The following is a 72,089-nucleotide window of genomic DNA, read 5'->3' on the forward strand; positions in this document are numbered from 1 at the left end:
GCAAGTAACATACCGAAGGACAAAGGGAATGACATACGGGATTATATGAATCCTTGGCATTGAGGTTCAAACGATAAGATCTTCATAGAATATGTAGGATCCAATATGGGCATCCAGGTCCCACTATTAGATATTGACCGAGGAGTCCCTCGGGTCATGTCTACATAGTTCTCGAACCCGCTGGGTCTGCACACTTAAGGTTCGGTGTTGTTTTATGCGTATTTGAGTTATATGGTTTGTTACCGAATGTTGTTCGGAGTCCCGGATGAGATCACGGACGTCACGAGGGTTTCCAGAATGGTCCGGAGACGAAGATTGATATATAGGATGACCTCATTTGATTACCGGAAAGTTTTCGGCATTACCGGGAATGTACCGGGAGTGACGAATGGGTTCTGGATGTTCACCGGGGGGGCAGCCCACCCCGGGGAAGCCCATAGGCCTTAGGGGTGCAGCACCAGCCCTTAGTGGGCTGGTGGGCAAGCCCAAGAAGGGCCCTATGCAGGATAAGAGAAAATCAAAGAGAAAAAAACGGGGGAAGTGGGAAGGAAGGGAAGGACTCCACCTTCCAATCCTAGTTGGACTAGGATTGGAGGAGGATTCCTCCCCCCTTTGGCCGACCCCCTTGGGGCTCCTTGAGCCTCAAGGAAAGGCCCCTCCCCTCCCACCTATATATACGAAGGTATTAGGGCTGATTTGAGACAGCTTTGCCACGGCAGCCTGACCACATACCTCCACGGTTTTTCCTCTAGATCGCGTTTCTACGGAGCTCGGGCGGAGCCGTGCTGAGATTAGATCACCACCAACCTCCGGAGCACCATCATGCTGCCGGAGAACTCATCTACCTCTCTGTCTCTCTTGCTGGATCAAGAAGGCTGAGATCATCGTCGAGCTGTACGTGTGCTGAACGCGGAGGTGTCGTCCGTTTTGCACTAGATCGGAGCGGATCGCGGGACGGTTCATGGGACGGTTCACGGGGAGGATCGAGGGACGTGAGGACGTTCCACTACATCAACCGCGTTTATTAATGCTTCTACTATGCGATCTACAAGGGTACGTAGATCTGAAATCCCCCTCGTAGATGGACATCACCATGATAGGTCTTCGTGCACGTAGGAATTTTTTTGTTTCCCTTGGGACGTTCCCCAACAGTTAGTGATTCCCGTAACATGCACGTATGGTGAACCACTATGTTAGGAAGTCGAAGCATAATTGATCTATTGATTGTCATCCTTTGTGTTGCGGTTGGGATCGCGCGATGGTTAACACCTACCAACCCTCCCCCTAGGAGTATGCGTTTAGCACTTTGTTTCGATTACTAATAAAAACTTTCGCAATAAGTATGTGAGTTCTTCATGACTAATGTGAGTCCATGGTATATATGCACTTTCACCTTCCACCATTGCTAGCCTCTCTAGTACCGTGCAATATTCGCCGGTGCACAAACCCACCATATGCCTTCCTCAAAACAGCCACCATACCTACCTACTATGGCATTTTCATAGCCATTCCGAGATATATTGCCATGCAACTCCCACCGTTCCGTCTCATGACTTGTGCAGTCACTCTCATATTGCCATTGCATGATCGCAAGATAGCTAGCAAGATGTTTCAACGTCATACGCCAAGCTAGATCGTTGCACATCCCGGTACACTTCTAGAAGCATTTCCTATGGAGTCATCATTGTTCTGAGCTTTGAGTTGTGAGTAAATAAAAGTGTGATGATCATCATTATTAGAGCATTATTCCATGTGAGGAAATAAAAAAAGAGGCCAAAGTTGCCCACAATAAAAAAGAGGAAAAAAAGAGGGCCAAGAGGCCAAACAAAAAAAAGAAAAAGAGAGAAGGGACAATGCTACTATCTCTTTCCACACTTGTGCTTCATAATTGCACCATGTTCTTCATGATTGAGAGCCTCTCGTTTTGTCACCACCATATACTAGTGGGAATCTTCATGATATAACTTGGCTTGTATATTCCTATGACGGGCTTCCTAAAAATTGCCCTAGGTCTTCGTGAGCAAGCAAGTTGGATGCACACCCACTAGTTCTCCTTTTGAGCTTTCACATACTTATAGTTCTAGTGCATCCTTTGTATGGCAATCCCTACTCATTCACATTGATATCTATTAATGGGCATCTCCATAGCCCTTTAATACGCCGAGTCAATGTGACCATCTCCTCCTTTTTGTCTCACAATCACAACGACACTCTATTCCACCTATAGTGCTATATCCATGGCTCACGCTCATGTATTGCGTGAGAGTTGAAAAAGGTTTGAGAAAGTAAGAGTGCGAAAACAATTACTTGGCCAATACCGGGGTTGTGCATCATTTAAATTAGTTGTGTGGGGATGATGGAGCATAGCCAGACTATATGATTTTGTAGGGATAACTTTCTTTGGCCTTGTTATTTTGAAAGTCCATGATTACCTTGCTAGTTTGCTTGAAGTATTATTGTTTTCATGTCAATAGAAAAGTATTGTTTTGAATATTACGGATCTGAACATTCATGTCACATGAAAGAAGTTACAAAGGACAACTATGCTAGGTAGCATTCCACATCAAAAATTCAGTCTTTATCACTTCCCTACTCAAGGACGAGCAGGAGTTAAGCTTGGGGATGCTTGATACGTCTCCAACGTATCTATAATTTTGTATGGTTCCATGCTATTATCTTGTCAAATTTTGGATGTTTTGTATGCCCTTTATATCTTTTTTTGGGACTAACTTATTAACTCAATGCCAAGTGCCAGTTCCTGTTTTTTCCTGTTTTTGACCCTTTTCACAGGAGGATTTTAAACGGTGTACAAACGGAATAAAACTTTTGAAAAGATTTTTCCGGAACAGAAGATACGCACGAGACTTGAGAACCAAGGCACGGGCCACCAGGGACACCACAAGCCCCCTTGGCGCGGCCAGGGGGCCCGCGCCTAGCAGGTTTGAGGGCCCCGTGTGGCTCGTCTGCCCTACCTCTTCCGCCTATAAATTCAGGAAAATTCCAAAACTGCGCGAGAGATCCATGAAAATACTTTTCCGCCGCCGCAAGCTTCTGTCTCCGCAAGATCCCATCTGGGGCATGCTCTGGTGCCCTGCCGGAGGGGGGATTCGTATACGGAGGGCTTATTCATCAACACCATGACCTCTCTGATGATGTGTGAGTAGTTCACCATAGACCTTCGGGTCCATAGCTAGTACCTAGATGGCTTCTTCTCTCTCTTGAATCTTCAATACAAAGTTCTCCATGATCTTCATGGAGATCTATGCGATGTAATCTTCTTTACGGTGTGTTTGTCGAGATCCGATGAATTGTGGATTTATGATCAAATTATCTATGAATCTTATTTGAGTTTCTTCTGATCTCTTATATGCAAGATTTCATATCCTTGTAATTCTCTTCGTGTTGTGGTTTTTGTTTGGCCAACTTGATCTATGATTCTTGCAATGGGAGAAGTGCTTGGTATTCGGTTCATACCGTGCGGTGACCTCACCCAGTAACAGAAGGGGTAGCGAGGCACGCATCGTGTTGTTTCCATCAAGGGTAAAAAGATGGGGTTTACATCATTGGTTTGAGTTTATCCCTCTACATCATGTCATCTTGCTTAAGGCGTTACTCTGTTTGTCATGAACTCAATACACTAGATGCATGTTGGATAGTGGTCGATGTGTGGAGTAAAAACAATTAGATACATTGGAGATGTATCACCATCCCCAAGCTTAATTCCTACTCGTCCTCGAGTAGGTAAATTATAAAAACAAGATTTTTTGTGTGGCATGCTACCAAACATGTAATCTCTTACACGTATAAGTGTTGAGAAATGATGAAGTAATTGATATCAACATAATAATATCCATGAATATAAGAAGCATAATCATTGCTTTTTCAAAATATACGATCCTTAAAAGAATGTTACTCCTGTTCATTTTATATATTAGCATGGCATGACTTCGTCTTCACCGTATAAGTATAAATCATGAGCACGCCGGTGTCAAACCAGGCAATTGGATCGTACCTCTAAAATGTTTCAACATTTTCAACTTCACACAATACATGAACGTAAGCCATGGATATAACATATAGGTGGAATAGAGTATGGTGGTAAAGATCAAAGAAGTCAAAAGGTAAAGAAAGTCTCACATCAACTATGCGGACTAATGGGCTATGGAGATGCCCATCAATCGATATCAACGTGAGTAAGGATTGCCATGAAACGGATGCACTAGAGCTATAAGTGTATGAGATCTCAAATGAAACTAAGTGGGTGTGCATCCAACTTGCTTCTTCATGGAGACCTCGAGCATTTGAGAAAGCCCATCATCAAAATATACAAGCCAAGTTCTATAATAAAAAATTCCCACTAGCATATGAAAATGACAACCGAGGAGACTCTCTATATGAACAACACGGTGCTACTTTGAACCACAAGTGTGAAAAATGTTAGTAACATTGCCCCTTCTGTCTTTTTACCTCATTTTTTCTTTCTTTTTTTCTTTTTTTGTTCTTTTTCCTTTTTATTGTTCTTTTTTTTTCTTTTTTGTTGAGCTCATTTGGCCTCCTCCATTTTTTATTTTTGTCCAGAGTCTCGTCCCGACTTGTGGAGGAATCATAGTCTCCATCATCCTTTTTTCAGTGGGACAATGCTCTAATAATTATGATCATTACACTTTTATTTACTTACAACTCGATATAATGATAAAGGTATACAAGATGACTCTATAAGAATGCTCCTCAATGTACCAAGATTTAATATATATAAAGATTGATATGTAAATCATTTAAGGAAGTTTGAAGGTATCATATACACGAGTATAATGTCCTGGGTACGTACAGTGGAACGACGTTCCATACTCACAAATATTTTTTGGGTATATCCAATTTAGATATCTAATTTTTGAGTATGTCACACTTTAACTATCATCTTGGTGTATATAATTTTTTGGGGAAATATCACATTGGTATATCATTTTTCTTTAACATACCTTGGACCATGTTTGTTATTTTTTTGTATATCATTCTATGACTGTATATCATTTCTTTTTAACATACCTTGGACGATGTTTGTAATTTTACGTGACATAAAATATTTTTTATGATGACTATTTTTTTACGGTATATTTTTATGTATGAAATAAAAAAATTAAAAAATAAAATTACGATGAATTGATGTGAAAGTAGAAGGGGGTGAAGAATGGTGACGAATAGCCAATCCCTAGGTATTGACTATTCGTCACCCTGGTTGAAGAATAATTGAAGAATAACTATTCTTTACCCCCCCTCTATTTTCACATCAATGCACCATAATTTTATGTTTTAGTATATAGTCAAAACCATGATTTAGATAAATATTTTTTCTGTTGAAGTTGCCTTCGAACCATTTTGAATAACATGGCTCTTTAGTGGATGATAATTTTTATGAAGTATAACATGGCTCTTTTCACAAATTAGACATAACGACTGTAAAATTATGTTTTGATGCCTCTTTATATATATGTTTTTTTGTTCATGGTGATTTTTTCTCGAAAAACCATTAAGTGGGCCTATGTGCCAACTAGTTGTTTTCGCAAATATTACCTTACTAATTTCAGCGACAGTTAATTCTCGGGAGTCGGGACCTCCTATTCGGCGCCTTCACTGCCGGTTAGGGAAACCGGCGCGTGCAGCGCTCCTCCAAATGGGTCGGTCCATGTAAAAAATGCATTGGTCAATAAAATTTTGAAAAATTGGTCACAGAATTTCAGAAAGTTCAGATTTGCAAAAAAAATCAATTATTATGGAAAAGTTCAGCGATTTTTGAAAAATATGTACATGGATTTTCGCCGCAAAGTGTGCAATACACGGATTTAGATGAGAACAAATCCTATTTTGGCATGTTATTTTGAAATAAGAACATCTATAGTGCACCCATCAAAAGGAATACCGTCTCCAGTCAGAATTAAGGGAAAACCTATTTAGCGCCACAGGCGCTGGTTAAAGGCAAAATTTGCTAACCGGCGCGTGCAGCGCTCCACAATGGGCCGGTCCATGTAGAGATCTTTCGTAAACTTTTCAAAATAAAAGTTCAAAATATCTACATCCTATTTTGGAATCATTACGTAGCGCGTTAACAAAAAGAAAGAAAGATTTTACGTCGTGTGTTAAGAAAAAAAACTCACTTCATGTCTAATTGAGTCTGCAGCCAACAAGCCAAAACATTTATAAAAAAACTCCGAGTTGAGTCTGCAGCTAACAATCTGAAACATTTATAAAAAACTACCAGATGAGTCTACAGCCAACAATCTGAAACATTTATAAAAAAGCATTATTTACGAAATTCTAAAATCATTATTTAAAAAACATGAACCAATTTTGAAAATCTGAATATTTTTCATAGCATGTGAAAAACTGTTGGAGTTCTGAATGTTGTATGACAAATGTGATTTTTCTGAAATTGTGAACAATTTTTATAAATACAAATAGAATTAAAGAATCCTAAACATTTTTATAAAACACAAAATACAAAGAGTTGTGCCAAAAATAGATAACATAAATATTTTTAACTTCTGAACAATTTTAAAAATATCCGAACATTATTTAAACTTCACAAATTCTTGATGTTAGTGGGCCGGCCCAAATTTTGTCCAGCCTAGCAGGTTATCCCGGTAGGGATTATGGTATTCCTACAATCCTAGTGTGCCAAACAGGTCTAGGGTTTAAAATAGACCGGGATTCCAAGTTTGGAGTGTCAATTTCAGGGATTCAAACTTCAGGGTTTGATTTAGCTTTCGTCTACAACTTCAAGGTTTGTTTTGAACTTTTTCCGTTAATAAAGCCAAAGCTTGCAGCGCTCTCTGAATGTCTAAAGGAAATGCGAAGTTTGAAAACGGAGATGGAGATATTAGCATCTTCAATAAAAAAATGCAAATTTGAAGATGTGAATTTTTTACATTTTCAAAAAATGTTTTTTGCATCTTCAAAAAAGAGGCAACTCGAATGGATGATGTGTATTGAAGATGTAAAAGAGCAACTTCAATAGATGATGTAAAATGAATATGTAAAAACTAGTGGGCAGCGTCCGAATTGGGGCGGCGACAATGGGGACGGTGGCAACGAGGTGCGATTCGGAGCGGCGGTGTCATTGCGGCGGCTATGCATGGGGGTGATGCAGGGGCAGTGGGGGTGCTGAATTGGGACGGCGGCGGCGCGAGTCCGGACGCGAATCGAGGCGGAGAGAGAAGGAGGAGGAGCGGCGTAAGGGCAGCGGGAGCTTAGCCTTGCGGGCGGCTGGCTTCATGCGGCGGGAAGAACGACGGAGTCGGGCAGGCGGGCGGGCAAGCGCGCCTTCCCTACCTCCGAGAGTGGGTCAAGTCTAGGAAGAAGCCCAAACTATCCACGACCACATCGTGGAAGCCATTTCGGCAGCTGCACCTCCGGTGAAGCTTCGATTTGAAACGATGGACGGAATTGAATGGGTGGCTGCGGGGGACAACCGTTGCTACTCCTGTGAGGCAAACGACAGTGGACAAGTGGAAGGAGCCGTGATGGGGTTTGAGGTGGGCGGGCGGGCGACGACGTCGTCGGTTTTGGGCGAAATCGACCGACGGCGGAGTTAGGCGGATGACGGGCAATCGCGCGGAAGCTAACTGAATGTAGTTGGGAGTGTGGCTGGCATTTTTACATCTTTAGTAGGTGGAGATGCAAATTTGAATCGGGAGGTGTTGTATTTTACATCTTCGGGAGGCGGAGTTTTTTAACATGTACATCATCTGTTGAAGAGGTGTTTTGGGGAAAATATGCAAAAGTTAGTTATTTTTGTATCCACGTCATCTATTGAAGATGCATTTATGTTCGGTTCCTGGAAGAGTTGGACCTTCTCACAGAGAGCTGAAAAATAAAAAGTGTTTGCTGAAATTATATCACAGAGAGGAACTGGTGTGGAAACAACACTCGTGTGTGAAATGGCTACGTGCAGGTGATAAAAACATGCGCTATTTTCAGTTGCGAGTACATGATGATGGTATCGCAACATAGAGTATCTTCAATAAATGATGTAGATACACAAAGAACTAAATTTTGCATCTCGGAGTTCCAAAAACCCAAGTGGCGGAGGTGCAATGTCTTTGCTGGTCTACGAGTTCATAGTAGCTGGCACACAAGATCAATGGCGAAGCTAGATTGAGAATATTGATGGGGGCAAGATGATGTATGTTAAAAATGTAAGTAATATTTGATATTAATGATATCTTCAAACATTTTTAGAATAGGGGGAGGGCATTTCCTCATTGCATACTGAGTGTTGTCGCATAAGTAACACAAGGAAGGGGCGATATGACATCACCAATGTGACACATTGCAGATGGGCATCGATATGAGGGAGAAGAACATCCGAGAAAATTTGATGAAAAAGGCTCAACTAGTGAACCAGTGACACTACAACCCTGGTTTGCGCATCCGCTGGTGTCCAAATAGGCGTTGTTCATGCTTTGATGGCAAAGGACGTGATGTTCTAGCGATCGCATGGCTATGATGTTAATATATGATGTCTTGAATCTTCCTTCCTCTGATTTAGAAAGTTATTGGGTCCCCAAGTGCAAATGTTAGTCAAGCAACAAGTTGCCTCAACTGAATGACCTTAATATTTATCGAACTAGTAGGAGTATTTGAACTATAATAAATATTCAACACCTAACACAATTACAATACTTATCTTGGTGCCTAACGGAACGAGTGAGATTGTTACTCTCACTGGCCTTGCTAGTTACAAGGATTCATGCAATTTGTATTTGAAGATGGTTATTGCAACACAAGAAATAAAAGCTAAGACTGTGAACAAAAATAAAAGTGCATTAATCGAGGTTGAAAGCAATAGAGATTAATGGACAGAGATCTATAGTTTCACTAGTGACATCTCTCCATATAAGATAACATGGCATGGCAAACAAATTACACTTGCATAGTGATTAAATTACAATTTTTACAATTATGACCATACATGGGATAAATTGCATATAGGCATCACGCCCGTAAATCTATAAACGTTAATCCAACAACATCTATAACTAATAATCCATTCTAATACCGCTATCCAACATGCATTTCAAACTACTAAGTAAAAAAAGTATTGCATTAAGCATGATATAGATAATATATTGTCCTCACCTTGCGTTTATGAGCCAACTACAACTATATTTTTATTCTTAATGACAACATCACAATACAAGCGTTCTGCACTTTCTATCACTATGATGGATTTACTTACAAATTTGGACCCAACTGGCATACACCACTCCCTCTTAAAAGTCATTCATGTACACATGCCCAATACAAGAGTAATAGATCGGAGCATCTATGTTCATAAATTATGCAACGAAGAACAATATGAGTCCATGAATAAAACATGCATCAATATAATCATAAAAGCAACAATTCATCACACCACAACAAACACTCCATAAGAATTACATCAGATGGATCACAATCATGTAGGGCACCTCATGTTATCATTGTACCGAAGAACAAGTGAGACAGTGCCAACTAGTTACTCCTATCCACCGGCGGAGCTTAAGCAAGGCCAAATGGGCCATGGCCCGTCCAATTCAACGCAAAGATAGCAGGGGATTGAGACTAGAGTGGCCTATGAGAGGAAAAAATACTATGTTATTCTTTGTATGGCCCGCCCAGGATTGACACTGAAGCTCCGTGTGACAGCCCGAGACCGACGTTCTAGAAGATTCCCCTTTATTTCCGTTTCCGTCGTGTGATTAGTTCTATTTGTTGCATCGTCATGTAGTCTGCATCATCGCGTCAGGCATGGCATTTTGCATCGTCTGTCGCGTGTGGTGTTTTGAGTGTGTGTGCTTCGAGTGCTCTCCGAGTCTTAGTACGATAGTAACTCCCCTCCTCTCTTCTCTTTTATTTGTTTTGGGGTTGCGTAAAAGTTTCTGTTTTTTTAACCCCTTTTAAAAATCGTCTTCTTTTAAAACTCCTTCGTTAAAAGGTGGGGGCAACCCCTTGGGTTTTTCTCTTATTCCTTCTTTAGTTTCATTTCAACTAGAGTTGCATTTTTATTTCTAAAAGGGGTTTGATTTTATTCTTTTGTAAAAAGGGTTTTTATTATTTCTTCAAAAGGTTTCATCTTATTCTTTTAAAAAGCCCAATCTATTTCTTATAGTTGGGGTTTAATTTTCAAAGGAGTCAAAGGTATTTCTTTTAATTTTGTTAAATCCTTTTTATTTTTATTTTTTTATTTTTGTGTGTGGTGTTTTCTGTTTCAAAAGGGAAAAAATAGGCAAAGAGGGAGAGAGGAGGACCCGAGGCCAAGGCCCAGCCGGCCAAGGCCCAAGGCCTCCCCTCCCCTCCAACCCTAGCGAGAGGAGCCCGCAGCTCCCTCGTCCTCCTCGCGTCGTCCTCCCCTCCAGCCGATTCCCCCGTTCCTTCCTCCAGCTGATTCCCCTGATCCCCTCTTCCCCGCCGCGCTCAGCCCCTCCTGCGCGTCGCCTGCTCCACCCCGCGCTGCAAGCCTCTCCTCCTCGCTGCTCGCCGCGCCTCCCCGTCGCCGCCATGCTGCAGCCCCGTCGGCCGAGCAGCCCCGCCGCCTGCTCCCGATGCCCCGCGCCTCCCCGGCGACCTCCTCCGCCTCCCCTCGCCCTTGGCCGGTGCTCGCCGGTGCGCGACCGTCGCCCCTGCTTCCCCCACACGCTAGCTCCCCGCCGCGCCGCCTCCCTCGTCCCGAGCGCGCAGCTCCCCGCCGGCCCGAGCCCCCTCCGCCGGGGCCTGTTGGAAATATGCCCTAGAGGCAATAATAAATTAGTTATTATTATATTTCTTAGTTCATGATAATCGTTTATTATCCATGCTATAATTGTATTGATTGGAAACACAATACTTGTGTGGATACATAGACAAAACACTGTCCCTAGTAAGCCTCTAGTTGACTAGCTCGTTGATCAAAGATGGTCAAGGTTTCCTGGCCATAGGCAAGTGTTGTCACTTGATAACGGGATCACATCATTAGGAGAATCATGTGATGGACTAGACCCAAACTAATAGACGTAGCATGTTGATCGTGTCATTTTGTTGCTACTGTTTTCTGCGTGTCACGTATTTGTTCCTATGACCATGAGATCATATAACTCACGGACACCGGAGGAATGCTTTGTGTGTATCAAACGTCGCAACGTAACCGGGTGACTATAAAGATGCTCTACAGGTATCTCCGAAGGTGTTCGTTGAGTTAGTATGGATCAAGAATGGGATTTGTCACTCCGTATGACGGAGAGGTATCTCGGGGCCCACTCGGTAATACAACATCACACACAAGCCTCGCAAGCAATGTGACTTAGTGTAAGTTGCGGGATCTTGTATTACGGAACGAGTAAAGAGACTTGCCAGTAAACGAGATTGAAATAGGTATGCGGATACTGACGATCGAATCTCGGGCAAGTAACATACCGAAGGACAAAGGGAATGACATACGGGATTATATGAATCCTTGGCACTGAGGTTCAAACGATAAGATCTTCGTAGAATATGTAGAATCCAATATGGGCATCCATGTCCCGCTATTGGATATTGACCAAGGAGTCTCTCGGGTCATGTCTACATAGTTCTCGAACCCGCAGGGTCTGCACACTTAAGGTTCGACGTTGTTTTATGCGTATTTGAGTTATATGATTGGTTACCGAATGTTGTTCGGAGTCCCGGATGAGATCACGGACGTCACGAGGGTTTCCGGAATGGTCCAGAAACGAAGATTGATATATAGGATGACCTCATTTGATTACCGGAAGGTTTTCGGAGTTACCGGGAATGTACCGGGAATGACGAATGGGTTCCGGGAGTTCACCGGGGGGGCCCACCCACCCCGGGGAAGCCCATGGGTGTTTGGGGTGCCACACCAACCCTTAGTGGGCTGGTGAGACAGCCCAAGAGAGGCCTATGCGCATAGGAAAGAAAATCAAAGAGGAAAGGAAAAAAAAGAAGGAGGTGGGAAAGGGAAGAAGGACTCCACCTTCCAAACCAAGTGGATTTCGGTTTGGGAGGGGGAGGACTTCCCCCTTGGCTCGGCCGACTCCCTTGGGAGTCCTTGGACCCCAAGGCAAGTCTCCCCCCTCCTCCTCCTATATATAGTGGGGTTTTAGGGCTGATTTGAGACAACTTTTGCCACAGCAGCCCGACCACATACCTCCACGGTTTTACCTCTAGATCGCGTTTCTGCGGAGCTCGGGCGGAGCCCTGCTGAGACAAGATCATCACCAACCTCCGGAGCGCCGTCATGCTGCCAGAGAACTCTTCTACCTCTCCGTCTCTCTTGCTGGATCAAGAAGGCCGAGATCATCGTCGAGCTGTACGTGTGCTGAACGCGGAGGTGCCGTCCGTTCGGCACTAGATCGTGGGACTGATCGCAGGATTGTTCACGGGGCGGATCGAGGGACGTGAGGACGTTCCACTACATCAACCACGTTCTCTAACGCTTCTGCTGTACGATCTACAAGGGTACGTAGATCACTCATCCCCTCTCGTAGATGGACATCACCATGATAGGTCTTCGTGCGCGTAGGAAATTTTTTGTTTCCCATGCGACGTTCCCCAACAGGGCCGCCATGCCATGGCCAACCTCCTCCTCCGGTGGCTCGCCCCGTCGCCAAGCCGCCTTGGTCTCGCGCTTCCCCGTGATCGCCCTGTCGCTGTGCGCTGCTGAGCATGCGCTGCTGCCTTTTGCTGTTGCTGTTCGTGCTGCTTGTGCCGTTACCCTTGCGTGCTCGCGTTGCATGTGCTTGCTGGTTGCTGTGATGCTGCTGCCGATGCTCTTACCTGCCGCTGCTGTCGATTGCTGCTGCTGGCAGTTGTTTGGAGATGCTCTTGTTGCCTGCTTGCATGGTTGTTGCTTGCCGATGCATGTCCTTGTTGCTGCCGAGCAGTGCCCGCTAGATGCTGTTGCCGCATGCTTCTGCTAGCTTGCTTTGCTGCTTTGCTTTGCTGCTTGCTTGCTGCTAGCTGTAGTTGTTAGGCTAGGTTGTTAGTTGCTAGTAGTAGCTTAGTGTTGTTGCTAGCTTGCTAGTGTAGCTGCTAGCTTAGTTGTTGTTGTCGCCCCGCGCTCATGCTGTTGCTATTCTGCTTTCGCTAGCCGTGTTGCTGCTGCTTGCCGTCGCCGCGTGCCCCATCCCCTCCTTCATGGAACCAAAAAGTTCGCCGGGCACAACTACATCCTCGACGACCCCCGGAACGTGTTCGACTCCCGTCGCCGAAGACCCGTCTTCCGTCGCCTAGAGTGCGACTACGATGAGAAGACCCGACTACCGACGCAAGCGAACGACTACCGTCGACGAGATCGTGTACCATGACTTCCACTACGACCACGACGACCGTTGTTCTCCTTCACCGAACCGCTCCGATATGCACGCTTCGAAGGTATACCGATGGAATGTGTCGTGAACGAATGCAGATGTTGTATGAGATGTATCGTATGTTTGCGTCGTATGCATGCCCGTTGCACGTTGTCCTCTTTCGTTGAGCCCCGGCACATGGGAACCCGGTAACCGGGATCACCCCATCTTTATTTGGCTTGTCCCGCATGCGTTTCCACTTCGTGGCACCGACATCTCGTTGAGTATCGGGATAGAAACGTTGTCGTGGCTTCGTTTCCGTTTTGCCGCCATGGTTCCCTCTCGCTCGCCGTGGCGACACCTGTTTGTTTCTCTTCTTGCCCGTGTTGTTGTGACTTGCATGCATGACACATTCATGGCATATAATCTTGTGTTGCATGTCTCTTGTGTCGTAGCGTCCGTTCTAAATCCCTCGTGTTAACCGGCTAGGATGACATGTAGGATCACCGCTTCACCCCTTGCCATGTTAACAACAATTTAAAATTGTCGCGTAAATAACCGGGAGTCAACTAAATAATTAATCGTGGAGTTTCTTCGATATGCAACTCGTTGCATATCGAGCTTCACTTAATGTGTAGAGTTTGCGTGAGGTGAATTGCCATGCCATCCCTTGCATTTTGATCTGATCATGCATCATATTAGGTTGTGCATCATGTTGTGCATCGTGTGGTGAATATCTGTGTTGATGTTGTTTCCGGTGTGCTTCGTCTCGATAGAGTTCCGCAAGCGTGTCGGAATGTGAGGACCCGTTCGTCTACGTTGGTTCGCCGACTTCACGGAGTCATTCTTCTTCCAAGCGGAATCTCAGGCAAGATGACCATTTCACCAGATACCATTACTATCATTGCCATGCTAGTTTTATCGCTTCTATCGATTATGTCTCGTTGCCTACCACATGTTAAATATAAGCCTCTCAACAATGCCATGACAACCTTTAACCTGTTCGACCTAGCAAACCACTGATTGGCTATGTTACTGCTTGCTTATCCATGCTGTTAGCGTTGCTAGTTGCAGGTGTAGTTGCTTCCATGTGATAACAATGGTTCCTTGTCATATCACCATATTAATGCTATTTAATTTAATGCACCTATATACTTGGTAAAAGGTGGAAGGCTCGGCCTTTCTAGCATGGTGTTTTGTTCCACCTTTGCCCCCTTAGTTTCGACTACCGGTGTTATGTTCCCTATTGAGCGCTCTAACACGATCGGGGTTGTTATGGGGACCCCCTTGATAATTCGTTTTAGATTAAAGCTGGTCTGGCAAGGCCCAACATTGGTACTACATTTGCCCAACATAATAATTTTGTTAATACTGAAAGCATAGGGCGTCATGAACCCGAGGAGTAATTTTACATAATACACGGAGGGCCAGTGCTGATGGTTGATACGTCTCAAACGTATCTATAATTTTTGATGGTTTCATGCTGTTATCTTGTCTTCTTTGGATGTTTTATGTACCTTTTATATCTTTTTTGGGACTAACTTATTAATTCAGTGCCAAGTGCTAGTTCCTGTTTTTTCCGTGTTTTCGACTCTTTTCAGATCTGATTTTAAAACGGAGTCCAAACGGAAGAAAAACCCGAAAATGATTTTTTCCCGAACGGAAGAAGACCAGGGGCTTTTGGGCCAAGCCAGGTGGGCTCCAAGGAGCCCACAAGCTCCCACCATGCCACCAGGGGGAGGCGACGGTGGGCAAGCTTGTGGCCTCCCTGGCCACCCCCTGACCTAGATCCTTGGCCTATATATTCCCAAATATTCAGCAAAAAATCAGGGGAGCCTCGAAAATACTTTTCCGCCGCCGCAAGCTTCTGTTTCCGCGAGATCTCATCTGGAGACCCTTCCCCGCACCCTGCCGGAGGGGACTTTGGAGTTGGAGGGCTTCTTCATCATCATCATCGCCCCTCCAATGACTTGTGAGTAGTTCATTTCAGACCTACGGGTCTGTAGTTAGTAACTAGATGGCTTCTTCTCTCTCTTGGATCTTCAATACAAAGTTCTCCATGATCTTCATGGAGATCTATCAGATGTAATCTTCTTTGGCGGTGTGTTTTGTCGAGATCCGATGAATTATGGATTTGTGATCAGATTATCTATGATATATATTTGAGTCTTTGCTCATTTCTTATATGCATGATTTGATATCCTTGTAACTCTCTCCGAGTCTTGGGTTTTGTTTGGCCAACTAGATCTATGATTCTTGCAATGGGAGAAGTGCTTGGTTTTGGGTTCTGCCATGTGGCGACCTTTCCCAGTGACAGTAGGGGCAACAAGGCACACATCAAGTAGTTGCCATCTAGGGTAAAAAGATGGGGGTTTTATCATTAGTTTGAGATTATCCCTCTACATCACGTCATCTTGCTTAAGGCGTTACTCCGTTCTTATGTACTTAATACACTAGATGCATGCTGGATAGCGGTCGACGTGTGGAGTAATAGTAGTAGATGCAGACAGTATCGGTCTACTTGTTTTGGACGTGATGCCTATGGAAATAATCATTGCATGGATATCGTCACGACTTTGCGCGGTTCTATCAATTGCTCGAAAGTAATTTGTTCACCCACCGTGTACTTGCTTTCATGAGAGAAGCCACTAGTAAACACTACGGCCCCCGGGTCTATTCACATCCATCGTTTACATCTCCGCTTTTACTTTGCTTTGTTACTTTGTTGCTTTCAGTTCTCACTTGGCAAACAATCTATAAGGGATTGACAACCCCTTCATAGCATTGGGAGCAAGCTTTTGTGTCTGTGCAAGATCTTGTGATACTCCTCCACTAGATTGATACCTTGGTTCTCAAACTGAGGGAAATACTTACCACCGCTGTGCTACATCACCCTTTCCACTTCGAGGGAACACCAACGCAAGGCTCCAAGGCCACGGGGGAAATCCTTTGCATATTTTCCTAGGAAGTCCCTTAAGGCGTAGCCGCAGCTGAAGGATTCCTGGTGCCGTAAACACGACTATTTCTGGCGCCGTTGCAAGGGAAGCACAACTGACATCAGAAGTATTTCTGGCGCCGTTGTCGGGGAGGAGGATCGCCTGCCGGGGAGGAGCATGTCAAGATAATTTCCCGACAACGTGCCTATTTCTGGCGCCGTTGCCGGGGAGGAGAAATCAAGATCTATCCAAGTAGGTCTCACAAACTCTTCTCTTGCATTTACTTTTGTTGCCAGTTGCCTCTCGTTTTCCTCTCCCCCACTTCACATTTGCCGTTTTCATTCGCCTTTCGCCTTCGCGGTCTTCTTTTGCCTTTGCCGGTTTTCTTGCTTGCTTGTGTGCTTGTTTGTTTGTTGAAGTCATCATGGCTGAAAACACCAAACTTTGCGACTTCTTGAGCACTAATAATAATGATTTTATTAGTACTCCGATTGCTCCCGCCACTAGTGCGGAATCTTATGAAATCAATGCATCTTTGCTGAATCTTGTTATGAAAGAGCAATTCTCTGGCCTTCCTAGTGAAGATGCCGCATCCCATCTCAATACCTTCATTGAGCTTTGCGATATGCAAAAGAAAAGAGATGTGGATAATGACGTGATTAAGTTGAAACTTTTTCCTTTCTCGTTGCGAGATCGTGCAAAAACTTGGTTTTTTTCTTTGCCTAAAAATAGTATCGATTCTTGGGATAAGTGCAAAGATGCTTACATATCCAAGTATTTTCCGCCGGCTAAGATCATCTCCTTACGTAACGATATCATGAATTTCAAGCAACTTGATCATGAACACGTTGCACAATCTTGGGAAAGGATGAAGCTTATGATTAGAAATTGTCCCGCTCATGGCTTGAGTTTGTGGATGATTATACAAATCTTTTACGCTGGCTTGAATTTCGCTTCTCGCAATATCTTAGACTCCGCCTCAGGTGGAACGTTCATGGAAATCACGTTAGGGGACGCTACAAAACTCCTAGACAATATCATGACCAACTACTCTCAGTGGCACACCGAAAGGTCGCCTGCTAGCAAAAAGGTGCATGCTATAGAAGAAATTAACTCGCTTAGTGCTAAGATGGACGAGTTGATGAATTTGGTTGCTAGTAGAAACACTACCTGACATGCCACTATCTTCTTTGATTGAAAGTAGCAACGCTAGTTTGGACGTGAATTTTGTTGGTAGGAACAATTTTGGCAACAACAATGCTTTTAGAGGAAACTATGTTCCTAGGCCTTTTCCTAGTAACTCCTCTAACAATTATGGCAATTCCTTCGGCAACACTTATGAAAATCACAACAAATTACCCTCTGATTTAGAGAGTAATACCAAAGAGTTCATCAACTCTCAAAAGATTTTCAATGCGTCCATAGAGGAAAAACTACTCAAAATAGACGATTTGGCTAAGAGCGTTGATAGGATGTCTTGTGATATTGATGCTTTGAAAGTTAGATGCGCTCCTCCCAAGGTCAACTTGGATGAAACTTTGAAAGCTATGCGTATCTCCATGAATGAGAGCAAAGAAAGAACTGCCCAAATTCGCACTAGACATGAATGGTTTAAAAGGGTGCGTTCTAGTGATGCAAATCACGAAGACCTTAAAGTGCTTGGTGTGTCTCCTCTTGAATCTTTGTTTTCGCGTGTCAATCCTACTTATGGAGGGGCTGGATATGAATCCACTTTGGTTGAAAAACGCCCCAATGATTCGGAGTCCACCTGTCTTGATGATAAAGGTGTGGAGAGTGGAGTAGAAGAAGTCAAATTTTTGGGTAGTAATGAAAGTCCCACTTTGGATTTCAAGGAATTCAATTATGATAATTGCTCCTGAATTGAATGCATTTCTTTGATGCAATCCATTGCAAACTCTCCACATGCTTATAGCCAAAGCAAAGCCTTTACCGCGCATATCGTAGATGCTATGATGAAATCTCTTGAAGAGAAGCTCGAACTAGAAGTATCTATACCTAGAAAACTTCATGATGAGTGGGAACCTACTATCAAAATCAAGATCAAAAACTATGAGTGCAATGCTTTGTGTGATTTGGGTGCTAGTGTTTCCGCGATTCCAAAGTCTTTATGTGATATTCTTGGTTTTCATGAGATTGAAGAGTGTTCTCTTAATTTGCATCTTGCGAATTCTACTGTCAAGAAACCCATGGGAAGGATCGATGATGTTCTTATTGTTGCAAATAAGAACTATGTACCCGTGGATTTCATTGTAATTGACATAGATTGCAATCCTTCATGTCCCATTATTCTTGGTAGACCTTTCCTAAGGAATATTGGTGCTATCATCGATATGAAGGAAGGGAATATTAGATTTCAATTTCCTTTAAGTAAGAGCATGGAGCACTTTCCTAGAAAGAAAATAAGATTGCCTTATGAATCTATGATGAGGGCTACTTATGGTTTGAGCACCAAAGATGACTATACGTGATTCCATCACTTTTTGCCTAGCTAAGGGCGTTAAACAAAAGCGCTTGTTGGGAGGCAACCCAACGAATTTATCATTTTTTCTTTCTGTTTTGTGTTTTCCACACTTTCATAATTCTGTTATGATTATGTTTTTTGTGTTTCTTTTTGCGTTTGTGCTAAGCAAAACCGTTATGATTAGTCTTGGGGATGATCGTTTGATCATGCTGGAAAAGACAGAAACTTTCTGCTCACGAAAAGAATTTTCATTTTTTTTCTGTAAGAGATTTTGAGTTGATTCTTTTTTCTGCTGATTTCTATGAAAATTCTTCAGAGTTCCGTAATGTTTAAGAATTTTTTAAGTAACATAGGTATACAAAAAATACAGATTTCTACAGACTGGTCTGTTGTTAACAGATTCTGTTTTTTTGTTGTGTTGGTTGCTTATTTTGATGAAACTATGGATAGTATCGGGGGGTATTAGCCATGGAAGATTGAAAGTACAGTAACCCAACATCAGCACAAGTAAAAATTAAGTTTGCTATAGTACCTAAGGAAGTGGTGGTTTGCTTTCTTGTACTAATGATATCACGAGTTTCTGTTTAAGTTTCGTGTTGTGAAATTTTCAAGTTTTGGGTGAAGTTCTTATGGACAAAGAGATAAAGAGTGGCAAGAGCTCAAGCTTGGGGATGCCCCAGGCACCCCAAGAGATTCAAGGATGTCGTAGAAGCCTAAGCTTGGGGATGCCCCGGGAAGGCATCCCCTCTCTCGTCTTCAATCCATCGGTAACGTTACTTGGGGCTATATTTTTATTCACCACATGTTATGTGTTTTTGCTTGGAGCGTCTTGTATCGTAGGAGTCTTTTATTTTTGTTGTGTAACAATCATCCTTGCTGCACACCTAGAGAGAGAGACATGCACACACCGTGATTTTGTCGAGCTTCACTTATACGTTTTGGTAGACAATTCAGCTCACATGTGCTTCACTTATATCTTTTGAGCTAGATACTTTTGCTCTATGTGCTTCACTTATATCTTTTAGAGCACAGTGGTGCGTGGCTTGGTAGTTGATCTATGCTTTGAAAGTAGTCTCAAAAGGGGTAGTTATCCAAAGGGATACGAAAACTTCCACCTTCATGTGCATTGAATAGTAAGAGAAGTTTGATTCATCTCAATTAGTTTTGAGTTGTGGTTATGGTAATATTAAAGTCATGCTAGTAAGGTGTTGTGGATCTAGAAATACTTGTGTTGAAGTTAGTGATTCCCGTAGCATGCACGTATGGTGAACCTCTACGTGATGAAATCTGAGCATGATTAGTCTATTGATTGTCATCCTTTGCGTGGCGGTCGGGATCGCGCGATGGTTCATACCTACCAACCCTTCCCCTAGGAGTATGTGTTGAATGCTTTGTTTCGATTACTTATAAAACTTTTGCAACAAGTATATGAGTTCTTCATGACTAATGTTGAGTCCACGGTTTAGATGCACTTTCACCTTCCACCATCACTATCTTCTTAGTGCCGTGCAACTTTCGCCGGTGCAAAAACCCACCATTAGCCTCCCTCAAAACAGCCACCATACCTACCTACTATGGCTTTTTCAAAGTCATTCCGAGATATATTGCCATGCAACTACTACCATGACATGTGCCACCACGTCTACATTGCCATTGCATGATCGTAAGATAGCTAGCATGATGTTTCCATTGATGTCTATGCCATGCTAGATCATTGCCACGGTACACTACCGAAGGCATTCCATATAGAGTCATCGTTACTCTAAGTTTTGAGTTGAAAGTGTGATGATCATCATTAATGGAGCATTGTCCCATGTGAGGAAATAAAAGAGGCAAAGAAGCCCATCCAAAAAAAGAGAGGCCAAAGAGCCCACCAAAATAAAAAAAATGAGAGAAAAAGAGAAGGGACAATGCTACCAGCTTTTTCCACACTTGTGCATATTAAGCACCATGATCTTCATGATTGAGAGTCTCTCATTTTGTCTCCACCATATAGCTAGTGGGAATTTTTCATTATATAACTTGGCTTGTATATTCCTATCATAGGCTTCCTCAAAATTGCCTTAGGTCTTCGTGAGCAAGCAAGTTGGATGTACACCCACTAGTTTTCTTTAAGAGCTTTCACATACTCGTAGCTCTAGTGCATCAATTGTATGGCAATCCCTACTCATTCACATTGATATCTATTGATGAGCATCTCCACAGCTCATTGATATGCCTAGTTAATGTGACTATCTTCTCCTTTTTTGTCTTGCAACCTCCACTACATTTCACACCATCTATAGTGCTATAAGCATGGCTCACGCTCATGTATTGCGTGAGAGTTGAAAAGGTTTGAGAAAGTAAAGGTGTGAAACAATTACTTGGCCAATACCGGGGTTGTGCATGATTTAAATTCGTTGTGCAATGATGATAGAGCATAGCCAGACTATATGCTTTTGTAGGGATAACTTTCTTTTGGCCTTGTCATTTTGAAAGTTCATGATTACCTTGCTAGTTTGCTTGAATTATTATTGTTTCCATGTCAATAGCAAACTATTGTTTTGAATCTAATGGATCTGAACATTCACGTCACATAATAGGAATTACAAAGGACACCAATGCTAGGTAGCATGAAAGCATCAAAAATTCATTCTTATCACTTCCCTACTCGAGGACGAGCAGGAGTTAAGCTTGGGGATGCTTGATACGTCTCAAACGTATCTATAATTTTTAATGGTTTCACGTTGTTATCTTGTCTTGTTTGGATGTTTTATGTACCTTTTATATCTTTTTTGGGACTAACTTATTAATTCAGTGCCAAGTGCCAGTTCCTGTTTTTTCCATGTTTTTGACTCTTTTCAGATCTGATTTTGGAACGGAGTCCAAACGGAAGAAAAATCCCGAAATGATTTTTTCCCGAACGGAAGAAGACCAGGGGGCTTTTGGGCCAAGCCAGGTGGTCTCCAGGGAGCCCACAAGCTCTCACCACGCCACCAGGGGGGAGGCGGCGGTGGGCAAGCTTGTGGCCTCCCTGGCCGCCCCCTGACCTAGATCCTTGGCCTATATATTCCCAAATATTCAGCAAAAAATCAGGGGAGCCTCGAAAATACTTTTCCGCCGTTGCAAGCTTCCGTTTCCGCGTGATCTCATCTGGAGACCCTTCTCGACACCCTGCGGGAGGGGACTTTGGAGTTGGAGGGCTTCTTCATCATCATCATCGCCCCTCTAATGACTCGTGAGTAGTTCACTTCAGACCTACGGGTCCGTAGTTAGTAACTAGATGGCTTCTTCTCTCTCTTGGATCTTCAATACAAAGTTCTCCATGATCTTCATGGAGATTTATCCGATGTAATCTTCTTTGGCGGTGTGTTTGTCGAGATCCGAGGAATTGTGGATTTGGGATCAGATTATCTATGATATATATTTGAGTCTTTGTTGATTTCTTATATGCATGATTTGATATCCTTGTAAGTCTCTCCGAGTCTTGGGTTTTGTTTGGCCAACTAGATCTATGATTCTTGCAATGGGAGAAGTGCTTGGTTTTGGGTTCTGCCATGTGGTGACCTTTCCCAGTGACAGTAGGGGCAGCAAGGCACACATCAAGTAGTTGCCATCAAGGGTAAAAAGATGGGGGTTTTATCATTGGTTTGAGATTATCCCTCTACATCATGTCATCTTGCTTAAGGCGTTACTCTATTCTTATGGACTTAATACACTAGATGCATGCTGGATAGCGGTCGACGTGTGGAGTAATAGTAGTAGATGCAGACAGTATCGGTCTACTTGTTTTGGACGTGATGCCTATAGAAATAATCATTGCATAGATATCATCACGACTTTGCGCGGTTCTATCAATTGCTCGACAGTAATTTGTTCACCCACCGTCTACTTGCTTTCATGAGAGAAGCCACTAGTAAACACTACGGCCCCCGGGTCTATTCACATCCATCGTTTACATCTCCGCTTTTACTTTGCTTTGTTACTTTGTTGCTTTCAATTCTCATTTGGCAAACAATCTATAAGGGATTGACAACCCCTTCATAGCGTTGGGAACAAGCTTTTGTGTTTGTGCAGGATCTTGTGATACTCCTCCACTAGATTGATACCTTGGTTCTCAAACTGAGGGAAATACTTACCACCGTTGTGCCACATCACCCTTTCCGCTTCGAGGGAACACTAACGCAAGGCTCCAAGGCCACGGGGGAAATCCTTTGCATATTTTCCTAGGAAGTCCCTTAAGGCGTAGCCGCAGCTGAAGGATTCCTGGTGCCGTCAACACGACTATTTCTGGCGCCGTTGCAAGGGAAGCACAACTGACATCAATGGTGTTGGTCCAAAACAGAGCACTGTGCGGGGCCAACCTAGGGAAACTTGGGTGATTTCTATCAAGTCTCCGTACACGTAGCTTATCCGTCGTGTCCTGAGAACGAGATACGCGGCTCCTATCGGGATCATCGACACGTCGGGCAACCTTGCTGGATTAGTTTTACCTTTGACGGGATATCTTGTGCATCGGGATTCCGGTGATGCTTTGAGTAATCTCAGAGTTGAGGTTTTCCACTAAGGAGTCCGACGAGATCGCGAGCTTTGTGATCGAGGATTTCTATGCGGCTTGTGGTAATTTGTGATGGACTAGTTGGAGCACCCCTGCAGGGTTAAATCTTTCGGAAAGCCGTGCCCGCGGTTATGTGGCAACGTGGAAGCTTTGTTTAACACTGGTTTTAGATAACTTGAAGTTAACTTAATTAAAATATGCCAACTGTGTGCGTAACCGTGACTGTCTCTTTCGTGAGTTCCTTCTCCGATCGAGGACACGGTGGGGTTATGTCTGACGTAGGTAGGTGTTCAGTATCATTCATTTGATCATGAGTAGCCACGTCCGCTATGCGTAGATCTTCCCCCTCTTATTTCTTGTACTCATAAGTTTAGCCACCAAATATATGCTTAGCCGCTGCTGCAACCTCACCACTTAACCTTACCTCACCCATTAAGCTTTGCTAGTCTTGATACCTTTGGAAATGAGATTGCTGAGTCCCCTGTGGATCACAGATTACTACAACACCAGTTGCAGGTACAGGTAAAGGCTATTTGACGCGAGCGCGTTGATTGTTCATTTGGAGTTGCTACTTCTTCTTCTTCATCATCATCTAGGGTGGGTTCCAGGCCAGCAGCCTAGGATAGCAAGGATGGACGTCGTTCTTCTTTTCTCGTTTGTTTTCGTCCGTAGTTGGACCCTGCTGTTATTCGTGATGATTATGTATTGTACTGATGTGACTCTGATGTAGCTTGTGGCGAGTGTAAGCCAATTCTATGTATATATCTCTTCTTTTCAGTACATGTACTTGTAACGATATCCATTCTTGCGACACGACGAGATGCGCTTCTATCCCTGACGAGGCCCTCGTGCCAAATTGAGGATAGGGTCGCATCTTGGGCGTGACACTCCGCCATTGCTTCTATGGATCCGTCGTTCAAAGAAGATTACTCACACATCCACATGGTGGCAACAAAGCTGATTTAGATCGTCATCATGCAGAATTCCCCTCGAGCAAAGTAACGAAAAAGGCCTCCATATTAAATTGGGCGAAACAGAAGGCGAAAAAACACCTCGCTAAATCTTAGGGAGTAGGGCCCACACAACCTTGGCTCATGCCTCTGACCACGAGTTAGGGTCGTGAGCATACTTAAAAAAAACGAACGAGTAATCGAAATGGCGAGGCCGTCGGTTCAGGTATTTATCGGTCGGACCGCCAGTTCATCGGTTCTATGTCTGGTTTTTTAACCATAAATAATATATTTTCTGTACTAGTGTCGTATTAAATAGATGTAAAATACAATCATTTAGTCAAATTTAATAAGAAAGTTGGCTTACCAAGATGGTTATTGGTACAAAGATGCAACTTACAAACCTATATGTAGCATCATGGATTTGAATTTCCTTTGACGTTGGTTATTTTTCTATTTTTGTGTGTGGCACTAGTTGAATCGTCGGTTTTGTACCTTCTGTTCATACAGAAACATGGTCGGTTTACATGATTTTTTGGGTTCAATTATAGGTCAGCCTTTTTAGCTTAAAAAACAAAAACGATGTCGGTTCCGGTTTTTTCGGTCCGACCGCCGGACAGGTCTAATTTTTTAAACTATGGTCGCGAGGGAGGCCACACACCGCCTTTCCAGTCCCCTATGCTTCGTGGAACCTTCTCGACTTTAAAATCACTGTCACGATAGTCCTGTGTCACACCGACATTTTTCTCTATTTTACATTTGCTTGAATGTTTTCTTTCAGTTTCCAACTTTATTTTATCTACTCCCGTGCAAAAAAAGGAGAGAGTCTATTTTATTTTATCTATAGAATGTTAGACTAACATGGATTCTACACAACGCACTGCAGCAACCCGTACACGTCTTGGCTCAAGCAGCTGCATACAGTTTGTCTCGCTGCCGCAACAGTTTTTTTTTTTTTAAAATCCTCAAATCAAACTTCTCCATAGTTACGGCCACCAATTTATTCTCTTCCGAGTTAATACGGATCGCACCACTTTTAGGCAAGAAGAAACGTACTACTACCGCGGAGCATATCCTCATCCGGATTAAAGGCGCAAATTGTGATTGCCATCAGCCCATCACGGCGAATGGATTGGAGGCGGCTACGAGGAAGCAAGATTCTATATAAACCCCACCCGTAATCGCCCGGCTCGAGGCCTCCCCCAGCACAGGACAGAGACCACGGACCACCGCGCCACCGCCCCCTCCTCCCGAGGGCCCGGACTCCGACAACCGCCCGCCCGCCCACCCCCACTCATCTTCCCCGAACCCTAGCCCCCCATGGCGGCCACCGCGGCGGCGTCGCCCTCCTCCTCCCTGCTCCTCTCCCGCCGCCACGGCGCGTCCTTGTCCTCCTCGTCGGCGTCCCGCGCCGGCGCCTCCCGCCTCCGCGCGCCGGTGAGCGCCCAACCCAGTTCTGTCCACGGTTTTGAGGGGCGGTGGTTTTGATTTGCTGGTTTGGTTTGTTTGGGTTGCGCGCAGAGGTGCGTGCTCGGGGCGGCGGAGCAGCTGCGGGTGGTCGAGGCGGGGAAGCGGATGGGCGGGGCCGACCCGTGGGCCGCGCCCTGGACGCCCAAGGCGCCCGCGCAGGAGGCCAGGCTCGCCGCGCTGCCGCAGGAGGCGCGCGACTCCAGGCTCAAGATCTTCTCCGGCACCGCCAACCGTCCGCTCGCGCAGGTGGGGTTCCCTCTCCCGCCGCTCCCTGTCACCGAAAAGATAATTCAAAAAGTTCCTTTTTATCCGATTTCTAGCAGTATGGGGGGTCTGATTCGTACTGGTTGGACAGGAATAATTTCAGAATTCAATAATAGTTTCGTCATTGCATTTGAGTTTGGCCCTTTTTAGATGATGACGAAAGGGAAAGGGGTTTGTGCCGCGCGCCGCAGTTGCAATGCAGCCACTCAAGAATATACGCCCAAAACCTATCAGATGTTTACACTTTATGTTATGATTGTCTGTTTGTGGCATCATTCAATACGCTGACGAATACGACCTATTTGACTTGTACTTCTAAAATGTATGATTTTTTTTTTGTATATTGCTTCAGGAAATTGCTTCTTATCTAGGCGTGGACCTTGGCAAGATCCTTATCAAGCGCTTTGCTGATGGAGAAATCTACGTGCAACTGCAAGAGAGCGTGAGGGGCTGTGATGTCTTCTTGGTGCAGCCCACTTGCTCTCCTGTCAATGAGAACCTCATGGAGCTCTTCATCATGATTGATGCTTGTCGGCGGGCATCGGCACGATCTATTACCGTTGTCATTCCGTACTTTGGATATGCCAGAGCAGACAGAAAGGTATGAACAAATGATTAAACTGTCTGATTGCTTTGTAAGAAGTTGGTGATTTATTGGTGTAACCAAGCTGTGAAGTATATCAGATTTATTTAACTGGTTTTGCTTCTTCCCAGCTCATGATATCTAATTACAGATCCGTTCAATGACAAAAGATATCTAATTGCCTTTTCAATTTGTTTTCCCGTGGCAATGCAACTGAATGTGATATCCACGTACTGCGGTTTTCCTTGTAAAGATTTTAAATAGTGCAGTGTATTTTAATTCTTGCGCTACTGTTTCTTCTATTCTAAAGACTTGTTTGGTGAACCAACCTCTTTTTTGGTCTTTTGGACACCTTATTCGGTCATTGTTTGGCCTACTTAATACCGACCAGTCAGATGTTTGAAGGGGAAGGAGTTTAAAGTTGCATATTGCCCTCAATTAGGGAATATGTTCCTGCCCCCTTTGTGCGATGTGTGAAAATTTGCTATGCTGAGTTTATTTCTTTTGTAATGCAGGCTCAAGGACGTGAAGCAATTACTGCCAAATTGGCTGCAAATTTACTCACAGAAGCTGGCAGCGATCGTGTCATAGTATGTGATATGCATTCTGCACAAGCATTGGGATACTTCGATATTCCTGTAGACCATATATATGGACAGGTACTGTTAACAGAACAGGAAGGACCACTTCCTTTACAATGTATAAATACCGTCTTCCCTTTCGAAGAAGTTCCTTAGCTGAACTTGAGTTGATAAACTGTTAGTGAACAGATATTCTTTTGTGTAGCCTGTGATTCTGGATTACCTTGCTAGCAAGACAATTTCTAAGGATCTTGTGGTTGTTTCTCCTGATGTGGGTGGTGTTGTTAGAGCACGTGCATTTGCCAAGAAATTGTCTGACGCCCCTTTAGCTATTGTTGACAAAAGAAGACAGGGTCACAATCTGTCAGAGGTAAGAATTGATTTCTTTGGAGTGTATATATTCTATTTTTCATCAGTTCTATTTGTATAGCAGAGTTGCATGCACACGGTTCAGTTTTTGTTCTACTCTTATTACAGCATAGTGTTAGACATGTGTCCTAATATAACCTTTTTATCATCTGCTGATTAATTAGCTGGATGCTTTATTGCATTTTGCAAAGCCATCCACTTTTTGACTCCTTGACTAAGCAGTGACCACATATAGTTCATGAAGTGATCATGTGAAAATGGTAGATTATAATCTCAAACTCCTATCTGTGATCACCTGCAGGTCATGCACTTAATTGGTGATGTGAAGGGGAAAGTTGCTATCATGGTTGATGACATGATTGACACAGCAGGTTAGCAATATTTTCTTTGTTGGTTTTTGATTGAAATTTAACATACTTTGTAGTGTGTTCTTTGTCATTTAGCCCCACTTTTTTCTTTAAAACAGGGACAATTACTAGCGGAGCAGCATTGTTAAAACAGGAGGGAGCAGAGGCTGTTTATGCTTGTTGCACACATGCTGTCCTTAGGTTTGAATTTTGATAGTTACTTCATTGCTTATAACTTGGTATTGATGTTATTAGCATATTGCAGGCAACTCACGTAATATAGTGCTTTGTTGTTGATTCTTTCCTATGACTATGCAAACTGAGACTGTGAGACACGACTGGTGAAATCCTTGCATTTTTTCTTGATTCCTGCTAAGCGTAACTATAAAGTTATATAAGTTCTAGGAACTATGAGATTCTACTTGTGGCACACATAGACAAGAAGCTACTCCCTCCAATCCAAAATAAGTGTCGCAGCTTTGAACTAAGGTTAATTCAATCTTAGTTCAAAGCTGGATCGGATGGAGTAGTATTTTTAGACAAGAAGAGTCTTAACAAGGTGGTCAGAAATATCAGTTTCCTAGCTAATTTTCTTAGACCATGTATTTTCTAGTTTGGTATAGGTTTGATTTAACTTTTCAGTGAGTTTGTATTTTTCTTGCTGTTTCTTGATTTCCTTATTATTATTAAAGTTGCCATGAAAACGAAGTTTGCAAATTCTATTACTCTTTTGTTAATAGAATTTGATTTGTGGAATGGATTTCCTTATTATTATTGAAGTTGCCATGAAAGTGAAGTTTGTATATTTAGATAAATCCCATCATATTTGTTATTAATTTGTGAAATCCATTTTTTTTTGCAACATGATTATGAAAAAACAAGAACACAGAAGGGGCACAATGAAACAGTTGTTATAAACCACTGGAATCCCAAACAGAGTATAATTGATCCCAAGTCATTCATATGCTTAACATCCTGTGTACTTTGATGCGGGAAGAGACCTCAGGGTCAATCTTGATTCTTACCTCCATTGAGATGCATGCTTGAATAAAGTTTGCATGAAACAAAAATGGGAGTGTAAAGTTGACCATAATAAATAATTGAATGCATGTATACTGTTCATTAATATGGGGGAGTAGCTTTATTTCTGAAGTTAGCATGACGCTGGGGTCGATTTCAGTTGCGACTATTGCTCTTTTGTATTCTCCATTGTTACACAAAAGTGAGCATACTCTCACCCTTTTCCACTAACGCTCACTTTGCAGCCCACCTGCCATTGAAAGGCTTTCTGGAGGCATCTTTGAGGAAGTTATAGTAACTAACTCCATCCTGTTGCCAGAGGACAAATGCTTTCCTCAGCTGACGGTGCTCTCCATGGCCAACCTTGTAGCAGAAACTATCTGGCACGTTCACCGTGACGGCTCAGTGAGCAGCATCTTTCAATAACGGCGAGCATCTTCTTACATTTGGGTGGTATAGAGGAGGCACCAGATGCTTGTGCCATTGGTGTAGGAATCAATTTTTGGTGAAATGACAAATAAAGTTGCATTGCCGTCTAGGCATCGTACTTGTACTGGATGATTAATTTTGGGTCAACACCTAGTAAAGGGTGTTTAGTTTCTGACCCACGTCTTGACATAAGCTCTCTCGTGGTCCGCTCATGTCACTCGTAGCGCTGCGAAGGATTATTATTGTTGGAATGTCTAGTCATTGTCGAAGGAATGACATATTGCTTATCATCAAGGATCTATGCTTCATGTTTTGTGCTTTTTATTTTGAGTGATTGTTGCATAGAGTTTGGGTTTCACGTATCAATTTTATATATTCATCTGGCTACTTGGATGACACATCTGATTCTTGAGTGAAAAAGGAATAATTTGTGGGATCATGAATAGATTTTGACTTGAAAAATGGATTTACAGTGCAATATGAAGCATGTTTTTTTAGCATCGCAATATGAAGCATGTTAGCTGCCAACACAGGGCCATTAGGAAAGTGGCTCCTTTTAATGCAACATAATGTAATGTCTAGCTTGTTTACAAGGTGTTACATTTCAGGGATTGTGATGAACTTCTGAATTGCACCTGTGCTCTTGAGAAAACGATCAATTTGAGCCTGGATTGCACAATGATCCGGAGAGCTTTGAAGGTTCCTTGCAGAGCTGACCAAGCAAGTGCGTGAATGGCTGAAAAACTGGCAGCCAGCAGTGGTGCCCGAGCAGGCGGGGATTGAGCTTGCAACACCATTATGTTAGGTGGGAGGCGCCTTCATGCTGAACAAGTGACCAATTTCTGATGGACGCATGAAATCAAACACTGTATAGGATATGTTGGCCCTGCAAAGGTTAGAGGCTGACCCAGCGCTGCCGATCCTTACTAGCTGTCCAGGATTGCGGGTGTGTTGGCTTTGCCCATGTTCCTATGGAACTGAGGTTGCTACGTAGATAATGAACGATGGGCATCGCGTGCTCTAATCTCTTGAACGTTAGTGTGCTTGACTATGACCATGGTTCACTTTCTTGAAGCACGACTCGGGGAGATGCAAGCGAACCGAGAGGCCGTTGATTCCAGATGCCTCCTTTTCCTATCCGACATACACGTAGCTTGCCCGTAAAACATGCCTTTTTAGTTCCTTCTGTTTCTCCGGCTACAATTCTCACATAGTTAGATGGATTTGGTCATGTTGGCCTGCTCTAGGTAAATACGAGTACTATTTATCATGGAGGCCATCGGCTAGACAACCACTCTCACATTAAGATCACAATGATGCTCCAATGTACTACTAGATGATAACTCATGATTCATATTAGTCACCAACCATTAGGCGGGTTGTCTATAATGTAGGTCTATGGCCCTCGGCAAGTTCACCTTGGTAGGCTGTTTATGCTTGTTGCACACATGGTGTCCTCATGCTTGAATTTTGGTCGATACCTTAATGCCTACAATATACTCCCTTCGTCCGGAATTACTTGTCGCATAAATTTATAAAAATGGATTCTAGATGCATCCATTTTCATGACAAGTATTTTTGAACGGAGGGAGTAGTGTTGATGTTATTAGTCTACAATCGACAGCCGACACAATATATTGCTTTTTGTTGTGTCTTTCCTACCACTATATGCAAACTCAGTCAATACTGATGAAATCATGACATATGTTCTTGATTTCTTAAGCGTAACTATGAAATCATGACATATGTTCTTGACATATGTTCTTGATGTCTGAGAAACTATGAGATTCTACTTGCGGCCCACGTAGAAAAGAAGCTAGCATTTTACCCTTTTCAGACAAGAGGAGTCTTAACAAGGTGGTCAGAAAAATCAGTTTCGTAGCTAATGTTCTTTTGATCACAAATTTCCTAGTGAAATATGGGTTTGATTTCTCTTTTACCAGTATAGTAGTGATTTTGTATTTTTGTTGCTGTTTCTCGATTTCCTTATTATTATTATTAGAGTTTATGCAAAAATGAAGTTCACAAAGTCGAGTACTCGTTTGTCTTAGAGTAAATTTAGATAAATCCTATCACATTTTTTTTTGAAAAGGAGGATGATCCCTGGCCTCTGCATCTGGTTGATGAAATCCTATCAAATTTATCATCATAATTTGTGGAATCCATCATTTTGCAACCCGATTAAGGAAAAATGCAAGCAGAAAAGGCAGAACGAAACAAAATTGTTGTGAACCTCTCGAATGTAAATGGAATATAAATGAATCTGAGTCTTTCAGATGTTATCCCGGGCATTGAAATCTTGTGTATTTTGAGGCAGGAAGAGGCCTCAGGGAGAATCTTGACTTTTATCTCCATTGTCATCTATGTATGACTAAGGTTTACATGAAACAAAAGTGTATGAATATAGTTGACCATACTAAACAACTGAATACAAGCCTGTTCTCAGTAACATTATTGTTCTCTTTCTACTCTCCATTGTTTTGTGCATTGACATACATCAATAGTGAACATACTCTCACCCTTTCCAGTAACGCAATTGACTTTGCAACCCACCTGCAGTTGAAAGGCCTTCTAGGGGCATCTTTGAGGAAGTTATAGTGATGAACTCCATCATGCTACCAGAGGACAAATGCTTCCCTCAGATGATGGTGCTCTCCATGGACAACCTTGTAGCAGAAACTATGTGTCGTGTTCACCGCGACGGCTCAGTGAGCAGCATCTTTCAATAAGGCGGGCATCTTCTTACATTTGGGTGGTATAGAGGAGGCACCAGATGGTTGTGCCATTGGTGTAGGAATCAATTTTTGGTGAAATGACAAATAAAGTTGCATTGCCGTCTAGGCATCGTACTCATACTAGATGATTAATTTTGGGTCAACACCTAGTAAAGGGTGTTTAGTTTCTGACCTGCGTCCTGACATAAGCTCTCTCGTGATCCCGAAATAGGACTCATGTCAGTCTTAGCTCTACGAAGGATTAATTAATACTAGTCGGCAACCCATGCATTCGCACGGGCTAATTTTTTTAAAAAAAATACAAAAGTAGTTAAACATTGAATTACATTCCATATTATCATACTTCCTCCGTTCCTAAATATAAGTCTTTTAAGATATTTCACTAACGGACTACATACAAAATAAAATGAGTGAATCTTTACTCTAAAGTATGTCTATATACATCTGTATGTAGTTCCCTAGTGAAACCATTAAAAAGGCTTATATTTAGGAACGGAGGGAGTAGATAGTAGCAGTTTTAAATGTATAGGAACTGGAAATGCAAATTTTAACATCTCACAACTAATTCCTATATGTCGTGAATTCAAATATTATGTTACCAAATATGAGATAATAAAACTGGAAATTGGAAAATAAAATATGAATTTTGAGGGAAATTTTAGAAGGAACTACTTGTTGAACCTAGTTTGTTGGTTGTACATATATTGCACGGGAGAAATCACGGTATCATGCATGGTTAATATACATAAAGTACATCGAAGAATGGCAAATTTATGTGTCTTCAACTTGAAGCTGAAGGTTGTGGATGAGTGCAATAGTTGGCTATGAATAAACATCATAAGAAAAATACTAATTCGATTATAATAGAAATATTTAGACATATATATACCTACTTACATAGTAAATCTAAAATTATTAAGGTGTAACTTACTCGAGATATTTATATTCATGCAGAAAGGTGTTAAAATAGTAGTGTTCTATACATCAATAGCAAGACCTAATATGCATTTCGACATAACTTCAGTGGCACTCGCTACAGAAGCTTTATACGGCTAGTATATATCATGTTACCAATTGCTTTCACGGGATCTATCCACATGCATAACAAAAGCATGTTGTTTGAAACAAAACCTGAACAACGTAAAATCCTGGACAATGCAAAATCTATGGTAAAGCTAGCTGAGCACAACCGAACTGATACTTCGGTAGTTCATCCAATTTCTGACAATTTGTTTTTCATTTACCTTCCAAAAGTTGTTGATTGCAAAGTTTTTAACAAAATTGCTCATGCATGCATGCGGGACGGAATATCTAACAAAGTTTAGTCACAATGGAAATATCTTAGTCTTGTATCATGATACCTTTTAATTTTATTTTCAAAGAAGAATTGCAACCATATGTTTTGACGTTTGCCAATATGACCCCTTTTCTAACATATTGGTTTTGTGTAAGCATAAGTAATAAGTTTATAATTATCTATGTTTGAATAACATGTTAATTAAGTTATGTACTATTGCTACTCAAAACATGCATTATTCTAGTGTAAGTGGTTACCTAAGAATGCGAAAAAGTCATATGCATCTACTATACCATGGTGTGTCGTTACATCATACTGAGATTTTTACTACCAATATTTCACCGGCAATGACTTGATTGGAAAATGTTTTAGTGATTTGATTTATTTATTTTACATGCACATACATATTGGCTGCTTGAGCATATTTAGTTCAAAGATAAGATTTTCAGAACTAATATTTGTTAGGAGAAAAATTATCGTGTCTCGGAATGTGGTCTACGACATCCATAGCCATAGCTAATCTATCTAGCATTAGCAAAAAATTGTACGACATATGGGCCCTAGGAAAATCCGTGTATGACAATAACAATCTTTGGAAAACACAACACAACACGCGAGTCACAAATTGTGAACTTGAAATCTATTATATGATTTCACTTGTATATAGATGAATACATCCAGATAAATGGCTTGCATATTCTGTCCTGTGTTTAGGGGTGTCTTGATATTTTTTTTCTATTTTCCATAGTGAATAAGAATGAGATCTTAAGAAGAACATCCTTTGTTAGTAATATATTATTATGTGGACATGGGAGGCAGCAAATCGTTCGCATATGTGTACGAAGACCATGCATGTAAAAAATGTGAGAGAAACTGATGAGTGGATGAGGAAACGACCTGTATATGACGGAGCTGATCAGTGTCAGCAGCGTTGCACATGAAGATTGCTTCTTCTCAATTGTTGTGTCTATTTCCATCATTTCACCATCATCAGTCCATGACAGGCAACTCTGTTGGTCCGTATTTAGCAAAATCAGCCGTACATTAGAGTTTGACGGCTCTCTTTTGTTCCTCTGGAGTATATTACTTTAACTCGAAGCAAATAAGTAACCAAGAGAAATTTCTCATGGCCATCGTCCCTTGCACAACAGAAATCACCCACGGCCGTCGTCCCATGCACATTAGAAATCACCGTCTCCATTGCCTCAAAACTCGTACATGAGCTTTCCGACGTTGTCGATGCCAGCTTGATCTATATCTACGTGTTGTGTTCTGGTGCCGAGCATCATCCCTATGAGATTGCCCATGTATAAATTGGTGTTTGATTTAACAGAAAAATTAAGGAACAACGAAGAGAGCCTTTAAATTACGTGGCCAGTGTGCCGCTGCACTCGATCTTGATGAGTTGCACTGCGCCATGGTGTAGACCCTGCTGTTAGCTGGTGTTGAAGAAGCCACTACTTGTACAGGCTCCCCCTGAGCTAAGTGAAGGCAATGCCTCAATACATCTCAAAGTCGTCAGTCCTAGAGTTGCAGTTCAGGAGTCGTTGAGCTGCGTGAAGGCAATGCCCCAGCACATCTCGCCGGTCCTGCAGTTGCAGGTCATGAGTTGTTGAGCTGGATCCGGTGCCACGGCGGCGTTGCCACACAGGTCATACATGATGGGAGATGCAGGAGGGCTGCAGCACCAGGATTTTGCGGGATAAAAAAAAGATAGATTTTTTTATTTTGTCTTTTGAAAGGAGGCAGTTAGAGTATATGAGTAGATAGAGTTTTTTTGTTGAAGAGATATAGATTGTTTTTATTATGGGAGGAAAGATCGATAGATTAATAGTTAATGTTAAACAAAAGTGTCGGTAAATTAATAGTTGCATCGTGTGGGCTCTTGCATCATGTGGACTATTTTACAACCGACACAGCCCAATCACGTGCCTTGAAGCCATTTTTTAACCGAAAATTATAAGCTCATCTACGCCGTAATAATTTGGCCCCACCAGATTAACGGCTCATAATTACTGATTAATGTGGTAATTTCTTGGGAGTCTCTAATTAGTAGAAGTAAGTATAGATTGTTGGAATGTTTAGTCATTGTCGAAGGAATGACATATTGCTTATCGTCAAGGATCTATGCTTCATGTTTTATCCTTTTGATTTTGAGTGACTGTTGCACACGGTTTGGGTTTCATGTACCAATTGTATATATTCATGTGGCCACTCGCATGACGCATCACATTTTTGAGCAAAAATAATAATAATTTATGGGATCATGAACATATTTTGACTTGAAAACTGGATTCACAGTGCAATATGAAGCATGTTAGCTGCGAACACAAGGCCATTAGGAAAGTGGCTCCTTTTAATACAACATACTGTAATGTCTAGCTTGTTTACAAGGAGGTGTTGACATTTCAAGGATTGTGACGAACTTCTGAATTGCATGTGTGCTCTTGAGAAAATGATCAATTTGAGGCTGGATTGCGTGATGGTTCCTGACAGAGCTTCCCAAGCGAGTGCGTGCATGGCTGAAAAACTGGCAGCCAACAATGGTGCTCGAGCAGGCGGGGATCGAGCTTGCATCACGATCATGTTAATTGGGAGGCACCTTCATGCTGAACAAGTGACCAATTCCTGATGGACGCATGATATCAAACATTATAGGATATTTTGGCTTGCTGCCCTGCAAACAGTGGCGGAGCATGACAAGCAAATAAGAGGGGGCCAATTTTCTTTTTTGAACTAAAACCAAAATATACATGAAACATGTGTAATTCATATTGTCGGGAAAACCCGACACCTATGGGAAACTCGAGGAGTCCCTTGATCGTTCGGCGGGGAGAGAGAGGTACGACGTCGAGAGCGGAACTAGCGATCAATACCGACAAGGTGTTTTACCCAGGTTCGGGCCACTTGGTGCGTAAAACCCTACTCATGCTTAGTTTGTATTGTGTGCTTACTGTAGGGTGATTTTCTACAGTAACTTAGTAGGTGATTAGGGAGTCTCCGATCCCAAAAAAGTCTAACCCCTGAGAATGAGCCTTGGGCCTCCTTTTATAGGCAAAGGGGTCACCAACAATGTGCTCACGGGGTGCACAGTGAACACTGTTCACCGCTCTTCTTCTTTGGTGGTGTCAGGGGCAGTAAATGCCTTGTGCGACCCCTGACTTGCCGCAAGGTGGTCGCGAAACGTACCTAAGTGAATCGACACCTGGGTCTTGTGCTGGCGCATGAAGGATGCGTTGGAGCGGTCGGATCGTGGTAGAAACGGGGGAGGACACTTGGCGAGCGGAAGGGGCTTGCTAGCATGGAGTCTCTGTCGGATGACTTGGTCACCTACCCGGCAAGGAGGGCTTGCCGGGGGATTGAATACTTTCCCGACAAGGAGGGCTTGCCGGGGGCCTCGCCAGTCTGTGCGAGCCTTCCCGACAAGGGAGGCTTGCCGGGGCCTTGCTAATCTTCGGAAGCCTTCCCGGCGCAGTGAGCTTGCTGGGGCCTTGGGAATCTTCCCAGCGAGGGGGGTGGGTGCTTGCCGGGGCCTTGCATCTGGAGCTCTTGTACTTCACGCCCCTGGAGGGAGGGAAGGGCGTGGCCTCGGTGGGTCTTGAATTGCCTTCCTGCAGTTCTTCCATGTGCACTGCTGTCAGGGGCGTCGCTGATGCCCATGCACAAGTCTAGGGCACAAGGGACCCCGGTCTCTAGTGCACCGATAGGAGCCCCCGGGCCTGGGCCACGCATGCACGCGGGGCGTTGCTGGGCCAGGCCCAAAGTAGTGCACGGGCTTCCTTGGCAGGGGACTCTATAGCTTCGGAGCCGTTGTAGATGGCCCTTCCCCACGTCGCGCATTGAGCGCGCGAGGTGGAGAAGTGCGCGCATAGTAGCTTCCCCACCTCCCGACGCGTTACTACCACGCGTGAAGCATGCGCAGTAATGGTCAGGCAAGTGGCGTTCATGGCCATAAAGGCCGCAGTCGTGGCAGGGCCCACCCCCGCATGCATTGGTGTAGCAGGGCGGTTCCCTATTCGCCCGTGATCATGGGTGATTGGGCGGGAGGGGCGGCGGTTTCTAGAGTGAGGGAAGCTAGCCCCCCGTGCCTCACCCTATAAATTAGGAAGTAAGCGAGGGGCTTTTGCTCATCCATCAACTCCTGAAACTCATCCATCAACTCCTGAAACATTCACCACCCCCAGCTTGCATCTGCAGAATCTTCTCTAGTTCCAGGTGGCGCTCGCCACTAACCATGGCTAGGGGTGAGGGAGGCCACCATCGGCCGCTAGGGCGGCAAGGGGATCCCACTCGGATCACGCCACAACTTTAGGGGCCGCAACTGCGGAGGGCGGCACGAGCGCCCGTGGTGGCGGAGAGGCGAGGGGCCACGGTCGTCGCGGAGGCCATGGCCGGGGGAGGAGGAGTGCTACCCCAACACCTGTGTCTTCTCCTCCGCGGGGCGGGCACTCGGACGGGACGACGCTGGAGTTCGTCGTGGAACTGCACGACGTCCCTCGGGACCATTTGCACCCCCTCGCCCTTTTGCTAGGGCGATGGAGGCCGCCAAGCTCCCTGTCTTGTGGTTGCGGGCGTACGGTTGCTCCCACGGTGCTATGCAGGTGCACGTGGACTACCCGAAACGTGGCTCCATGATGCTCGGGCGGGGCTGGAAAGCCTTTGCCCGCGCCCACAACCTCGAGGATGGGCATATCCCCCGCTTTAAGCTAGCGGAGGATAATATGCTATCCTCAAGTTTTATGGGCGCTCAGGTGTGCGTATCGGCTGCTGCGAAGAGAGCTCGAGCGTCGCCGAATGTCCCTCCTCTAGCGATAGTGACGAGGAGGACAACAACGGCACTGGCTCTCTTGGCAGGTCAGGATCTCGGGGGGTCAAGTCGGAGTACGACTCTCCGAGCTCCGACTGACTGCTGGCCCTGCCGCCGGGGCCCGCTCACGCCTCCCCCTCCCGGTGGGATTACTTTGTCGGAGCTGGCATCGACGCCTCATCTTTGAGGAGGCACGATAATGGGCTCCGACTTCTTCATCCCCTCCGGTTGCTCCGTCCTCCGCCCCCGTTCTCCTCCGCGCAGTGCTGGTCCAGGAGAAACCAGCCTGGGTTGCGCCGGGGGTTGTCCTACTTTTTGTCTTCTTGAGCTTCTGTCCGGCGAGCATGTCCCTCGCCAAAAGACAGTACCATAGGTCAGAGTAGCAAAAACATTCATGTAATATGTCTGAGTTTGTTTCAAACAAATGAATGAAATGTTGTTTCCCTTGCGTCCGATCCTTCCCCTTGTATGATACGCCTTTTGCATTTTCCGGAAACTTGCCGGCGTGACTGGTCCAGCCGCTAGTGCTTTGAGGAACAGATCCTTAGCAGTTCGCTTGAGGGATCGTTACCGGATAGGCTCCTTGCCGCACTCAGTGCAACCGTTAGATCATCGAGCGCGACTCGAGGCAAAAGGTGCTGTGTAGCCGCTTAGAGTGTTGAACAGGTTCGAAACTGTGTGAAGGCGCTCTGTGGTCGTTCAGGTCGTTGAACTAGTTCGAAACAGAACTAAGGTGCACTGATCGTTACAAGGTTCCATCTAAGCGCAGGTTTCTCAAACAAGGTTTGGGATCTTCCAGAAAGGAAACAACCTATTTACTGTGAAATCTCATGTGAAATATTTATCACTTATCTGTCGTACCGCGACACTTCTCCCCATGATGCTTGAGTCCTTTGCCGAGGCCTCAGGTCCCCGACAAGCAGGAGACTATACTTTCCCGACAACTTTCCCTCCGGCAAGGTACTTGCCGACAGTTCTTGACTATCTATGGAAGGGGGTTGCCGGAGCATAATGCCTTTTCCTGTTTTGCCAGGCCGTGCTGACTGAGCCCCTGAGCGCATCTTTGGCAATGACGTGATGCTTCCGGGGGTGGGGGGAAGAGTTTCGGCTGGAGTGCGTGCCTCGGTTCTGGGGCCCGTAGGCGCACTCTCGACGGCTACGATTCACTTCGTGGAGGTGCGTCGGCCGGAGTATGCGTCGAAGGCCTCGTCGAAGACCCCAGGCACACCCTCGACAGCAGCGCAGTGTCCCGAAGTGGCGCGTCAGCCTGATGCCTTCAAGCTCGAGGTCTTTGTATCCCTAGCCTACGTTCATGCACACGCAGGCGTTAGGATGCCGTGGCGAAGTAGAGCGACCACCGCCGCGCCCTGCTTCGGGGGACCACAGTGTTGTGCGCTACTTCCCAAGATCTGACGCAGAACTTGCTTGAATCCATGAAAAAGCTCTCAATCACTGCTCCCCTACCTGGCGTGCCAAAGATGTCGGGAAAACCGACACCTATTCGAAACTTGAGGAGTCCCTTGATCGTTCGGCGGGGAGAGAGAGGTACGACATCGAGAGCAGAACTAGCAATCAACACCGGCAAGGTCTTTTACCCAGGTTTGGGCCGCTTGGCGCGTAAAACCCTACTCCTACTTAGTTTGTATTGTGTGCTTACTGTAGGGTGATTTGCTACGGTAACTTAGTAGGTGATTAGGGAGTCTTCGATCCCAAAAAAGTCTAACCCCTGAGAATGAGCCTTGGGCCTCCTTTTATAGGCAAAGGGGTCACCAACAGTGTGCTCACGGGGTGCATAGTGAATAGTGTTCACCGCTCTTCTTCTTCGATGGTGTCAGGGGCAGTAAATGCCTTGTCTGACCGCTGACCTGCCGTAAGGTGGTCGCGACATGTACCCAGGCGAATCGACACCTGGGTCTTGTGCTGGCGCATGAAGGATGCGCTGGAGCGGTCAGATTGTGGTAGAAACAGGGGAGGACACCTGGTGAGTGGAAGGGGCTTGCTGGCTGATACGTCCATTTTTCATCACGCTTTCATGTTGATATTTATCGCTTTTTGGGCTGTTATTACACTTCACGGTACAATACTTATGCCTTTTCTCTCTTATTTTGCAAGGTTTACATGAAGAGGGAGAATGCCGGTAGCTGGAATTCTGGCCTGAAAAGGGAGCAAGTTTGAGATACCTATTCTGCGCAACTCCAAAAGTCGTGAAAATCAACGATGATTTTTTTGGGGTTTATAAAAAATACTGGGCCGAAGAAGTGCCGGAGGGGCGCCAGCAGGAGGCCACAAGCCTGCTAGGGGTGTTCCCCTAGCCGAGCCTAAGGGGCTTGTGAGCTCCCTGCTTGCCCATTGGCTCCCCCCTTTTGCTACAAGAAGGGTTTCGGTCTGGAAAAAGCAGGAGGAGGCTTTTCGGAGGATTCGCCGCCGCCACAAGGTGGAACTTGAGCAGAACCAATCTAGAGCTCCGGCAGGACGATCCTGCCGGGGAAACTTCCCTCCCGGAGGGGGAAATCGTCGCCATCGTCATCACCAACACTCCTCTCATCGGAGGGGACTCGTCACCATCAACATCTTCATCAGCACCATCTCATCTCCGAACCCTAGTTCATCTCTTGTAACCAATCTCTGTCTCGCGACTGGTACTTGTAAGGTTGCCAGTAGTGTTAATTACTCTTTGTAGTTGATGCTAGTTAGATTACTTGGTGGAAGATTATATGTTCAGATCCTTGATGCTACTCATTACCTCTCTGGTCATGAATATGATTATGCTTTGTGAGTAGTTAATTTTGTTCCCGAGGACATGGGATAAGTCTTGCTATAAGTAGTCATGTGAATTTGGTATTTGTTCGATATTTTGATGTGTTGTATGTTGCTTTTCCTCTAGTGGTGTTATGTGAACGTCGACTACATAAAACTTCACCATTATTTGGGCCTAGAGGAAGGCATTGGGTAGTAAGTAGATGATGGGTTTCTAGAGTGACAGAAGCTTAAACCCTAGTTTATGCGTTGCTTCGTAAGGGGTTGATTTGGATCCACTAGTTTAATGCTATGGTTATACTTTGTCTTAATTCTGCTTTCGTAGTTGCGGATGTTTGCGAGAGGGGTTAATCATAAGTGGGATGCTTGTCCAAGTAAGGGCAGTATCCAAGCGCCGGTCCACCCACATATCAAACTATCAAAGTAACGAACGCGAATCATATGAACATGATGAAAACTAGCTTGACAGAAATTCCCATGTGTCCTCGGGAGCGTTTTACCTCCTATAAGACTTTGTCCCAGGCTTGTCCCTTGCTACAAAAGGGATTGGGACACTTTTCTGTACCGTTGTTACTTTTGTTACTTGCTACGAATCATCTTTTCACACAACTACTTGTTACCGATAATTTGAGTGCTTGCAGATATTACCTTGCTGAAAACCACTTGTCAGATCCTTCTGCTCCTTGTTGGGTTCGACATTCTTACTTATAGAAAGGACTACGATAGATCCCCTATACTTGTGGGTCATCAAGACTCTTTTCTGGCGCTGTTGCCGGGGAGTGAAGCGCCTTTGGTAAGTGGAACTTGGTAAGAGAACATTTATATAGTGTGCTGAAATTTATTGTCACTTGTCACTATGAAAACTAATCCTTTGAGGGGCTTGTTCGGGGTATCTTCACGTTGAACGGAAGCACAAAGAGTTGCCCCTCAACCTGCTGCACCTACTGAAAATATTTGCTATGAATTTCCTTCGGGTATGCTTGAGAAACTGCTGGCTAATCCTTTTACAGGAGATGGAACATCACATCCAGACTTGCATCTAATCTATGTAGATGAAGTTTGTGGTTTATTTAAGCTTGCAGGTTTGCCCGAGGATGAGGTAAAGAAGAAGGTCTTTCCCTTATCTTTGAGAGATAAGGCGTTGACATGGTATGGCTATGTGATGATACTGGATCATGGAACTACATTCGGTTGAAATTGGAATTTCATCAAAAGTTTTATCCTATGCATCTAGTACATCGTGATCGGAATTATATTTATAATTTTTGGCCCCGTGACAGAGAAAGCATCGCTCAAGCTTGGGGGAGGCTTAAATCAATGTTATATTCATGCCCCAACCATGAGCTCTCGAGAGAAATTATCATTCATAACTTCTATGCTGGACTTTCTCATGATGATCGTACCATGCTTGACACTTCTGGTACCGGTTCTTTTAGGAAGAGAGATATTGACTTCAAATGGAATTTATTAGAAAGAATTAAATGCAACTCTGAAGATTGGGAGCTTAATGAAGGTAAGGAGTCAGGTATGAATTCCAAGTTTGATTGTGTTAAATCCTTTGTTGAAACAAATACTTTTTGTGATTTTAGCGCTAAGTATGGACTTGACTGTGAGATAGTAGCTTCATTGTGTGAATCATTTGCTGCTCATATTGATCCCCCCAAAGAGAAGTGGTTTAAATATCATCCTCCCTTAGAAGTCAATGTAGTTAAACCCAATCCAGTTGAAGAGAAAGGCATTGCCTATAATGATCCTATTGTTCCCAGTGCTTACATTGAGAAACCACCTTTCCGTGTTAGGATAAAGGATCATTCTAAAGCTTCAACTGTGATACATAGAGGCTACATTAGAACACCTACACCCCCTGAGAAAATTAGAGTTGAACCTAGCATTGCTATTATCAAAGATCTCTTATCCGACAATGTTGATGGCCATAATATTTACTTATGTGAAGATGCTGCCAGAATTGCTAAACCACACGCTAGAGACAAACATAGGCGTGTTGTTGGCACGCCTGTTGTTTCTGTTAAGATAGGAGATCATTGTTATCATGGTTTATGTGACGTGGGTGCTAGTGTTAGTGCAACACCTCAATCCTTATATGATGAAATCAAAGACAAGATTGCACCTGTTGAGATAGAGCCTATTGATCTCACTATTCAGCTTGCCAATAGAGATACTATCTGCCCTGTGGGAATTGTTAGGGATGTTGAAGTCTTGTGTGGTAAAATGAAGTATCCTGCTGATTTCCTCATTCTTGCTACCACCCAAGATAGCTTTTGTCCCATCATATTTGGCAGACCCTTCCTCAATACCGTCAATGCTCATATTGACTGTGAGAAGCAAACTGTCACTGTTGGCTTTGAAGGTGTGTCACATGAGTTCAATTTCTCCAAGTTTGGTAGACAACCTCATGAAAAAGAGTTGCCTAGTAGGGATGAAACTATTGCCTTAGCTTCTATTGCCGTGCCTCCTACTGATCCCTTAGAGCAATACTTGCTTGAGCATGAAAATGATATGCATATGGATGAAAGGGATGAGATAGATAGAGTTGTCTTAGAACAATATCCTATCCTTAAGAATAACTTGCGTGTTGAACTGCTTGGGGATCCACCCCCACCAAAAGGTGATCCTGTGTTCGAGCTTAAACAGTTGCCTGATACTCTTAAGTATGGTTATCTTGATGAAAAAGAGATATATCCTGTTATTATTAGTGCTAGCCTCTCAGAGCATGAAGAAAAGAAGTTACTAAAAACTCTGAGGAAGCACCATGCTTCTATTGGATATACTCTTGATGATCTTAAGGGCATTAGTCCCACTCTATGCCAGCACAAGATTAAAACCGATCCTGATTCCAAACTAGTTGCTGATCATCAATGGAGATTAAGTCCTAAGATGAAAGAGGTAGTAAGAAAAGAAATACTAAAGCTCCTGGAAGAAGGTATTATCTATCCTGTCGCTCATAGTGATTGGGTGAGTCCGGTGCATTACCGTTGTCCCTAATGATAAGGATGAATTAATCCCACAAAGGATTATTACTAGCTATAGGATGGTGATCGATTTTAGGAAATTGAATAAGGCCACTAGGAAAGATCATTACCCTTTGCTTTTTATCGAACAAATGCTAGAAAGACTTTCTAAACACACACACTTTTGCTTTCTAGACGGTTATTCTGGTTTCTCCCAAATAACAGTTGCACAAGCTGATCAAGAGAAAACCACTTTCACCTGCCCTTTCGGTACCTTTGCTTATAGACGTATGCCTTTTGGCTTATGTAATGCACCTGCCACCTTTTAAAGATGTATGATGGCTATATTCTCTGACTTTTGTGAAAAGATTGTTGAGGTTTTCATGGACGACTTCTCCGTTTGCGGGTCTTCCTTTGATGATTGCCTCAGCAACCTTGATCGAGTCTTGCAGAGATGTAAAGACACCAATCTTGTCTTGAATTGGGAGAAGTGCCAATTTATGGTTAATGAGGGCATCGTCTTAGGACATAAAATTTCTGAAAGAGGTATTGAAGTCGATAAGGCTAAGGTTGATGCGATCGAGAAAATGCCATACCCCACAGATATCAAAGGTATAAGAAGTTTCCTTGGTCATGCTGGTTTCTATAGGAGGTTCATTAAAGACTTCTCTAAGTATTCTAGGCCTCTTACCGATCTCTTGCAAAAGGATATTCCTTTTGTTTTTGACGATGATCGTGAGGAAGCCTTCGAAATACTTAAGAAGGCCTTGATAACTATGCCTATTGTTCAACCACCTGATTGGAACCTACCGTTTGAAATCATGTGTGATGCTAGTGATTATGCTGTTGGTGTTGTCCTAGGGGAAAGAGTTGATAAGAAGTTAAATGTTATTCACTATGCTAGTAAAACTCTAGACAGTGCCCAAAGAAACTATGCTACTACGGAAAATGAATTTTTAGCAGTCGTGTTTGCATGTGAAAAGTTCAGGTCTTACATAGTTGATTCCAAAGTCACTATTCACACTGATCATGTTGCTATTAAGTACCTCATGGAGAAGAAAGACGCTAAACCTAGACTTATCAGATGGGTTCTCTTGCTACAAGAATTTGATTTGCATGTTGTCGATAGAAAGGGTGCTGATAACCCAGTAGCAGATAACTTGTCTAGGTTGGAGAATGTTCTTGATGACCCACAACCTATTGATGATAGCTTTCCTGATGAGCAAGTGAATGTCATCAATACTTCACATAGTGCACCGTGGTATGCTGATTATGCAAACTATATCGTTGCCAAATATATACCACCTAGTTTCACATACCAGCAAAAGAAGAAATTCTTCTTTGACTTGAGACATTACTTTTGGGATGATCCTCACCTTTATAAGGAAGGAGTAGATGGTGTTATTAGACGTTGTGTACCTGAACATGAACAGGGACAGATCCTACTGAAGTGTCACTCCGAGGCCTACGGAGGACACCATGCGGGAGATAGAACTGCACACAAGGTATTGCAATCAGGTTTCTATTGGCCCACTCTCTTCAAGGATGCCCATAAGTTTTTCTTGTCTTGTGACGAATGTCAAAGAATAGGTAATATTGGTAAATGTCAGGAAATGCCTATGAACTATTCACTTGTCATTGAACCATTTGATGTTTGGGGCTTTGATTATATGGGACCTTTTCCAAAATCCTACGGGTATACTCACATCCTAGTTGCTGTTGATTACGTCACTAAGTGGGTAGAAGCTATCCCCACTAGTAGTGCTGATCACAACACATCTATTAGGATGCTTAAAGAAGTTATTTTCCCTAGATTTGGAGTCCCTAGAATTCTAATGACCAACGGTGGTTCACATTTTATTCATGGTGCTTTCCGTAAAACTCTTGCTAAGTACGGTGTCAACCATAGAATTGCGTCTCCCTATCACCCTCAGTCCAATGGTCAAGTAGAGCTAAGCGATAGAGAGATTTAACTGATTCTGCAAAAGACTGTCAACAGGTCTAGAAAGAATTGGTCTAAGAAGCTCGATGATGCACTGTGGGCTTATAGAACTGCCTATAAGAATCCCATGGACATGTCTCCGTACAAAATGGTGTATGGTAAAGCATGTCATTTACCTCTCGAGCTAGAGCATAAAGCTTATGGGCAATCAAAGAGCTCAACTTTGATTTGAAACTTGCTGGTGAGAAGAGGTTATTTGATATTAGCTCGCTTGATGAATGGAGAACTCAGGCATATGAGAATGCCAAGTTGTTGAAAGAAAAGGTTAAGAGGTGGCATGATAAAAGGATACAAAAGCGTAAGTTCAATGTAGGTGATTATGTCTTGCTATATAATTCTAGTTTAAGATTTTTTGCAGGCAAGCTTCTCTCTAAATGGGAAGGTCCCTATATTGTTGAGGAAGTATATCGTTCCGGTGCTATCAAGATCAACAACACGGAAGGTAATTGTCCGAGAATGGTAAATGGGCAGATAATCAAGCATTATATCTCAGATACTCCCATAAATGCTGAAAACAATATTATCAATACCATAACTCCGGAGGAATACCTAAGGGATATTTATCAGCCTGTTTCAGACTCCGAAAACGAAGAGGTATGTGATTCGGTAAGTAAACAGACTCCAAAACTTTTCCAGTAGGAATTTTTCTCCGTTTTAGAATATTTAGAAAAATAGAAAAATTTGAAGTAGTCCGGAAAGCGCACGAGGAGGCGACAAGCCTGCCAGGCGCGGGCCACCCCCTGGCCGTGCCTGGGGGGCTTGTGGCCACCTCGTGTGCCTCCGGGACTTTGTTTTCTTGCGGAGTACTCCTTCTGGTCGGAAAAGTTCATTATATATTTTCCCGTAAGGTCTGACCCTCGTATCATGCGAATTTCCTCTGTTTTCATTTCGAGCCTGTTTTCTGCCGCAGATTTAGGGCAAGATGTATTCTCAAGATTCAAAGGGGGAGGGCTATGTGGCCGATTACCTTGCTAACCCCAAGGTCTATGGGGACTTGGATCCTTATGGCTGGACCACTGATGAGGAAGAAGATTATGATCCCAAGGGGAAGGAACAAACAAGTTCCGATGAGGAGGAGGCTCCTCTACCTCAACTTGGACACACGCATGTGGAGTTCAAGAAGTCGAGCCTCCCTGACTCAAGGAAGAAGACTAAGACTTTGTTTATCCCTTCTCGTTTATTGGAGGAGAGTAAGCAGTAATTATGCCAAAGGGTGTTGAGGCTTGAAGAGGAAAATGATGATTTGAGGGAGCAGAATTTTATGCTCAAGTGGAAATTAAACAAGTTCAAGACCTCTGCAACAACCCCACCACTATCACCGCCAAAGGGAGACAACTAAGCATGGGTATGTGCAATCCCCTTGGCTTGTGCCAAGCTTGCGGGAGTTGCCCCGGTATCGTATCACCATCACATCTTTTACCTTTACCCTTGTTTTAGTTTGTTCCTTTTCAGTTTTCTCTTTCTCTAGTAGATTAAAGGTCTTAGTGTTTTAGGCTTGAGTTTTTCTTACCCCCGATGTATTCGAGCTCGTGAGCCATATTATAAAGAGTGTCTTAGTTAAGGGCCTTGCCTCATGCCATGATCAAAAGAATGAGAAAATAACAAAAGCATGAAAGATCATGTAATGATCTTATGGGAAGTGATGGCTTCACATATAAAAATAATGATGATTGAAACTCTTTGAGGGTAGACAAACATAGACCTTGGTCATTGTTGCAATTAATAGGAAGTGATAAAGAAGGAGAGGTTCACATATAAATATATCACCTTTGACACCATCTATGATTGTGAACACTCACTAAACTATTGCATGCTTAGAAGTAGATGTTGGACAAGGAAGACAACATAATGAATTGTGTTTGCTTGGTTCCGAACAATTTTATATGACTAGATATCCCTTAGCATGTGACGATTGCTTCCAACTCATATTAGCCGAAACTCCCGCACCAAGTAGAGATACTACTTGTGCATCCATAAACCTTCAACCCAGTTTTGCAATGAGAGTCCACCATACCTACCTATGGATTGAATAAGATCCATCAAATAAGTTGTCATCGGTGCAAGAAATAAAAATTGCTCCCTAATATGTATGATCTATTAGTGTGTGGAAAATAAGCTTTGTACGAACCTGTGATGAGGAAGACATAAAAGCGACAGACTGCATAATAAAGTTCTTTATCACAGGAGGCAATATAAAGTGACGTCCCTCCACACTAAGAGGACACACATCTAAACCTCAAAAGCGCATGACAACCTCTGCTTCCCTCTGCGAAGGGCCTATCTTGTACCTTTACTTTTTGCCCTTGAAAGAGTCATGGTGATCTTCACCAATTCCTTATTTCGCCCTTATCTTGGATAACGTCATATGCTAGGGAAAGATCTATATTCATATGTCAACTTGGAGGTAAGTATTCATGAATTATTATTATTGACGTTACCCTTGAGGTAAATGGTTGGGATGCGAAACTATAAGCCCCTATCTTTCTCTGTGTCTAGCTGAAACTTTGATCTCATGAGTACCACGTGAGTTGTAGCAATTGTAGAGAATGAAAAGATGATTGAGTATGTGGATTTTCTTTACAAGCTCTTATTTGACTCTTTCCGATGTTATGATAAATTGCAATTGCTTCATTAACTAAAGGCTATCGGTTGTTAATTCTCGATAAGGTTCTTGATCCATACTTTATTTTGTCAAGGAATTGTCACTTTAGCATAAGAGTTGATATGATGGTATTGCTGTTCTGATCATGATCATGATGCCTGCATGTTCGTATCTTGTTTTGTCGACACCTCTCTCCCTAAACATGTGGGCATATTTATCTATCTCGGCTTTCGCTTGAGGACAAGCGAGGTCTAAGCTTGGGGGAGTTGATACGTCCATTTTGCATCATGCTTTCATGTTGATATTTATCGCTTTTCGGGTTGTTATTACACTTCACGGCACAATACTTATGCCATTTCTCTCTTATTTTGCAAGGTTTACATGAATAGGGAGAATGCTGGCAGCTGGAATTCTGGCCTGAAAAGGGAGCAAGTTTGAGATACCTATTCTGCGCAACTCCAAAAGCCGTGAAAATCAACGATGATTTTTTTTGGGATTTATAAAAAATACTGGGCCGAAGAAGTGTCGGAGGGGCGCCAGCAGGAGGCCACAAACCTTCTAGGCGCGGCCAGGGGGGCTTGTGAGCTCCCTGCTGGCCCACTGGCTCCCCCTTTTTCTACAAGAAGGGTTTCGGTCTGGAAAAAATCAGGAGGAGGCTTTTCGGAGGATTCGACGCCGCCACGAGGCGGAACTTGAGCAGAACCAATCTAGAGCTCTGGCAGGACGATCCTGCCGGGGAAACTTCCCTCCCGGAGGGGGAAATCGTCACCATTGTCCTCACCAACACTCCTCTCATCGGAGGGGACTCGTCCCCATCAACATCTTCATCAGCACCATCTCATCTCCAAACACTAGTTCATCTCTTGTAACCAATCTCCGTCTCGCAACTCCGATTGGTACTTGTAAGGTTGCTAGTAGTGTTAATTACTCTTTGTAGTTGATGCTAGTTGGATTACTTGGTGGAAGATTATATGTTCAGATCCTTGATGCTACTCATTACCTCTCTGGTCGTGAATATGATTATGCTTTGTGAGTAGTTACTTTTTTTCCTGAGGACATGGGATAAGTCTTGCTATAAGTAGTCATGTGAATTTGGTATTCGTTCAATAATTTGATGTGTTGTATGTTGTTTTTCCTCTAGTGGTGTCATGTGAACGTCGACTACATAACACTTCACCATTATTTGGGCCTAGAGGAAGGCATTGGGAAGTAGTAAGTAGATGATGGGTTGCTAGAGTGACAGAAGCTTAAACCCTAGTTTATGCGTTGCTCCGTAAGGGGCTGATTTGGATCCACTAGATTAATGCTATGGTTAGACTTTGTCTTAATTCTTCTTTCGTAGTTGCGGATGCTTGCGAGAGGGGTTAATCATAAGTGGGATGCTTGTCCAAGTAAGGGCAGTACTCAAGCGCCGGCCCACCCACATATCAAACTATCAAAGTAACGAACGTGAATCGTATGAACATGATGAAAACTAGCTTGACAGAAATTCCCATGTGTCCTTGGGAGCGTTTTACCTTCTATAAGACTTTGTCCAGGCTTGTCCCTTGCTACAAAAGGGATTGGGCCACTTTGCTGCACCGTTGTTACTTTTGTTACTTGCTACTTGTTACGAATCATCTTTTCACACAACTACTTGTTACCGATAATTTGAGTGCTTGCAGATATTACCTTGCTGAAAACCACTTGTCAGATCCTTCTGCTCCTCGTTGGGTACGATACTCTTACTTATCGAAAGGACTACGATAGATCCCCTATACTTGTGGGTCATCACTGGCCTGGAGTCTCTGTCGGATGACTTGGTCACTTTCCCGACAAGGAGGGCTTGCAGGGGGCTTGAATACTTTCCCGGCAAGGAGGGCTTGCCGGGGGCCTCGCCAGTTTGTGCGAGCCTTCCCGGCAAGGGAGGCTTGCCGAGGCCTTGCAAATCTTCGGAAGCCTTCCCGACGCAGTGAGCTTGTCGGGGCCTTGGGAATCTTCCCGGCGAGGGGGGGGGGGCTTGCCGGGGCCTTGCATCTGGAGCTCTTGTACTCCACGCCCCTGGAGGGAGGGAAGGGCGTGGCCTTGGTGGGTCTTGAATTGCCTTCCTGCAGTTCTTCCCTGTGCACTGCTGACAGGGATGACACTGATGCCCGTGCACAAGTCTGGAGCACAAGGGACCTCAGTCTTCAGTGCACCGACACATATCTAGTGTTCCATGACAATAGAATACACCCGAATAAGAAGATAACTAAATTTATGGTGAACATACCATAAATACATGGCTAGTTATGAACTAAACAAGTACTTTCTCTCTAACTTTACCTCCACACACATGTTCCCCTCCCAAGCACATCCCCATGCACCCTCTTAAACAAATTTGCCTCTCACATTCAACAACCATGAGTGATCATGTAGCTCCTGAAGGGAAAGATTCCTGCTGACAGTACAAGGCAAGCAATAGAGCAATTTGAACACAATGAAGCATTCATGATGGCTACCTAAGGACTGAAGAAAAATAGAAGGCTCTACGTTCTTGGGAACCATGATGAAGATGACCTGTTCCGAGAATTCCACGAATCTTACTACTAGTCATCACCGACCACCCTCTTATAATTTGTAGCAACCAACAGTGCTGCATTGCAGCCAGTCATGGTTGTTTGATGATGATTCAGCTTGGGTGGCCTGCTAGTATACATAGTAAAATAATATTTACACTTTTGGAAGGCGGGTTTGTGCCCCCCTTTGGCCTTCATGTGGCTCCGCCGGTGCCTGCAAAGGTTAGAGGCTGACCCAACGCTATCGATCCTTAGGAGCTGTCCAGGATTGCAGTTATGCTGGCTTTGCCCATGTTCATGTGGAACCAGCACTACGAGTGAGGTTGCTATGTAAATAATGAAAGACAATCATCACATGCTCTAATCTCTTGAACGTTAGCGTGCTCGACTATGACTGTTGTTCACTTTTTTGGAGGACGTCTCAGGGAGATGCATGGCAGCCGAGAGGCCATTGATTCCAGTTGCGTCCTTTTCCTATCTGACCTACACATAGCTTACCCGTAAAAGTTTCCTTTTTAGTTCCCTCTATTTCTCCGTCTATAGTTCTCACATAGTTAGAATTATTTTTTCATGTTGGCTTGCTCAAGGTAACATACTACTCCAATATTTATCGTGGAGGCCATCGGCTAGCCAACCACTCTCACATTGAGATCATAATGATGCGCCAATGTACTAGATCATAACTGATGATTTATGTTACTTACCAACCATTAGGCGGGTTGTCCATAAGGTAGGTCTATGTCCGTGTGCAAGTTCACCTTGGTAGGCTATTTATGCCTGTTGCACACATGGTGCCCTCATGCTTGAATTTTGGTCGATACTTTAATGCTTATAATATACTTCCTTCGTCCAGAATTACTTGTCGCATAAATTTATAAAAATGGATTCAGATGCATCCATTTCTATGACAAGTATTTTTGAACGGAGGGAGTAGTATTGATGTTATTAGTCTACAGTCGACAACTGCCACAATATATTGATTTTTGTTGCGTCTTTCCTCTCACTATATGCAAACTCAGTCAATACTAATGAAATCATGACATATGTTCTTGATTTCTGCTAAGCGTAACTATAAAATTATATATATCTGAGAAACTATGAGATTCTACTTGTAACCCACGTAGAAAAGAAGCTAGCATTTTACCTTTTTAGACAAGAGGAGTCTTAACAAGGTGGTCAGAAAAACCAGTTTCGTAGCTAATGTTCTTTTGATCACAAATTTCCTAGTGAAATATGGGTTTAATTTCTCTTTTACCAGTATAATAGTGAAATTATATTTTTGTTCCTGTTTCTCGATTTCCTTATTATTAGAGTTTATGCAAAAATGAAGTTCACAAAGTCGAGTACTCGTTTGTCTTAGAGTAAATTTAGATAACTCCTATCACATTTTTTTGAAAAGGAGGATGACCCCCGGCCTTTGCATCTGGTTGATGAAATCCTATCACATTTATCATCATAATTTGTGGAATCCATCCTTTTGCAACTTGATTAAGAAAAAAAATGCAAGCAGAAAAGGCAGAACGAAACAAAATTGTTGTGAACCTCTCGAATGTAAATAGAATATAAATGAATTTAAGTCTTTCAGATGTTATCCTAGGCATTGACATGTTGTGTATTTTGAGGCAGGAAGAGGCCTCAGGGAGAATCTTGAGTTTTATCTCCATTGTCATGTGTGCATGACTAAGGTTTACATGAAACTAAAGTGTACGAGTAAAGTTGACCATAATAAACAACTGAATACAAGTCTGACCTCAGTAACATTATTGTTCTCTTTCTACTCTCCATTGTTTTGTGCATTGACAAAGTCTAATAGTGGACATACTCTCACCCTTTCCGGTAACACAATTGACTTTGCAACCCGCCTGTAGTTGAAAGGCCTTCTAGGGGCATCTTTGAGGAAGTTATAGCGATGAATTCCATCCTGAGGCCAGAGGACAAATGCTTCCCTCAGCTGACGGTGGTCTCCATGGCCAACCTTGTAGCAGAAACTATGTGGCAAGTTCGCCGTGACGGCTCAATGAGCAACATCTTTCAACAACAGCGAGCATATTCTTACATTTTGGTGGTATAGAGGAGGCACTAGATGCTTGTGCCATTGGTGTAGGAATCAATTTTTGGTGAAATGACAAATAAAGTTGCATTGCCATCTAGGCATCGTAACTAGATGATTAATTTTTGGTCAACACCTAGTAAAGGGTGTTTAGTTTCTGACCCACGTCTTGACATAAGCCCTCTCGTGATCCCGAAATATGACTCATGTCAGTCTTAGCTCTGCGAAGGATTAATTAATATTGTTGGAATTTTTAGTCATTGTCGATGGAATGACATATTGCTTATCATCAAGGATCTATGCTTCATGTTTTATCCTTTTGATTTTGATGATTGTTGCACAGGGTTTGGGATATTCATATCGCCACTCGCATGACGCATCACATTTTTGAGTGAAAACAATAACAATTTGCGGGATCATGAACAAATTTTCGCTTGAAAAATGGATTCACAGTGCAATATGAAGCATGTTAGCTGCCAACACAAGGCCATTAGGAAAGTGGCTATTTTAATACATCATAATGTAATGTCTAGCTTGTTTAAAAGGAGGTGTTAGAAATTTCAAGGATTGTGATGAACTTCTGATGTGCATTTGTGCTCTTGAGAAAACGATCAATTTGAGTCTGGGTTGCGTGAAGAACCGGAGAGCTTTGAAGGTTCCTTGCAGAGCTGCCCAAGCTAGTGCGTGAATGGCTGTAAAAGTGGCACCCAGTAGTGGTGCCCGAGAAGGCAGGGATCGATATTGCAACACGATCATGTTAAGTGGGAGGCAGCTTCATGTTGAACAAGTGACCAATTCTTGATGGACGCATGAGATCAAACACTGTATAGGATATGCTGGCTCGCTGCCCTGCAACTGCAAAGGTTAGAGGCTGACCCAGTGTTGTCGATCCTTAGCAGCTTTCTAGGATTGCAGGGTGCTCGCTTTGCACATGTTCTTGTGGAACCATCATTACGAGTGAGGTTGCCCCATAGATAATGAACGACGGGGATCACGTGTTCTAATCTCTTGAACATTAGCGTGCTTGACTTTGAGTGTGGTTCACTTTTTTGGAGCACGACTCGGGAAGAAGCAAGCCAGCCGAGAGTCCATTGATTCCAGATGCCTCCTTTTCCTATCCGACCTAAACATAGCTTGCCCATAATACTTGCCTTTTTAGTTCCCTCTGTTTCTTTGGCTATAGTTCTCACATAGATATATGGATTTTTTTATGATGGCTTCTCCAGGTAACATACTACTCCAATATTTATCGTGAATGCCATCGGCTAGCCAACCACTCTCACATTGAGATCACAATGATGCTCAAATGTACTATAGTAGATCATAACTCTTGATTTATGTTAGTCACCAACCATTATGAGGGTTGTCCATAAGGTAGGTCTATGGCCCTCCGCAAGTTCACCTTGGTAGGGTGTTTATGCTTGTTGCACACATGGTGTCCTCATGCTTGAATTTTGATACAAACTTTAATGGCTATAATATAGTATTGCTGCTATTAGCCTACAAGTGACAACCAACACAGTATAGTGCTTTTTGTTGTTGTTGCGTCTTTCCTACGACTATATGCAAACTGAGGCAATACTGATGAAATCATGACATAGGTTCTTGATTTCCGCTAAGCGTAACTATAAAGTTTTATAAGCATGAGAAACTGTGGGATTGTACTTGTGGCCCATGTAGACAAGTAGCGAGCATTTTACCCCTTTTAGGCAAGAGGAGTCCTAACAAGGTAGTCAGAAAAATCAGTTTCATAGCTAAAGTTCTTTTGATCACAAATTTCCAAGTTAAGTATGGGTTTGATTTATTTTTTACTTCTATAGTGGTGAGTTTGTTTTTATTGTTGTTTCTCAATTTCCCTATTATTAGTAGAGTTTATGCAAAAATGAACTTCACAAAGTCGAGTACTCGTTTGGTAAGGGAGAGTAAATTTAGATAAACCCTATCACATTTATTATCATAATTGTGAAATCCATCCTTTTGCAACCTGATTAAGAAAAAATAGTAAGCAAAAAAGCCAGAAAGAAACAAAATTGTTATAAACCTTTGGAATGCAAATGGAATATAAATGAATCCGAGTCATTCAAATACTATCATGGGCGTTGACATCTTGTGTATTTTGACACACGAAGAGATCTCAGAGAGAATCTTGACTTTTATCTCCATTGTCGTCCATGCTTGACTAAGGTTTACTTGAAACAGAAGTGTATGAGTAAAGTTAACCATACTAAACAACTGAATACAAGTCTCATATGAGTAACATGGTAACATACAATAGCTTGACTTTACGAATTAGCATGGCATTGGGGTTGGTTTCAGTTGCGATTATTGTTCTCTTTCTATTCTCCATTGTTTTGTGCACTAACATAGCCGAATACTGAAAATACTCTCAACTTTTCCACTAAGAGCAACTCTAGCAGACCCCGTAAATCGTGGAACTGAAAAGCGATTTACAGTTTGCTCAACAAGTTGTATACGGGTTCAAAAACTCCGCGGCAAAGCAGAAACCTTAACTGAAACCATATTTTTTTTTAAAATCATGTGAGGAATAAACGAGAGTAGTACGCAAAAGCACGGATGATCATTCATTCATGCCATAGATTCATACACACAAAGCTCGCCGGAAGCATACCCTACCCTAAGCGGACCAAAATGGAGCTCCCTCGAGCCCAACGGGTGCGGTAGCTAACCTAAAAGGTCTCACCGGAGCCTAGGGCAGTGCTCAATCCTCGTCGGATGTGAGGTCGATATACATCTTGTCCTGCGCTATGGCCTTCCGGCACCAGTCCTCTTCCATCTCGTCGAACGTGAGCGCCTCCGCGAGGCTCTGCTCATAGAGAACGCTTCGATTTCGGCCTCCCGTAGTCGGTGCTGCACCTCCTCTTCCTCGTCCTGCGCACTGCATGCGAGAATGTGGCCTAGATGGTGTCTGCCTCCACCGGGAGGAGGAAGTCCTTCGGCCTGACGATGCCATCACCCCGCCGCTCCGGCTTCGCGACCACCTCCAGCTCCCGCTTGACCAGGCGGAGCGAGGGGATCTCCTTCGGCTCCCTTTTCATCGGTGCTAGCAATGAACGGGATCTCGATGCCCACATGAATCTGCTCGTGGCGGAGTAGTTGCCTGCACCGGAGAAGAGCCGTGCACGTGTGCGGTCGTACTCCTCGTCTCGCTTCGGAGGAGTGATAGTGGCAACTAAGGCCCATGGTTGGTGTACCACAGGGCTGAGTGCTTCCTCGCCGTGTCGGCGATGACGCAAGACCTGCACTCTGGGTCGTCGCCACCGCGTGGGCTGGAGCTCCAACTCCCACCCCACATCGTGGAGGATCGCTGGGTAGGGCGACGGATTTTGGCCACCAATGGCGAGAAATCAGGGTTGGGAATTGGGAATCATGACAGCGGGGGGATAGATTTTCGCCCAATATCGGTGTCGCGGACCTGGATATATACCTCAGGAGGGGGGGGGGGGTCTGTGGACCATTGTAATTTTTTTACGGGCTGGCCCGATTATACGGGGTCTGATATGGCAAAAAAAGGACTAAACTCGTATACTCGCTAGAATTTTACGGGTTGCGAGCTTTACGGGGTCTTCTAGATTTGGTCTAATGCAATTGACTTTGCAGCCCACTGATGACCCACAAGTATAGGGGATCTATCATAGTCCTTTCGATAAGTAAGAGTGTCGAACCCAACGAGGAGCAGAAGGATCTGACAAGTGGTTTTCAGCAAGGTAATATCTGCAAGCACTGAAATTATCGGTACCAAGTAGTTGTGTGAAAAGATGATTCATAGCAAGTAGCAAGTAACAAAAGTAACAACGATGCAACAAAGTGGCCCAATCCCTTTTGTAGCAAGGGACAAGCCTGGATAAAGTCTTATAGGAGGTAAAATGCACCCGAGGACACATGGGAATTTCTGTCAAGCTAGTTTTCATCATGTTCATATGATTCACGTTCGTTACTTTGATAGTTTGATATGTGGGTGGACCGGCGCTTGGGTACTGCCCTTACTTGGACAAGCATCCCACTTATGATTAACCCCTCTCGCAAGCATCCGCAACTACGAAAGAAGAATTAAGACAAAGTCTAACCATAACATTAAACTAGTGGATCCAAATCAGCCCCTTACGAAGCAACGCACAAACTAGGGTTTAAGCTTCTGTCACTCTAGCAACCCATCATCTACTTACTACTTTCCAATGCCTTCCTCTAGGCCCAAATAATGGTGAAGTGTTATGTAGTCGACATTCACATAACACCACTAGAGGAAAAACAACATACAACACATTAAAATATCGAACGAATACCAAATTCACATGACTACTTATAGCAAGACTTATCCCATGTCCTCAGGAACAAAAGTAACTACTCACAAAGCATAATCATATTCATGACCAGAGAGGTAATGAGTAGCATCAAGGATCTGAACATATAATCTTCCACCGAGTAATCCAACTAGCATCAACTACAAAGAGTAATTAAGACTACTAGCAACCTTACAAGTACCAATCGGAGTCGCGAGACGGAGATTGGTTACAGGAGATGAACTAGGGTTTGGAGATGAGATGGTGCTGATGAAGATGTTGATGGTGACGAGTCCCCTCCTATGAGAGGAGTGTTGGTGATGACGATGGCGACGATTTCCCCCTCCGTGAGGGAAGTTTCCCCGGCAAGATCGTCCTACCGGAGCTCTAGATTGGTTCTGCTCAAGTTCCGCCTCGTGGCGGCGGCGAATCCTCCGAAAAGCCTCCTCCTGTTTTTTTCCAGACCGAAACCCTTCTTGTAGAAAAAGGGGGGAGCCAGTGGGCCAAAATTCCAACTGCCGGCATTCTCCCTCTTCATGTAAACCTTGCAAAATAAGAGAGAAAAGGCATAAGTATTGTACCGTGAAGTGTAATAACAGGCCAAAAAGCGATAAATATCAACATGAAAGCATGATGCAAAATGGACGTATCAACTCCCCCAAGCTTAGACCTCGCTTGTCCTCAAGCGAAAGCCGAGATCGATAAATATGCCCACATGTTTAGGGAGAGAGGTGTCGACAAAACAAGATACGAACATGCAGGCATCATGATCATGATCAGAACAGCAATACCATCATATCAACTCTTATGCTAAAGTGACAATTCCTTCACAAAGTAAAGCATGGATCAAGAACCTTACCGAGAATTAACAACCGATAGCATTTAGTCAATGAAGCAATTGCAATTTATCATAACATCGGAAAGAGTCAAATAAGAGCTTGTAAAGCAAATCCACATACTCAATCATCTTTTCGTTCTCTACAATTGCTACAACTCATGTGGTACTCATGAGATCAAAGTTTCAGCTAGACACAGAGAAAGATAGGGGCTTATAGTTTTGCCTCCCAACCATTTACCGTAATGTCAACAATAATAATTCATGAATACTTACCTCCAAGTTGACATATGAATATAGATCTTTCCCTAGCATATGACGTTAGCCAAGAAAAAGGCGGAATAAGCAATTAGTGAAGATCACCATGACTCTTTCAAGGGAAAAAAGTAAAGGTACAAGATAGTCCCTTCGCAGAGGGAAGCAGAGGTTGTCATGCGCTTTTGAGGTTTGGATGTGTGTCGTGTTAGTGCGGAGGAACGTCACTTTATATTGCCTCCCGTGATAAAGAACTTTATTATGCAGTGTGTCATTTTTACGTCTTCCTCATCACAGGTTCACACTAATAGATCATACATATTAGGGAGCAATTTTTATTGCTTGCACCGATGACAACTTACTTGAGGGATCTTATTCAATCCATAGGTAGGTATGGTGGACTCTCATGGCAAAACTGGGTTGAAGGTTTATGGATGCACAAGTAGTATCTCTACTTGATGCGGGAGTTTTGGCTAATATGAGGTGGAAGCAATCGTCACATGCTAAGGGATCTCTAATCATATAACATTGTTCGGAACCAAGCAAACACAATTTATTATGTTGTCTTCCTTGTCCAACATCTACTTCTAAGCATGCAATTGTTTAGTGAGTGTTCACAATCATAGATGGTGTCAAAGATGACATATTTATATGTGAACCTCTCCTTCTTTATCACTTTCTATTAATTGCAAGAATGACCAAGGTCTACATTTGTCTACCCTCAGCAATTTTCAATCATCATTCTTTTTATATGTGAAGCCATCACTTCCCATAAGATCATTACATGATCTTTCATGCTTTTGTTCTTTTCTCATTCTTTTGATCATGGCATGAGGCAAGGCCCTTAACTAAGACACTCTTTATTATATGGCTCATGAGCTCGAATACATCAGGGGTGACACAAAGCAAAACTCAAGCCTAAAACACTAAGACCTTTAATCTACTAGAGAAATAGAAAACTGAAAGGAACAAACTAAAACAAGGGTAAAGGCAAACGATGTGATGGTGATACGATACCGGGGCAACTCCCCCAAGCTTGGCACAAGCCAAGGGGATTTCCCATACCCATGCTTAGTTGTCTCCCTTTGGCGGTGATGGTGGTAGAGTCGTTTTGTCCTTTGATTCCGAGAGGGCCATCAATCTTTGATTTATACCTTGGAGATCTATGATATGGTTCTCGAGCAAAACAACTTCACGAGTGAGATAAGTATTGCGAGCACGAGTTGTTTCACAAAACCTCAAGAGTTCAATCAAGGATGGAGATAGTAGGTGGAGGTAGGGTTGGAGGAAATCCACTTCTTCAACTTCTTCCTTGTTGAACACAGATTGTACTTCGTCCCACGCTTGATTCTTCTCCTTAGTTTTGCCCTTGGATTCTTTAGGTAGCCCTTCCCTGGCCCCTATGACCTCCATTCTTTTCAGATCAGCATTTACTTCTCCATAGACTTGAGGGAGATTGTTTTCCTCCACAAATTCCTGAGACGACATCTTGCTCTAAATCTACGGCAGAAAACAAGCTCGAAACGAAAACAAAGGAAATTTGCGTGATACGAGGGTTAGACCTTACGGGAGAATATATAATGATTTTTGTTCGACCAGAAGGAGTACTCCGCAAGAAAACGGAGTCCGGGAGGCACACGAGGTGGCCACAAGCCCCCCAGGCGCGGCCAGGGGGGTGGCCCGTGCCTGGCAGGCTTGTCGCCTCCTCGTGCGCTTTCCGGACTACTTGAAATTTTTTTATTTTTCTAAATATTCCAAAAGGGAGAAAAATTCCTACTGGAAAAGTTTTGGAGTGTGTTTACTTACCGAATCACATACCTCTTCATTTTCGGAGTCTGAAAAAGGCTGATAAATATCCCTTAGGTATTCCTCCGGAGTTATGGTATTGATAATATTGCTTTCAACATTTATGGGAGTACCTGAGATATAATGCTTGAGTATCTACCCATTTACCACTCTCGGACAATTACCTTCCGTGTTGTTGATCTTGATAGCACCGGAACGATATACTTCCTCAACAATATAGGGACCTCCCCATTTAGAGAGAAGCTTGCGTGCAAAAAATCTTAAACGAGAATTATATAGCAAGACATAATCACTGATATGTCTCCATCGTATCTACTTTTCCGAACTCTTTTGCCCTTGTTTTGGACTCTAATTTGCGTGATTTGAATGGAACTAACCCGGACTGACGCTGTTTTCAGCAGAATTGCCATGGTGTTGTTTTTGTGCAGAAATAAAAGTTCTCGGAATGTGCTGAAAATTTACGGAGATTTTTTCTCGAATAAAAGAAAAATACTTGCACAAAGATCCACGTGAGGGGGCGTGCAAGTGGGCCACAAGCCCACATGCCGCAGCCACCCCCTATGGCCACACCGTGCAGGCTTGTGGGGCCCACGTGGCACCACCGCCCCCAATCTCAGCTCTATATCTTCTGTTTCGCCTGAAAAAAAATCAGAGAGAAGGTTTCATTGCGCTTGTGCATCCACCTCCATAAACCCAAAGTTGTGCCATATAAGTCCACCATACCTACCTATGTGCGGTATCTACCTGCCGTTCCAAGTAAATTTGCATGTGCCACTCTCTAAATCTTCAAGAAATAATCTGTTTTGCATGCCCGAACTGCTCAGGTGGTGACAGGGGGCTATTGGTATCTTCCATGCTAGGCGTGTTATGCTCGATATATGTTTATTCACTATCATTCATGAGAAAGGGGCCGATAATTGGAATTCCCAGTTCCATGCTCAAATCGAAAAGATAATTACAAACAAAACTACCCCAGGATTGATGTTGGTATGGACGGTACCCGAGGATTCGGCTAGCCGTGGAGTGTGATTGATTGGTGGTGGGGAGTCAAAACTTTACTTTTCTGTTTGGGAACCGCCTTTAGCATGTGTAGCGTGGAAGATGTTGAGAACTCTTAGTCATTGCGTTAACAATGAAAGCATGCCACCCAAAATTATTATCTCTGTTTTCAAAAGCTTGAGCTCTGGCACCTCTGCAAATCAATGCTTCCCTCTACGAAGGGTCTGTCTATTTATGTTCCTGTTGAGTCATCCTCCTCTTACAAAAGCACAAATTAGAGAGCACCTCTGTCATTTTTATGCTTTCCTTTTAACTGTGTTGAGTGTGACTATGACTGGATGTTCATTGCCTTGAATTAGAATGTTTAGTCAGCCCTTGCTCTTTGAAGGTGCTCTGCATTTATGTTTTGCGGTCTCAGAAAGAGCTAGCGAGATACCATCTATTCGTACTGCTTCATGTTGTTTTGATTGAAGTGTTGACACTTGAGGCTTATTATTATTTGCTCGCTAGTTGATTATGCCATTGATATGAGTTTACCGTGAGACCTAGATGTCATTTGCTTATGTGGTTTGCTTGTGATGTTGCTGAAATTCTGGTTGCGAGTTAGACATAGTTGCAACAAAAAGATCAAACAGAGTTCGTCAAAGTTTTTCTTTTGTCTCTCTTAGTTTGTCAACGGAGTTGCTTGAGGACAAGCAAGGCTTTAAGCTTGGGGGAGTTGATACATCTCCGTCGTATCTACTTTTCCGAACTTTTTTGCCCTTGTTTTGGACTCTAATTTGCATGATTTGAATGGAACTAACCCGGACTGACGCTGTTTTCAGCAGAATTGCCACGGTGTTGTTTTTGTGCAGAAATAAAAGTTCTCGGAATGTCCTGAAAAATTACGGAGATTTTTTCTGGAATAAAAGAAAAATACCTACGCAAAGATCCACGTGAGGGGGCGTGCCAGTGGGCCACAAGCCCACAGGCCGCAACCACCCCCTATGGCCGCGCCGTGTAGGGTTGTGGGGCCCACGTTGCACCACCGCCCCCAATCTCAGCTCTATATCTTCCGTTTCGCCTGGAAAAAAAAATCAGAGAGAAGGTTTCATCGCGTTTTGCGATACGGAGGCGCTGCCACATCCTGTTCTTCATCTGGAGGACAGATCTGGAGTCTGTTTCGGGCTGCGGAGAGGGGAAATCGTCGCCATCGTCATCATCAACCTTTCTCCATCGACAATTCCATGATGCTCTTCATCGTTCGTGAGTAATCTCATCGTAGGCATGCTGGACGGTGATGAGTTGGATGAGATCTATCATGTAATCGAGTTAGTTCTTGACGGGGATTGATCCCTAGTATCCACTATGTTCTAGATTGATGTTGCTAGTACTTGGCTATGCTTAATGCTTGTCACTAGGGCCCGAGTGCCATGATTTCAGATCTGAACCTATTATGCCGTCGCCAATATATGTGTGTTTTAGATCCTATCTTGCAAGTTGTAGTCACCTACTATGTGTTATGACCCGGCAACCACGGAGTGACAATAGCCGGAACCACTCCCGGAGATGACCATAGTATGAGGAGTTCATGTATTCACCGCGTGTTAATGCGTTGGTCCGGTTCTTTATTAAAAGGAGAACCATAATATCCCGTAGTTTCCATTAGGACCCCGCTTCCACGGGAGGGATGGACAATAGATGTCATTCAAGTTCTTTTCCCTAAGCACGTATGACTACATACGGAATACATGCCTAATTTAGATTGATGAACGGGAGCTAGTCACATATCTCTCTGTATTATAGCTGTTACATGATGAATCACATCCGTCACACTCATCCATCACCGATCCACTGCCTACGAGTCTTTTAGTACTGGTTCTCACTACGTTACTTTGCCTAGGCTTGTCCCTTGCTACAAAAGGGATTGGGCCACTTTGCTGCTGCTGTCACTACTGCTGTTACTTGTTACTTTGCTGCTGCTGTCACTACTGCTGTTACTTGTTACTGTGTTGTTGCTGCTACTACTATTCCTTGCTACTCCGTTGTTACTTGTTGCAAGACTTTGTTGGCGCTAACATCCCGTCAACAAGGCTTTTTCTGGCGCCGTTGTCGGGAATTGTCAAAGCTTTTTCTGGTGCCGTTGCTATCATACTACCTTGCTACTGATACTTTGCTTGCACACACTAATCTTTCAGGTGTGGTTGAATTGACAACTCAGCTGCTAATACTTGAGAATATTCTTTATCTTCCCCTGTGAGCGAATCAATAAATTTGGGTTGAATACTCTACCCTCGAAAACTGCTGCGATCCCATACGCTTGTGGGACATGAAGGCTTTTTCTAGCGCCGTTGCCGGGGAGGCACAACTATATTCTCTAAGTCACTTGGGATTGACGTCTGCTGAACACTGTGAGGAATCCTAAAGATCCAAGAACTAAAATCTTGCCTTCCACTACGAGGAGAGGTAAGGAACTGCCATCTAGCTCTGCACTTGATTCACCTTCCGTTTTGAGTAAGTTTGCGACTTCACCTCCAGCTAGAAATCTTCATATGTCGCCTGTGATTGATGATGCTACTTCTGCTACCAATGATGCTTATGATGATGCTATGCTTGATACTATGCCTGATGATGCTATGCTTGATACTATGCCTGATGATGCAATGCTTGATACTATGCCTGATGATGTTATGCTTGATACTATGCCTGATGATGCTATGCCTGATACTGCTTTGCCACTTGGTGCATTCCTTGATGCACATATTGCTAGAGTTGCTGCTAGATGTGATGATACTTCTGAGACTACTGATACTATTGAAGTAGAACCCGCTACTATGTCTGAATTGCCTGTTATGCCTGATACACGCTATGTTATGGAGGGAGAGATAGCTGAGGATTTTCTTGCGTGGAAGGATAGCTATGATGTTGAGAAACTTCTGCGTAAGTGGAAAGAAAAATCTCTGAACGCTAGGATGAAATACGACCCGAAGTTTGCCACTTCGCCTATCTTTGTGACCGATAAGGATTATGAATTCTCTGTCGACCCTGAGTTAATAACTCTAGTCGAATCTGATCCCTTTCACGGTTATGAGTCTGAAACAGTTGTAGCCCATCTTACCAAACTGCACGATATAGCCACCCTATTCACTAGTGAGGAAAAGATCCGCCACTACTATATGCTCAAGCTATTTCCTTTCTCGCTAAAGGATGATGCTAAGAGCTGGTTCACTTCTCTTGCTCCTGGTTGTGTGCGTAGCCCCCAGGATATGGTCTACTACTTCTCTAAAAAATATTTCCCTGCCCATAAGAAGCAAGCTGCCTTGCAGGAAATATACAACTTTGCTCAAGTTGAAGAAGAGAGTCTCCCACAAGCTTGGGGGAGGCTTATCCAGCTACTGAATGCTTTGCCTGATCACCCTCTTGAGAAGAACGAAATACTTGATATCTTCTATAATGGACTTACCGATGCTTCTAAAGACCACCTAGATAGTTGTGCCGGTTGTGTTTTTAGGGAACGGACTGTAGAACAAGCTGAGATTCTGTTGAACAACATCTTGTGCAATGAGAATGCTTGGACTATTCCCGAACCACCTCCTAAGCCAACTCCAGAGAAAAGAGGTATTCTATTCCTTAGTCCTGAGGATATGCAAGAAGCCAAGAAATCTATGCGAGAGAAAGGCATTAAATCTGAAGATGTCAAAAATCTACCACCTATCGAAGAGATCCATGGTCTCGATAACCCGATACAGGTAGTAGAAGTAAATTCTCTGCGAAGGTTTGATGAGAGTGATATTCCTTTTGATAAACCTTCTAGCCTATGCTTGGATGAATTTGATAACTTTGTTGCCAAACAACAGAGTTTCAATGATTATGTTAGCAGACAATTGGAAAAGAATGCTTGTATGCTTAGTCATTTAAGTGCTTGTGTGGACAGAAACGTCAATGATCTTAAGCTTCTGAGTAAACATGCCTCTATGGTTACTACCTAGGTAGAACAAGTACATAAAGCTCAGAGTGACTTGCTCAATGAGTTGAATGACAATTCTGTCAGAGTCGTCACTAGAGGCGGTAGAATGACCCAGGAACCTTTGTATCCTGAGGGTCATCCGAAGAGAATTGAACAAGATTCTCAAGGAGTTAGCACTGATGCACCTAGTCATCCTAGAAAGAAGAAGAAAGATCATAGGAACCTGCACGCTAGCAACCCTGTTGCTGCTACACCTTAGAGTCCAAACGATGCCTCTGTCTCTGATGCTGAAACACAATCTAGTGATGAACATGAGCCTAATGATAATATCAATAGTGATGTTCATGATGATGCTCAACCTAGCAATGAAAAGGATGTGGAGATTGAACCTAGTGTTGATCTTGATAACCCACAGCCTAAGAATAGAAGATACGATAAGAATGACTTCGCTGCTAGGAAGCACGGTTAAGAAAGGGAACCATGGGTTCAGAAACCCATGCCCTTTCCTCCCAAACCATCCAAGAAAAAGGATGATGAGGATTTTGAGCGCTTCGTTGAAATGATCACACCTGTCTTTCTGCAAATGCGTTTGACTGATATGCTCAAGATGTCTCCGTATGCTAAGTACATGAAAGATATTGTGACTAATAAGAGGAGGATACCTGAGGTTGAGATTTCCACCATGCTCGCTAATTATACCTTCAAGGGTGGAACTCCTAAGAAACTAGGTGATCCCGGTGTGCCCACTATACCTTGCTCCATTAAAGGCAACTACGTTAGAACTGCGTTATGCGATCTTGGAGCCGGTGTTAGTGTTATGCCTCTCTCTCTTTATCGTAGACTTGAACTAGATAAGTTGACACCCACTGAAATCTCTCTGCAAATGGCCGACAAATCAACTACTTTCCCTATCAGCATTTGCAAGGATGTGCCTGTTGTGGTTGCTAACACCACTATCTTAACATACTTTGTTATCTTGGATATTCCCGAGAACGATGCCATGGTTGTCATCCTCGGAAGACCCTTTTTAAACACTGCAGGGGCTGTTATAGATTGCAACAAAGGCAATGTCACTTTACATGTCAACGGTAATGAGCATACGGTGCACTTTCCGAAGAAACAATATCGAGTATATTGCATCAATGCTATCGAAAAAACTTCATCGATTCTTATTGGGAGTTTTGAATGCCCTATTCCTCATGTCAAGATGAAGTATGACTTGCTTGTTGGGGAGATACACATCCCCATTGAGGTGACCTAGTGACTATTCGGAAATTGTTCGTCTTCTTTTGCGATACGAGAAAGTTTTGTCGAGGGGATTTGATCAACCCCATTGACGGATTCCTTTTGATGACCATGAGATGGATGAATCGAGGAGTCACAAACCTCTGTTTCAAGCTTTCACTTTAGGTTGCTTAGAAGAAAAATGATAGATTTAGTTTAGTTTTCCCTGTTTTCTGTTTTAGCGTCCGGTAAAAAAGTACCCCAAAAATTAAAGTTCTCCGAACGCTGTGAAAATCAAGTATGATTTTTTCTGGAATATTTGAAAAATTCTGGGACAAAGAATCTGTCTGAGGGCCACACCAATTGGCCACAAGCCCTAGGGGCGCGGGCACCCCCTGGCCGCGCCGCCCAGGCTTGTGGGGCCCACAGGCACTCCCTCCACTCATTCTTGCTCCCATCCAGTTCTCCTACCTCTAGAAAAAATCGTTTCGCAGCTCAAACCCGTGTTCTTGCTCCTCTTGCCCAGAGGAGCTCACACAGCAGTGGCTTCCTCAGTCCACTCCGGAGTACCCACGAGCTGGTTATTTCCCTCCTTGGGAGTAGACCAAGTTAGGCCAAAAGCCTAAGCTTGGGGGAGTACGTGTTCTCACCAACTTTACATTCTTGCTTATGCTTTCACTTCGTTAGCCGGTGTTCACACTTTGCCACTATATCATCCATGCTAGTTTATCTTCTTTTTCTAGTTTTCTTTTCGTGTGTATGTCTAGTTTGAAAAAAACCAAAAAGATTTTATTTTCTTCTTTTGCTTGTTGGGAGCTTTCCCGTGTAGATAGTTTTCTTTTTCTTTGGGTCAAGGTAGAAGATATTGGTTACAATGTTTAGTGGCTCTTGCATGCATACTTGTTTAGCTTTCAAAGAGCCATATTACTTTGTCTTCTCCTTTGTGTTTGCCTGCAGATTCCAGCTTTAGTCCAATGCACGAGCACGCTTATTATTGTTCACATCATTCGGTCGTGCAAGTGAAAGGCAATAATGACGATATATGATGAAGTGACTGAGCCTGGAAAAGCTGGTATGAACTGTTGGGGAACGTTGCATGGGAAACAAAAAATTTCCTACACGCACGAAGACCTATCATGGTGATGTCCATCTACTAGAGGGGATTTCCGATCTACGTACCCTTGTAGATCGCACAGCAGAAGCGTTAAGAAACGCGGTTGATGTAGTGGAACGTCCTCACGTCCCTCGATCCGCCCCGCGAACCGTCCCACGAACCGTCCCGCGATCCGTCCCACGATCCGATCCGATCTAGTGCCGAACGGATGGCACCTCCGTGTTCAGCACACGTACAACTCAACGATGATCTCGGCCTTCTTGATCCAGCAAGAGAGACGGAGAGGTAGATGAGTTCTCCGGTAGCATGACGGTGCTCCGGAGGTTGGTGGTGACCTAATCTCAGCAGGGCTCCGCCCGAGCTCCGCAGAAACGCGATCTAGAGGTAAAACCGTGGAGGTATGTGGTCGGGCTGCCGTCGCAAAAGTTGTCTCAAATCAGCCCTAAAACCCCACTATATATGGGAGGGAGGGAGGGGAGGAGGCAGCCTCAAAACCTAAAGGTTTGGCCGAAATTGGAGGTGGAGGAGTCCTACTCCAATCCTACTTGGAGTAGGATTCCACCTTCCCACTTGGAAACTTAGTGGTTTTACTAACCATAAACTATTGATGCTCCTTCTTGATTTCTACTTTCGCAGTGTCAAACATCGTGAATCGCTCAAGGATCATTGTACCTATCCTTGATATGTTATATTTCATCACGAAGCTCTCACAGCTTGGTGGCGGTGACTTTGGAGAACCATCACTATCTTATCTGGAAGATCAACTCCCACTTGATTCAAGAGATTACCGTACTCAGATAATCTGAGCACACGCTCAAATATTGAGCTTTTCTCCTTTACTTTGTGTACAAAGAATCTTGTCGGAGGTCTCATACCTCTTAACAAGGGCACAAGCATGAAATCACAATTTCATCTCTTTAGAACATCTCTTATGTTCCGTGACGTTTCAAAACGTCTTCGGCGCCTTGCTTCTAAGCCATTAAGTATTTTGTACTGAACTATCGTGTAGTCATCAGAAACGTGTATGTCGGATGCTCACAACATCTACAGACGACGCTCGAGGTGCAGCACACCGAGTGGTGCATTAAGGACATAACCCTTCTGCGCAGCAACGAGGACAATCCTCGGTTTTACAGACTCAGTCTGCAAAGTTTGCTACTATCAACTTTCAACTAAATTTTCTCTAGGAACATATATAAATAGTAGAGCTATAGCGCAAGCTACATCGTAATTCGCAAAGACCATTAGACTATGTTCATGACAATTAGTTCAATTAATCATTTTACATTAGAACTCCCACTCAAAAACTACATCTCTCTAGTCATTTGAGTGGTACATGATCCAAATCCACTATCTCAAGTCCGATCATCACGTGAGTCGAGAATAGTTTCAGTGGTAAGCATCTCTATGCTAATCATATCAATTATACGATTCATGCTCGACCTTTCGGTCTCATGTGTTCCGAGGCCATGTCTGCACATGCTAGGCTCGTCAAGCTTAACCCGAGTGTTCCGCGTGTGCAACTGTTTTGCACCCGTTGTATGTGAACGTTGAGTCTATCACACCCGATCATCACGTGGTGTCTCGAAACGAAGAACTGTCGCAACGGTGCATAGTCGGGGAGAACACAATTTCGTCTTGAAATTTTAGTGAGAGATCACCTCATAATGCTACCGTCGTTCTAAGCAAGATAAGGTGCATAAAGGATTAACATCACATGCAATTCATAAGTGACATGATATGGCCATCATCATGTGCTTCTTGATCTCCATCACCAAAGCACCGGCACGATCTTCTTGTCACCGGCGTCACACCATGATCTCCATCATCATGATCTCCATCAACGTGTCACCATCGGGGTTGTCATGCTACTCATGCTATTACTACTAAAGCTACGTCCTAGCAATATAGTAAACGCATCTGCAAGCACAAGCGTTAGTTTAAAGACAACCCTATGGCTCCTGCCGGTTGCCGTACCATCGACGTGCAAGTCGATATTAACTATTACAACATGATCATCTCATACATCCAATATATCACATCACATCGTTGGCCATATCACATCACAAGCATACCCTGCAAAAACAAGTTAGACGTCCTCTAATTGTTGTTGCATGTTTTACGTGGTGACCATGGGTATCTAGTAGGATCGCATCTTACTTATGCAAACAACACAACGGAGATATATGAATTGCTATTTAACCTCATCCAAGGACCTCCTCGGTCAAATCCGATTCAACTAAAGTTGGAGAAACCGACACTCGCCGGTCATCTTTGAGCAACGGAGTTACTCGTAGCGATGAAACCAGTCTCTCGTAAGCGTACGAGTAATGTCGGTGCGAGCCGCTTCGATCCAACAATACCGCGGAATCAAGAAATGACGAAGGAGGGCAGCAAAACACACATCACCGCCCACAAAAACTTCTGTGTTCTACTCGAGAAGACATCTACGCATGAACCTAGCTCATGATGCCACTGTTGGGGAACGTCGCATGGGAAACAAAAAATTTCCTATGCGCACGAAGACCTATCATGGTGATGTCCTTCTACGAGAGGGGGTTTCCGATCTACGTACCCTTGTAGATCGCATAGAAGAAGCGTTAAGAAACGCGGTTGATGTAGTGGAACTTCCTCACGTCCCTCGATCCGCCCCGCGAGCCGTCCCACGAACCGTCCCGCGATCCGTCCCACGATCCGATCCGATCTAGTGCCGAACGGACGGCACCTCCGTGTTCAGCACACGTACAGCTCGACGATGATCTCGGCCTTCTTGATCCAGCAAGAGAGACGGAAAGGTAGATGAGTTCTCCGGCAGCGTGACGGTACTCCGGAGGTTGGTGGTGACCTAATCTCAGCAGGGCTCCGCCCGAGCTCCGCAGAAACGCGATCTAGAGGTAAAACCGTGGAGGTATGTGGTCGGGCTGCCGTCGCAAAAGTTGTCTCAAATCAGCCCTAAAACCCCACTATATATAGGAGGGAGGGAGGGGAGGAGGCAGCCTCAAAACCTAAAGGTTTGGCCGAAATTGGAGGTGGAGGAGTCCTACTCCAATCCTACTTGGAGTAGGATTCCACCAGCCCACTTGGAAACTCTTTCCACCTTGTGTTTTTTCCTTCTCAAACCTTATGGGCCTTAGTGGTAACTTATTCCAGCCCACTAGGGGCTGCTTTATCTCTTCCCATAGCCCATGAGACCCCTTGGGGCGTGACACCCCTCCTGATGGTCCCCGGCACCCCTCCCGGCACTCCCAGTACACTACTGATGAGCCCGAAACTTTTCCGGTAATCCACGAAAACCTTCCGATAACCAAATGAGGTCATCCTATATATCAATCTTCGTTTCCGAACCATTCCGGAAACCCTCGTGACGTCCGTGATATCATCCGGGACTCTGAACAACATTCGGTAACCAACCATATAACTCAAATACGCATAAAACAACGTCGAACCTTAAGTGCGCAGACCGTGCGGGCTCGAGAACTATCTAGACATGACCCGAGTGACTCCTCGGTCAATATCCAATAACGGGATATGGATGACCATATTGGATCCTACATATTCTACGAAGCTCTTATCGTTTGAACCTCAGGGCCAAGGATTCATATAATCCCGTATGTCATTCCCTTTGTCCTTCGGTATGTTACTTGCCCGAGATTCGATCGTCAGTATCCGCATACCTATTTCAATCTCGTTTACCGGCAAGTCTCTTTACTCGTTCCATAAAACAAGATCCCGCAACTTACACTAAGTCACAATGCTTGCAAGGCTTGTGTGTGATGTTGTATTACCGAGTGGGCCCCGAGATACCTCTCCGTCACACGGAGTGACAAATCCCAGTCTCGATCCATAATAACTCAACGAACACCTTCGGAGATACCTGTAGAGCATCTTTATAGTCACCCAGTTACGTTGCGACATTTGATACACACAAAGCATTCCTCCGGTGTCAGTGAGTTATATGATCTCATGGTCATAGGAACAAATACTTCACACGCAGAAAACAGTAGCAACAAAATGACACGATCAACATGCTACGTCTATTAGTTTGGGTCTAGTCGATCACATGATTCTCCTAATGATGTGATCCCATTATCAAGTGACAACACTTGCCTATGGTCAGGAAGCCTTGACCATCTTTGATCAACGAGCTAGTCAACTAGAGGCTTACTAGGGCCAGTGTTTTGTCTATGTATCCACACAAGTATTGTGTTTCCAATCAATACAATTATAGCATGGATAATAAACGATTATCATGAACAAAGAAATATAATAATAACTAATTATTATTGCCTCTAGGGCATATTTCCAACATGAACTCGATCTATTTTGTTTTTGTAAATATGACTAGCTCATCATGCCTGATTCAGCTTTGTTGTGAGAGAAACATGTTTGCAATGACAACTTAGAGATCATAGTTGCTTATGCCATGCTTACTTAGCTAGGAGCTTATAATGGTCTGTCTTGGTTACCAACATGAATGTTGAGATGACTATGATGTAGTATGATAGGATGGTATCCTCCTTTGAATGTTTCAAGTGGCTTGACTTGGCGCATGTTCACGCATGTAGTTGAAACAAAATCAACATAGCC

At 43.6% G+C, this 72,089-nt stretch overlaps 1 protein-coding gene across 1 annotated transcript; it reads left to right on the forward strand.

Annotated features, from left to right (window-relative positions):
• Positions 1-25,276: 25,276 nt before the first annotated feature.
• On the forward strand, positions 25,277-29,582 carry LOC123408793 (ribose-phosphate pyrophosphokinase 2, chloroplastic-like). The gene is made up of 8 exons (XM_045101835.1): positions 25,277-25,643; positions 25,728-25,922; positions 26,293-26,541; positions 27,039-27,182; positions 27,310-27,474; positions 27,775-27,844; positions 27,940-28,021; positions 29,086-29,582. The coding sequence occupies exons 1-8, from the start codon at positions 25,527-25,529 to the stop codon at positions 29,264-29,266; spliced, it is 1,203 nt and encodes a 400-aa protein (XP_044957770.1). The 5' UTR covers positions 25,277-25,526; the 3' UTR covers positions 29,267-29,582.
• Positions 29,583-72,089: the final 42,507 nt, after the last annotated feature.

The sequence above is a fragment of the Hordeum vulgare genome, chromosome 7H (genome assembly GCF_904849725.1).
Source record: "Hordeum vulgare subsp. vulgare chromosome 7H, MorexV3_pseudomolecules_assembly, whole genome shotgun sequence".
In the NCBI taxonomy this organism is placed as follows: Eukaryota; Viridiplantae; Streptophyta; class Magnoliopsida; order Poales; family Poaceae; genus Hordeum; species Hordeum vulgare.

Bases quoted from the DNA above. Each gene is read 5' to 3' on its own strand.
- LOC123408793 (XM_045101835.1), top strand. From the start codon at position 25,527: ATGGCGGCCACCGCGGCGGCGTCGCCCTCCTCCTCCCTGCTCCTCTCC. The intron at 26,542-27,038 runs GTATGAACAAAT...TTTGTAATGCAG, and splicing joins ATGCCAGAGCAGACAGAAAG to GCTCAAGGACGTGAAGCAAT. The intron at 28,022-29,085 runs GTTTGAATTTTG...CTCACTTTGCAG, and splicing joins TGCACACATGCTGTCCTTAG to CCCACCTGCCATTGAAAGGC.